The 60,948-nt window shown below is 37.4% G+C and overlaps 1 protein-coding gene across 3 annotated transcripts; it reads right to left on the reverse strand.

Moving 5' to 3' along the window:
* Positions 1-4,848: 4,848 nt before the first annotated feature.
* Rbm41 (RNA binding motif protein 41) lies at positions 4,849-59,507 on the reverse strand. 3 transcript variants are annotated; one of them, NM_001109420.1, is made up of 7 exons: positions 59,440-59,507; positions 55,962-56,078; positions 54,983-55,175; positions 54,364-54,568; positions 22,711-23,114; positions 11,101-11,248; positions 7,695-9,291 (listed from the first exon to the last, which is right to left on the reverse strand). In NM_001109420.1, the coding sequence occupies exons 1-7, from the start codon at positions 59,445-59,447 to the stop codon at positions 9,125-9,127; spliced, it is 1,242 nt and encodes a 413-aa protein (NP_001102890.1). In that variant the 5' UTR covers positions 59,448-59,507; the 3' UTR covers positions 7,695-9,124. The 3 variants fall into 3 exon arrangements, with proteins under 3 accessions (XP_087456828.1, NP_001102890.1, XP_087456827.1); XM_087600702.1 differs by lacking the exon at positions 22,711-23,114 and having other exon boundaries at positions 4,849-9,291; positions 11,101-11,176; positions 59,440-59,502; XM_087600701.1 differs by lacking the exons at positions 7,695-9,291; positions 11,101-11,248; positions 22,711-23,114 and adding an exon at positions 46,781-47,030 and having other exon boundaries at positions 59,440-59,502.
* Positions 59,508-60,948: the final 1,441 nt, after the last annotated feature.

Below are 60,948 nucleotides of genomic sequence, written 5' to 3' on the forward strand. Positions count from 1 at the left end.
CTTATGAATAATACTAGATTACATATTGCAGCAGAAAGATTAGCAAATTTGAAAACAGCAATAGAAAAATCCTTACTGAAATACAGGAGAAAAAGGGGTGAAAAAATTCCTGAAGCATCGTTTGGCTTATGTAAGACAACGTAAAACGGACTACGATAGAGTTCAATGTGAGAACAGAAAAAATGCTGGAGGAAATAATCACAGAAACCATATGATGACAAATTTATCAATCTCAAAAGCTCAATGAATCGCAAGCACAGGAAATATGAAGGAAAATACATCAAGACATATTTTACCTGCTTAAAACCAGGGATAAATGGAAAAAACTTAAACGCAGCCAGAGATCCCATTACTAACAGAGGAACAGAGATAAGCACAGCAGAACATTTTTCATGGAAAACAACACAAGCAACATAGCTAGAGAACCAGAAGAAAGAAAATGGTATCCTATTACTATGCAAATTATATTTCAAAATGAGCGTGCAAGGAAAATATTTGCAGACAAACAAAGACCACAAAAATATATCACCGGCCATTCAGGTAATCAAGAAATATCAAGAAGGAATTCTTCAGATGTGAGCAAAATGACAGAAGAGATAGCTCTAAATAACCAATTCCATGCAAACATTGAAAGAAATAAACAAGTAACCAATCTAAAACGTCTGTCAGAAATGATGTCATCAGAATTCTGGAAATCAGCAAAAGCCTTTAGAGAAGCCAAGTAAGCAGTCAATCTATTCTCTTCCCTGTTCAACACTGGTTTTGAGGAAGCCATGTTTCCAGGATGGAAACCTGCTGTGCAATTCCAAGGTAAGCAGAACAGATAGACACTATTCACAAGGCAGTGGGGTACTCTTTATCTGTATATGTATTAGAACCTGGAAAATATCATTTGCAATTTGAAAATTAATGTTGAAAGTTAGATTACAAAGTAATGAGTGTCATCATGGCATCTTTATACACATGGGTCATTACACCATGTTCAAATTCATCCCATTCCCAATTGCCTTCTGTCATGGCTCTTGCCTGCCCTAATGGTTCCCTTCATTCCCCCTGCCTTAATTCACCCTTATGCTTTTATGTGGCTTATTGTAATTTCATTCCCCTTCCTTCCTCCCTTTAAGATTCATTCTCTCTCTCTCTCTCTCTCTCTCTCTCTCTCTCTCTCTCTCTCTCTCTCCCTCCCTCCCTCCCTCCCTCCCTCTCTCTCTCCCCCACCTTGTATTTGCATAACACAGACACACACACAGAATTACACATCTGCACATACACACTGTGTATACTGCACCACATTGTCTTATGCACTCATCTGTTTCTGAATATCTAGACTGGTTCCATTTGCTGCTTATTGTGAATAGTGCATTACTACACAGATATGCACACCTATCCCTTGTAAGCTGACTTAGAGCCCTTGGGTACAGATCCAAGAGTAATACAGTTGGGTCATATGGTCATTGCATTTTTAGTTTTTAAGAAATGCACATACCTAATGACTTGACAAGCTTACATTCTCATACGCAGTATCTAAGGACGCTTCTTCCCTCATATTCTCCCCAGCATTTGTTGTTATCTATTTACTTGATGACAACCACTCTGACTGGAATGAGAATCTCAATGAAGATTTAAATTTCATTTCCCTTATGGTTGAAGATATTGAATATTTCTTTATATATGCATTGTCTGTTGTATTCTTTGGAGAACTGTCCACTTAGTTAATTGGCCCATTTATTGATAGATTGATTTGTTTTCTTTGCTGTTTGATTTTTTTTACAGTTCTTTACCTATTCCAGACAATAATTCTACCTGATGTGCAGTTGGCAAAGACCCCTTTCCATTCTGTGAGTTGTGTCTGCACTTTGGGAGTTGTTTACTTGGCTATAGAGAAGCTTTTTAATTTCCTGTAGTCCCGTATGTCAACTCTTGGCCTTATTCCCCATGCTGTTGGCATCCTTTCCAGAAAACCACTGCCTATTTCTGCATCTTCAAGTGTTCTCCCAATTTTTCTCTGGCTTAACATTTTAGCTCTTACGTTAGGGTATTTTGTCCATAATTCCTTTATTCTTCTTATCCCACCATCCGATGTTATTTGGGGTTAATTTTTTTTTTACTTCTACAATTCTTAGTCCTTTAAAAATATTTTATGCTGTGTTTTTATGATTTTAGTGTTTATTCAAGACCAGTGCTTCTCAACCTTCCTAATGCTGCAACCCTTAATTCAATTCCTCATGTTGTTGTGACCCCCCAAACATAAAATTGTTTTCATTGCTACTTCATAACTGTAATTTTGCTACTGTTATGAATCATAATGTAAACACCTGTTTTCCAATAGTTTTCGGTGACACCTATGAAAGGGTCGTTCAACTCCCAAAGGACTTGTGACCCACAGGTTGAGAAACACTGTTCCAGTTCTCAAACATGGGTGATGTTGCCATCCTACATGGCTTTTGGCTCTATCTTCAGATACGTTTTGTACTCTTGTGGGGTGGCACTATTGGCATCTACTAAAAAGAGGTTAGGGACACTTTTACCTACACAGAGAACAGACATAAAGAACAGAGAATTATCTTCTACCACAGCTAATAGTTAATGTTGAGAAATCCTGATTTAGAAATTATGATTCTTCAGTTCATCTCCAATTCATACCTCCCCATTTCATAAATTAAAAACAATAAAAGTTCCATTATCTGCTCCTGTCTGGTGTCCTATCCAATTCTACGCATAACTCCAAAGCCACTGCTATGGTTACTTTAAACAACAGGACAAACATCTTTTCCAGTTGCCCACACACTTGTCCTTCTGGTGCCCTTCTGCTCCTCCTATCCTCCCAACGGTATCGCTTTCCCCCAGCCTTAAGAAGTAGTGTCTTTATTGGCAATTCTTTCTCTCAACTTTTTCATTTCCAAAGGATTTGGGGTCCCACAGCTCCAAGCAGAATGACAAACTTGTCTGTTTCTCACAATGCAAACATACAACTGACTGTGTGTGATATTTGTTTCTACCTCACAGGAGTTTTTAGTTAAAGATGAAGAAATGAAACTCCCACTCTCAACATAACTAAGTATGCCAATTAACTGATTTTTTATTCTGTTTTGCATTAAAATAATTCAGGCATGAAGATTCCCTCCCCAACAGAGAACAGTAATAGTTGCTTATAGAATTCTACAAACTAAAAATAGGAGAGATGTTTCTTGCTCTGATAAGAGTTTATATATTGCATGGTTTGTATGTAGAGGTCGGAGACAACATGTGGGAGCCATTTCTCTCCTTTTGTCATGGGCCCTAGGAATTCAAGTCAGGTCTTCAGTATTTATGTGCTGTCCATGGAAGCATCTCATCAGCCTTTACCGTATTTCCCTCATCTATACATTAGTACCTACCTCGCTGAATTTCATCTCTTAGCTCTTGTGAAAGGTGTCACCGTGAACATGGCAGTCTGTCCCACATTCTAATCAATATCCCACTTTAGATCTTTTGTATCTGTCTTTTAATATAGTACTGGAATTATTAGTTAAGTTTGTTGGCTTTTTATTCACCATCTTAAAAATATGACTGCTTTATGCACCATGTTCATAATAGTAGGACATTCAAGATTTGGATATTCACTCCTACCAGAGAGATTTATTCCTTCCCATGTTTCCTTCTTACAAACTAGTATTTCTCAGTTTGAAGGGTTTTTTGTAGGACAGATGTGGGGGGCATACATTAGTTCAGCCATCGTCTGAGACCATCTTTCTCTCTGTCCTTCATTTGTAAAAGATAGCTTTGTTGACTATTGTTAGAACCTTTTTACAGTAGCGTTGTGAAAACCTGATTTACCTCTAATTGCTTGTAAGGATTCTGCTAAGACTTCTGTTGCCAGGTGAATAAAGACACATTCATAGGAACTGGGAAGACACAGAGTGCTTGCTCTGCAAGCTGATACCGGCACCAGGACCCCAGAGTGTACGGCTGCAGTAGCACAGGTGTCTCTCTACAACACAACAAGCAGACAGGACAGCCTGCACAAGTGCACAGACCAACTATCCTGAAACAAGACGGCAAGATAAGGACCGATGCTGAAAAGTTGTCCTTCCACCTTTCCCAGGTGTCAAGGCACAGAGCCGCTCACTTGCAGACAAAAGGATGCTTCTATGAGTTTACTAAAGCCCACTTTGAGATGTTTCCATGAGGGTGTTTCTAGAGACAATTAGTATGTCAAACAACTAAGAGAGGAGGACCAGCTTTAAAAATGGCACCACCAACAATGTGAAGAGCTTGGGTGGGACCACTTATCTGGATCAGATTTTTAAAATTTAAATTTTAGGCAGTACTGGGGATTGAACCTAGGGCCTCATGCATGTTCAGTAAGTATAATATTCTTGAGTGATCTCTAGCTGTAGAGATCAGTGGTTGAATGAGATTAGCCACCAGAGGCTCAGGCTTGAATACTTGACTCCTCGTTGGTGAACCTATCTGGGAAGGGTTACAAGGGCGTTATTGGAGGATGTGCTTCACTGGGGGTGGGCTTCGAGGCTTCAAAAAGACTAACCAATCCACAGTGCTTCTTTGCTTCCAGTCTATGAATCAGGATGTGGTATCTCAGCTACCTCTTCTGTGTCACTCTTCCTGCCACAAGGGTGACTTGTTCTAAAACTGTGAGCCCCAGACAGATCACTTCCTTCTACGGGTTACCTTGCTTATGATGCTTACTGCAGCAATAGAAAAGTAACTAATAAAGAGATTTTTCTTTACTGTCTTGGGCTCACCTATGAGAAGCAAAAGAGAAAGATGGTGAATTTGGGTTTTCTGCAGCAATTAGAGACCATACGATCCTTAAACTAGTTAATGAAATGATTCTCTCTCCAAATCTTTATTTCATTAAAAATTACTTTTATTTTAAAAAATTCACACATTAAAATTCAGTCTTTTGGTGTATAATTCTCGGAGTTTTAACAAACACATATACATTGTAACAATAAATATCACACAGAAAGTTCCTATTATTAAAAAAAAATCCCTTGTGCCAAAACTTGGTGTCTACTGCTTTTTCTGCCTTATTGCTTCGTCCGTCCCAGAAAACACAAATGAAATAGAACAGTAAGCAGCCGTTTGAGTCTGGCTTCTTCTACTTAGCAAGATACATTTCAGATTTATCCAAGTTGTTGCATATATGGTTCCTTAGTTTTATTGCTGAGTAGAATTTTGTTGTCTGGATACACCAGTTTCTAGATCTCTGCACCAGGTGAAAGGTATCCTCTAGTAGATTTTCTCCATTTTTGAAGTGGTCTGCAGGTCTAGTAAAGAGGAGGTAAGGTTTCCCACCTGAGAGGAAGCAGTCCCTTCTGGGAAACCTGGCTGAGAAGTGTATCTCAGGGTAACATGTGCAGGAGGCTGTAACCAGGATCCTTCCCTTTCCATCCCTTAGAGTCTATGAAAAATTGGAGCATTATTCATGTGAGCAATGTAGCAAATGAATGGAAGTTTGTCCTGAGTAAAGTCAGAAAGCCTCAGAGTAGGTCTGACGGATATTTTGGAAGCTGAGTGTTTGTAAGAATATTTAAAAATTACTTTAATTAAAAACTAGTGAAAAAGGTAAAAAGCACTCGAAACCTGCCACCTGAAAATGGTTACAAGGTTGAGGGGGTTTGCTTTGAGCTCGCACCGAGCCACTTGCGGAAGGTTTACAGCCTGTTATATACATTTCCTATTTCATTCCTACGCTTGTTTTGAAATTATCTCTATAAACTATACACATGAACTATTTGCTTAAAAAGTTAACATACATCTTATACATAATACATACATAATACATACATACATACATGTATCTTAGTTTATAACTTAATATAAAATCTTGACTATGAGTACAGGTCACAATATATTCCTAGATGTAGTCTACTGTTTGAATGGCTTCATAATACCCTCCGAAATGGATGTGCCGTAAGTTAGAAGTCACTCATGTTAACATGTGGACATCTGCCTAATGTCCACATTCCTATGGTTTTGAATTTCTCTGAGATTTAATTCACATACCATGACATTCACCCACTTACTATATTCATCATTCTATAACCACTGATGCAATTTATGAACATTTTCATCCACTTGCAAAGAATTCCTATACAGTCTAGTTTTCCCTGCCTACCATTTATCACTACGTATATATGTACTTTTAAATCCAACTCTGTACTCAACATATGTCTGGACTTGTACAATGTGTCACTATCAGTGACTGCTTTCTCTGCCCGAACGTGCTCTCAGATTTCTCCCACGTTGCAGTACTATATCTCAGAAATGTCTCCTGTTTTTTAAATAAACAGCTTGTGAAGAGATTGGATTACTGTTTGATTAAACATTTAGTAGAATTCTAGAAATCAAATCAAAAGCAACCTAAGTATGGGTATTGTTGTGGCTTATCTGTCTTGTTAATTATTAATCTTTGTTATTAGGTTTATTTTGGCTTCTTATACTTGGCTCTTGGTACTTTATCTTTTCAGGAATTTGTTTATTTTCAGTAAGTTAATTTATTGACACATGAGTATAATAATATTCCCTTATTCACCTTTTATTTTTCCAAGGTCAGTAGCAATGTTCCCTCCTTTATTTCCCATTCTAATAATTATAGTCTACCTTGTCCTGCTATATGTAGTAAAAGGTCTACCAGTTCCTTGCTTGGATTCACTGCATTTTCTCTGTTGTATTCTTCTCATGCATTTTGCGTGGTTTCCCAGTTGTGTTTGTTCTAGGTTCTATCCTAGCTATGGCTTAGGATAGGAACTGAATCAGTTCCATGATCTTTCTTCTCGTTTCATAGGCTTATCTCTAAGCATGCCCCACATAGACTAAAGGTAGCTGGGAACCACCCAGTGTGGATGCTGGGGCTCAAACGCAGGTGCTCAGCGAGAGAGGTAAGCACACCTATGCACTGAGCCATTTCTCCAGCTTCTCTGTTTTTTTCCTCACCGACTTGGTGTTTAGATATCACTAATTTTCACTTATTTGGGAGTTTCCCAATTTATTGTCACTGATTTGTAACCTCCTCCCATGTGGAAGAGCACAAGTTTGAGATTATTTTAGTCTATTTGTATTTATTAAGGCTTGTTTTACGGTTCAGCTCATGATCTAGCCTAAGGATGTTTCGTATACATAGGGTGAAAATATATATTCTAGTGTAGGGTAGAATGTTCTATAGCTGTCTTTCGAATCTATCTAGCACCCAGTGTTGAAGCTGGCTATCCCCAGTGTTGAAGCTGGCTACTTCCTTGTTTAGGAAGGAAACACTAGGCATCCACCAGTTTCTCCTTTCACTCTTGACTTCGCTACCTTGCATCAGGTTATGTGGTGGCTCTGTAGTTACGTGATTAAAATTCTCACATCCTAAAACATTGACCTTTTAAACAAAGAATGGATCTTTATGTCTACTGTTTGTGTTTCCTTTTCCCTCTTCCTCATGCTTTAGGGTATGACGGCCATGCAGACTTTCTACATTCCAGGGCTAACAGTGCAGTATAATTACCAATACAATTCTGTGACTTTTAGGAACCTAACTTAGGTTTACAGCCTTGTAAAATTTAGCCACCTTATTTCCCTTTTGTCTTCCTTGTTCCTGTGGATTCACACTATTTCCCTTTTGTCTTCTTTTTTCCTGTGGATTCGCACTATTTCCCTTTTGTCTTCTTTTTTCCGGTGGATTCACACTATTTCCCTTTTGTCTTCTTTTTTCCTGTGGATTCGCACTATTTCCCTTTTGTCTTCTTTTTTCCTGTGGATTCACACTATTTCCCTTTTGTTTTCTTTCTTCCTATGGATTCGCACTATTTCCCTTTTGTTTTCTTTGTTCCTATGGATTCGCACTATTTTTAGAGAAACTTCAGCATTAGCTCCTATCCTTTTTGCCCTGTTATTGGCAGGTCCTACGGTTTGAACTCAGGTCTTCCTGTTTGGTGGCAAATGCCTTTACTCACTGAGCCATTTTACTCATCCTTTTGCAGTATTTTTATGCTTCCTTCTCCCTTTTTGAATGGGATTCTTATTATATGTTGTTTGATGTACTTAGTGGAAGTTCCTTAGAGTTCCTTCATTTTTCCCCTTTTTCCTTACCTTGGATAGTATAATCTCATTTAACCAGGGAGGTGAGAAGCAATGTTACTATTTATGGATGAGATAAATTAGGCTCAGATTAAGTGACTTTCTAAGCTCAGGGTGGTAAACATGGGTGACTTTGAGGGTCACAGGTCTAACTCCAAAGCTGGTTCTACCATCTAAACCATATTAGGTTCCTATTCTTCAATGACTCTAAACAAATCACCAGGGGATTTGAGGCAGGCTGACTTTCTTCTAAAACACTTTCTTTCCTTGTCCCTTTAGTATATATGCTACTTCATTCCTCTTGAAAGTTCATGTACCTAATATTTAACATATATTAGGCAGGTACTCCATGTTAAATGTGTACTGTTTGGAACTCAATCGTATCATGAGATTACCAATATTTAAAAGATGTTATAGTAATACATATGGTTTTGAGGACTCTGAAAACAGTGTGGAAGCAATCATTAAATAAATAAATAAATAAAACTTATGAATCTATCTACTGAAACTGCTGAAAGTTCGGACAAAATACAGTCTGAGTTCTAGTAAATAGTTATTTTAACACTGGGTTTCTTTTAAAACTTTGTATACAGGAAACAGTCCTAGAAAAAGTCTTATGTCTAGGACTAAACACTGAAGACTACAAACTATTAAAGAATTTTTGGAATCTTGAGGAACAGTCCTATGTAATATTTCCTGAGAATTAAAGGTTTTCACATGATCTTAATACTCAGAGTATTATCTGACATATAGAATGTTTCATTATTATTTTTTTTCACTCAGGATATTGTCAATTTTATATAATCTTTTTGATGCTATACAGTATTTAATTATAGAATGTATTTTTATCAATTCTTTCCAAATGCTGAGGCCATTGTCCTAATTTCTGTCTTTCTAATATTTCCTCTTCTATTTTCAACAAATTTTTAAGAATACACACATTCTTGATCTAAGATTATGATAAAAGCAAAATCATCTGAGTGTATATTTACATACATACATACATACTACATACATATATTCCAATGTGCATGTACATGTGGGTTGATATGGGTTTCTAGCTACCATTGATTTCTGCTCTGCCATCTGTAGCAGATGCTATAAGCGGAGCGCACTGAGCAGCTGACTGCTGCTTTCTGCTCTTCGCAAACTCTATCACCAATATTTTCCCATAGAGTTTATATCCATTAATTTGGTGCAGTGCTTGCCATGCTATGTCTTTATCTGGAAAAGAATAAGAAAAATGCATCAAATTATATAGAGCTCAATCACTCAGTTATATTACAGGTTTAATTGTGATTTGTTTGCTATAAAAATCATACTGATGTCTGATGTTTTGCCTTGTCCACAATCCCCAATTTATATACGTTAGCAAGATTAAATTACTGTGTAATAATAGTGACAAAAGACCCTCAAAACGTACATTTGATTCAAAGATATAAGGATACATAAGGAGTATATTTAAAACGTCTAAGTTAAACCTAACTATAAACATGACTTTACCTTAGATAGATTATAGATACAGGAAGCAAAATTTTTTAAATTGTTACACAAATAAAAGAAGGTACCACACTATTGAACACACTTAGCTACTGTTTTCTTTTAGAAAGAAAGTGGTGGGGGATAGTGAACTTTTCTTGCAGGTATATAAAAATGTGTGTCTGAGAATATATAGTACAGAACAGGAATATTCAGCATATGGGTATCAGGGATCATATGTAAGAAATGAGAAGGGGCTAGATTTTGGAGTAGAGTCTGTGGAATTATAAGTAGAAAGTGCCATTAGACTGAGATCATTTCGTCTCAGATATATACCAAATTTTCAAGTGTGTACTATAGCTATTAGGATTAGTAAAATAGCTACAAATTTATTAGTATAAAGCAGGGACAGGAGAGATGGTTCTAGAAGTAAAAGGCTTGCTATGAAGGCATGAGAACTTGAGCGCAGATCCCTGGTACCCATATGAAATTCCAGGCGTGGAGGCAGGCATGGGCAACCCTAGAGCTAGGGAGGTAGCGAGTTCCTGTTGCTCACTGACCAGCCAGCTGGGCCACATCCATGAGCTCTAAGATCAGTGACAAAATTAGGGTGGAAGAGCAGCTGAAGAAGACACTGTGGTTAGCTTCTAACCACCACATACATGTGCATACACACACAAACACACACATGAGCATATACACACATACACTTTACAAACACGTACATATACAAATGTTAAAGTCTTTGTATTGTGTATCTTTCAATTAGAAGGTTAGATATATTTTGTAAGAATACATGAAATTTGTTTTCAAATTTAATGGAATTCTCCCTTCAAAAGACTGAAAACCATGGGTACAAAGAATCTACAAACCTTCAGTGAGATAGAAAAGACAGTATAAGGTTATATGAAAGCAAGGGGGATAAGATCAGCAATTCTCCTGTAAAGTCACTTGCCCACATAAAAGTTACAGAGTATTACAATGACAGTTTAGAGGCAATGGGAGGTATAGATCCTAGTAGCTTCTTCATGCTGAAGACATACTGGCTAGCTTACTAAGATCAAAATTACTGTATTTTTCTTGCACTTTGATTAGAGCATGTAATGACATGCAAGTGATATTTGGAAGAATGTATTATCTTCCAACAATTATGAATTGGCAATGAGTTAATTAGCTTAAAATCACTTAGTCCTAAATAAAAGAAATATGAGAAAAAGATATGTCTTCTTATCACAATGCCAACACACTAACTGTGAATAATTCTACTGTAATACAGAGTAGAAGCAGCACTGCGACAGAAATAAATGAATACTGGTAGGGTAGGAAGGAAATGTCAAAATGGCAAAACTGAGGACACTAGGGTAAGGTGCTTGTGTAGCATCCACAGGAAACAGGAAGCAAGTATAGGAAGGAAGATCAAGGAATACTGGAAATATATTTTCCTTCCTGGCCCCCTTCCATGTGCTAAGGTTCTAATGTAATTCAGTGAGGTAAGAAGTGGTTTCTCATGTACTGATGCTACAATAGAGTGGCTACCTTGATGAAGATACTCACTGGGAAAGGTGATGAAAGCCTGTCCCCTCATGCGTCCAGTCATCATTTGGAACTGAATGAGTGGTCCTTTTTTCTCCTGGAATCGAGCGAATAATGAGATAAGGTCTCTTTCTTTCACCCGAGGACTAAGGTTCTTCAGATATAGCACCTAATACAAATTGAGAGGTGACAAAAATAATCACATGAGGAAAGCAACCCTTTCATTATGGCTTGAATTACTTTCAGATAAAGATGGGAGACTGAACAGTCATCTAATGTTATTATCTCCAGTAAATTCTAAAACCAACAAGGTTAGAAAGAACCAAGAAAGAAAGCAACAGCAACAACATTCTGGAAGGTACAAAATCGATGGTTGAGTAGGAACTAAACACACCAAAGAAGGCTCAATAGGAAATCCACAGGATGGGAATCCAAGAACACGTGCAATCTTCTTTTAAAGTCTTCATAAGTCAGGAGTGGGCTAGGGAGGTGGCTCTGTGGGTAAAAGTGATTTTAAGTTGCTGGTAACCCATGTTAAAAAGCTAGGTGGATTCCTAGAGATTGCTGGCTGGCCAGGCTAGCCAGTTGATGATTTCTGAACTCAGTGAGAGCCTATCTCAAAAAAGTAGAAGGTGGAGAGCGACATAGGCAGACACATGACACTGACCTGTAGCGTCTATAAATGCACACACACACACACACACACACACACACACACACACACACGCACAAAATAAATAAATAAATAAATAAATAAATAAATAAATAAATAAATAAATAATTCAGAAGTCAGCACAGTGGTGAAAACCTGTAACTCTACCAACTAGGAAGGCTAAGTTGGGACAAGAGTCCAGTCTGGACAACATAGTGATATCTTGTTTAAAAATTAAATAAATATATAAAATACAAAAATAAGAAAGAATGCATCCACAAACACTTCAAGAATTGAGAGCTTTGGGGAGCTCTGGAAGTAGATGTGATTAGATTAATGTTGAAATGAAGATGGTAATTTGAAGGCAGTTGCAAAATGAGGGATTTTTAACCCCTCTGCAAGTAGGGCAACTCACCAATCCTGGTAGAATATGAAGGTTAATTGTCAGAAAATGTGGAACGTCTTATATAGCCGAGGTCAAGAGTAGTGTTTCTGAAAGCAAGGAGACTGAAAAATGCATATTAAATACTAGGAACACTCATGACCTGACTACCATTCCTCCACTAGAACCCTTCCTGTTTTTTTGTAAGAAAACATAAGGGCAGTCTTCTCTTGGGGAACTAAGCCCCAGGGAAACACAAACATAGTGATTTGGAGTAGAGAAGTCCTCCAACAAATGGGTCCTTGTTTTTAACTGTTTTCTTATTGTCATTTGGAGACAGAGGCTCACTATATACCACAGGCTGGCCTAGAACTCTCAATCCTCCTGCTTCAGCCTCCTAAGTGCTGGGATTATAAAACATGACCTTGGATTCAAACTACACAAAGGCCATAATTTCAGGGTTTCCGAACAACTTTGCAATCCTTACTCAGAAATAAGGACAGGCATAATCAGGCACAGGAAAAAGGCTTCTACTATGAAAGATAGAAAACAGAGGCAAAGAGGCAAATGAGAGAAAACACAGTACCATGAAGAGAACAACTAAAACCCAACAAAAACCAACCTGTAATAATATTCTGGAAAAAATACTCGATCAATTAGTAATAGAATGCTATTGAAATTTTAATAGAACAAAATAATATCCTATGTTACTTAACTTATATATCATCAGCTTAAAATATCATTTTATATATAGTAATCGCAAAGAAAATACAGAGGAAAATGAAAAATATAAGGAAACGTCCACTGACAAGTGGATAAAGAAAAGGCAGCATATACATAGACTAGAATATTAATCGTTAAAAGGAAAAATCCTATTATGAATGAGATTTTCTGGAAAGAAACCATGCATTATGTTGAACCCTGTGAAAGGCTGAAAACTAATTAGAACTTCAATGACTGTGGAGAGTTCGGGATAACACAGCTTGGGGCCTAATTACAATTAATTACCTTGGGCTATCTTTAGCCACCCCAAATCTCCATTCCTTGCTCACCACTGTCTGACCCAACATACTTGTGATTAACAAGTGAATCGTTGAAATGTATTAACAGATCACCAGCTTCCACCCACCAAAACACTGAGAAAGTCATCAGACCGCGTATGAAGCCCAGAGCGGAAATATCTCCAATTTGCTGTAACCACCTACTGTATGACGATGTCACCAGTGTACTTGAAATTACCCTAATTTATGGTTTTGTTTTTCTTTTATTTCATGAAACTGTTACCATGTTTAACACAGACTGTGGGGTAACCTAAATCTGTGTTACCAGGCCATAGTCACTGATATTTGGCTCAAGAATAAACTGTCTTATGCTTTTTTGAGGTAAAAATTGTACATTTTTTCACTAACACTATTATATGCTACAACACATAAAATTCTAAGAGTATATGTTAAGTGACAGGAGGACAAATTATATGTTATTTCATATTAGACAAATATTTAAGTAGTCTAACTCATTGAAGCTAAGCGTATAATGGTGGTAAGTTGTTGGAGCTGGGAAGGGACAATGGGGGAGTTGTTTGCTCATGGAAGATAAGAAGCCTACAAGGCTGGTATCTAACACCATGCTAAAGCCTATGATAGTGCTTTGGATACTTACATTTTTCTTAGGAAGGAAAAGGCAATGGACTCTAAACATAATACAAAAAGAATGGGAGAGCAAAAAAAAATAATTAAATATTTTTAGCTTAAATTAAAAAGTAACTTTACAAAAAAGAAAAGAATTCCCATTAGAACAAAAAAGATGACAGGAAAAGACTGATAAAGTCACTGAAATAGATGAAAAACTACATTAAAGATTATTAAAGTTACTAACAAGTAGTGTTTAGCTCTAACACTTAACTACACAAAAGCATGTGAGACTTAAGAGTACACCCAATGCCCAAAATTCATTTGTAGCCATCCCTTTAAAAAGCTTTGCAAATTTGACTTTACCTTTTGGAACAATTTTAGATTTATAGAAAATTGGAGACTAACATGTCTTTATGTTCCATATCTAGTTTCTGACTTTTTGATCTTATATTAGTATATTAGTTTTAATAAATAAATCACTGTTACATTATTATTAACAGAAGTCCATTGTTTATTTAGATTTTCTAAGTTGCTACCTAATGTTATTTTTCTGCTTAAGACATCATTTAGGCTACTGTATTTCTTTCAGTTATCATGTAACTTTAAGCTCCTTTTGACAATTTTTTAGATTGTTCTAATTTTTCACAATCTTGAAAACTTTAGGAATGCTGGTCAGATATTTTAATAGGATACATCAATACTAGAATTTTTCTGTTGATTTTTTTTAACGTTAGACTGCAACAATGAATTATTGAGAAGAAAACTATACCAGAAGAGTTCAGTTTTGGTCACACTGTATCAGCAGAAATACTAACATCATTGATTTATGACTGGTGATATTGACTTTTATTACCTGACTGAGGTAGTGTTGGTCAGATTTCTCCATTACTTGCTTGTCTTCCTGATGTGAAAAGTTAAGAGTTCTTTGGAAAATTAGTTGTGTTGGATAATGTTTTGCTGGGACAAACACATGAAGGAGTGTTTTCCTGAAGTCAACACAGGTGAAAGACTAAGACAGACTCATGAAGGAACATTTGGTGGAAGCAGACACAGGAGGAAGGATGTTCTGATAAAGCAAGCATGTGAAAGGACATGTGATAAAGGATTCTTTGCTAACAACAGGCATGTATTGGTTTGCCTTACACTGTGTAGTTGAGCTCTATTTGTTGGGACTCGATAGAAAGAAACACACCAAAAAACTTCTGGTGGTCTGCTGCAGTTTCTTGCCACTTCAGTGGACTCAGGATGATTGGCAGAGTGATGTCAGCTATGACAGGTGCACATGCTGAGGCAAGATCCGTTGAGGACATGTGATGTTTGGAGGATATAAATAGGACTCTGGGACAGTGACAGGGACTGAGCTTGGCTTGCTGGTACAACTAGCTGTGCAAAGGTTGTTGGTCCCTAGTCTTCACTGATCTTCACTTCAATGAGAGATGCACAGCTGAGAACTTCTGGCATTCCTGCTGGTCCCACCTGCTGACTTGAACAAGGTTGAGGCCCGGCTTTCTCTGCTAGGTAGAGCCAAGGCTGCTGATTCATATTTGCTATCCTAATTCTACCAAACTGCTATTATAAACATGAAGTGTTTGTAAATGGTTGGAGCTGCAGCTGCTGACTCCTGTGAACTGAACTGCTAATTTCCTGACAATACAGATAGGATTTGCTCCAAAGAACATTTCTAAACAGGTCCACTTCCCCTATATCCTTTCTTTTTCCACTACCTCTGGTGGGTGGTGGGCTAAAAGGGAAGTTAAAGCATTTAAGTACCATCATTAAAAATAGATGTTGAAAAAATAAAGTTACATCTTCCTTTCCATATTGTACTCTTGGGAAACAAATCAACACAAGCTGCTTACAACTAAGCATCAAGGAATTATGTTCTAAGATTTATTTCTTCTTTACTTTCTCAATTTTTTAATTCTTAGCACCTGCACACAGACGGATATTCTATATTTTAAATCACTGTTCAAAGTTAATTTGTTTAGTTTATTGCAGAGATAGTTCTAGCTTCAATTACTGGAATTCTCCTTCAGTCCCTGTGTTTTATGCTGTTATTTTACTTTTCATAGAGAAAGATGTACAAGGCTAATAATCTTGTATATTTCCTGCCTGAGTAATAGGTGCAGCCATTTATTTTGCCAAAACTCTATTGTTACATTTAGTAGAGAATGGTATTAGAAGTAATCCATCCTGAGCAAGACAGGATTTGTTTCATTGGGGCTTGCTCAACTCAAAGAGGAAAAACATGTCCATATTAAACTGTGTATAAACCCAGATAAATACTTCTACATGTGAATTATCTGTGTCTGTATTAAGTTAAATATGAATTCACAGTTAAGCTACTACCACATGGGTCATTTTAATTTCCTCCGTTTTATTTATCTACAAATTCCAACATTTACTTAATGATGCAGTATCAATACTGTTAACCAGGACACAGGGCCTTAGCAACCAGGGCATGGCCCTTATATGCACCTCCCATTTGCTGTTAGTCTTATAGATTACACATTTCCAAAGCCACTTAGGTCAGTACTGTTTCTCCTATTCCTTTAGTGAGATTATCATATATAACTGTAACACAACAAGATTCTCCTTTTATAATCTTTATTCTTTCCTAAAAGTCACTGACATCTTAAATTATTTTTAAATATTTGTATACATTAAGAATCTCTTTATACTATGTAGTTATATATATTTTGTCAAACGTATAGCTAGCCTTCAGTATTTCAGTATCACACAGAATAATTTTATTCTCCTAAAAATGCCCTATGCTTCACTTATTCTCTCTTTGCTCTTATACTTTTGTTAATCAACTATCATTTTGATACCTATCATTCTGAGTTTCTTAGAATATTGCAGAATGAAATAATAGAATGTTTTATTTTCATAGTAGCATCTTTTGTTTACGATTATGCATCTAAAGTTTGTATATGTCTTTATATGGCTTGATACCTTAAATCATTTTGTTGTTAAATTATATTTCATTACATTCATTTGCCCAATTCATCTAATTGGAGGACACTTTGATTAGTTCTACTTTGGCAATTATGAATAAAGCCATTATGAACATCCACATTCCGTATCTATATATGTATATATGTATATATGTATGTGTGTGTGTATGTATGTATGTATGTATGCATGCATGCATGCATGCTTGCATGCAGGTTTTTAATACAGTTGAAAAATAACAGTAAATTCTATATCATACGGGAAAACAATGTTATGCTTTGTTTAAGAGTCATTCAAACTGGGTTCTAAAGAGGTTGTCCTATTTTATACTCCCTCCAGCAATGATTACATATTCCTGTTGCTCTAAATCATCAAAAGCTTTTGGTATTGTCAGTTTTATGAGTTTTAGTTATTTAACTGGGAGTTTAATTGTATCTCATCATTTCATGTTACAGTACCTTGGTAACATGGTAAGATTGAATTCACAGGCTTCTTCTCTGATGAGCCATATAGTCTTACCTCTTGACCACTTTTTAAATTGAGCTGTTCATTTCAGTATTGTCAAGTTTTAGGAGTTCTTTGCGTAGTCTAAGTACAATGCTTTGTTACATTTGGTGTGCTTTGAAATATATTTTTCTAATCTATGGTATGTCTTTTTGTATAGTTTAAAATATCTCTCAGAAAAGTTTGTAATTTGAACAAATTATAATTTATCAATTTTTTTTATCTAAATTGTGCTTTGGGTAAAAAGCACATCATCAAAAACAAGGCCACTTAGATTTCTTTCCCCATTTTCTTCTAAATGTTTTGGGTTATTGTTTTGTCCATGACTCTCTGGCACACTTTCAATGAGATTTTATAATAGAGGAAAGGTGTGTGCCGAGTTTTGAATGTAGATCTCCAGTTGTTCTTGAACCATTTGTAGAAAAGACTATCATTTCTGCATTGAATTATCTTTGTCAAAGTTCAATTGAGTATATGTGTATGGACCTAATTCTGAGGCTTCTGATTTGCTCCACTGACCCACTTGCTTTTCTCCACCAATGCCATAAGATATTAGGTTATAGTTAAGTCTTGAAGGTAGGTAGTATCAGTTGTAATGTTGTTCTTCAGTATTTGTTGGATATTCTGTAACTTTTCTCTTTCCATATAAACTTAGAATCTGTTTCTTAATATACAATTAGCTTGCCAATATTTGGGGGGGGGGTTGTGTGGACTCCACAGACCAACTTGGAAAAGCATGGTATTTTAACAATATCCAAATTTTAATCTATGCATCCAAATTATTTCTGAATTTACCATTTTTCTTTTTTTCATTATTTTCAGTTTCCTAGCATGTAGATCCCATATGTTTTCATAAAATTACATCTAAATATTTTATTTTTCTTTTGCAATACTAAATATTTTAAACTAAAAACTTTAATTCTTTATTTCCTATATAGAGGTAGAAACCTGACTTTTTATAGAGAAGGCTTACATGATCCAAACTATTCTTACTTAATGGTTCTAGTTTGCTAGATTTCTGGCTAATTATTTGGGATTTTTGACAAAATTACCTGTGAACAGTATTATTGTTTTTTCTCTTCCTAATCCATGAACTTTCAATTTCCTTTCCTTGTCTTAATACACTGGACAACACTTCCAGCATGCTCTCAAAAAGGAGTGGGTAAAGAGGACATTCTTATTTTGTTCTGAACCAAAGGGGGAAATATCTACTTTACTATCTATCAGACATGATGCACGGCATTGTAGCTATTCTTCACTAACTTAAGGATATTCTCCTCTTTTCATAGTTCACTAAGTTTTTTTTTTGTTTTTTTTTTTTTTTGGTTCTTTTTTTCGGAGCTGGGGACCGAACCCAGGGCGTTGAGTTCACTAAGTTTTAAAACATGAATGAATGTTAAGGCATTTTGCAAATGCTTTTCTATATCACATGAAACACATGATTTTTCTTATTTAGTCTATTTGATATGGTAGACTATATTTGATTTCCAAATGTTGAACCAGCTTTGGATGTCTGTTGATAATGATACGTAATTATTTCTATACATTATTGAATTTTATTTTCTAATATTTTGAGTTAAATAAAAACACTAGGGCTGGAGAGATGACTCAGTGGTTAAGATTATTGACTGCTCTTCCAGAGGTCCTGAGTTCAAATCCTAGCCACATGGTGGCTCACGACCATCTGTAAAGGGATCTGATGCCCTCTTCTGGTATGTCTAAGGACAGCTACAGTGTACTTATATACATAAAATAAATAAATAATTCTAAAAAAAGGGCTGGAGAGATGGCTCAGTGGTTAAGAGCACTGACTGCTCTTCCAGAGGTCCGGATTTCAAATCCCAGCAATCACATGGTGGCTCACAACCATCTAATGCCATCTCATAGGATCTGATGCCCTCTTCTGGTGTGTCTGAAGACAGGTACAGTATACTCACATATATGAAATAAATAAATCTTTTGAAAAAAACACTAAAAAGAACACATTAATGCTTTCATTAGCATATATTAATTATATAATAATAATGAATTTCATTATAACATTAAAAATGTTCTGGTTTAGGATTTTTGCTTTATGCATAAGATAGGTTGCAATTTTCTTTTATTGTAATATTTTTAACTGGTTTCTATAATAAGCTAAGTCTTGTCTCATAAAATGTGTCCTTTCTGCTTCTGTTTTAGAGAATGAGAAAATCATTTTATCTTATCTTTGTGTATTCTTTTTCCTGTGTTCTTCCTTTACATAGATCTGAATTATTAATCTGTCTAATTTTCTTAGACTTTGGAGTATAACTTTGTGACAAATTCTTTACATTCTTGTTTGTCTGAGAAAAGTTACTTTGCTACAACTGGTGTGAAAGGGTAAGTTTTCTGCATAAACTTCTATGTGGGTAGGAGTTTTTCTCTCTAAACATGAATATTTCATTATATTTTTTTCTTGCTTTTGGTAAGTCTGATGCAATTCTCTTTGATCCTATATAAAGTATTCCCTTTTTCCTTGTCTTGTATTTCTGCAGTTTGACTATATTATGCTTACGTGTAATTTTTGATATTCATCTTGCTTAATGTTCTCTTAGATTCCTGGATGTATGGCTAGAAGTCTGCCATTAAGTTAAAAAGACACTCAGAAATTAATAGTCCAAATCACTCTTTGTTCTCGTTCTTACACCCTCCTTCCCCTTCTCTCTTTCCCCCTTTTACACATTCCTCTCGCTCACACACACACAATTAAAAATAAATATAAATCTTTAAAAAATGAAAAATAATCCTTATAAATAAGTACAGAAGGCAGGAATATCAAATGATGGGTAAAGAAACAGAAAGCTAGCTCACAGAGGGTAGGAAAAGGGCCAATAAATGTAAAAATACATAGTCTATCTTTACTGGAAATGAGGAATTTGCAAAAATAAAAATAAATTACCTTTCTAAACTATTAGGTAAAATTAAAAGTCTAATATAAAATCTTGGTTAAGATGTGAGGGGAATCACTGAAATATTCGTTAGCCAGGCAGTAGCAGTGCATACCTTTATCCCAGCACTAGGGAGGCAGAGGCAGGTAGCTCTCTGTGAGTTTGAGGCTAGCCCAGTCTACAGAACAGTCAGGGTGACACAGAGAAACTTTGTCTCAAAAGAAAAGAAAGTGAAAGAAAAGAAAAAGAAAGGACGAAGAGGAGGGGAAGAGTAATGGTACTAGTGCTGCTGGTGGAGGAAGACACGGACAGCCTCTACCATGGTAATTTCATTCCTAGACAGGCAACCTAGAAAGTCAAGTCTAAAAATTCCACTCTTGGACCAAGTGTCAGCGTTTCCTGGGAACATGTTGGAATGCAAACATTCACACTTTCCAGATCTACTAAGTCAAAAATCTTGTGGGAAGTCCAGCAATCTATGTTTTAATAATGTCTTCACATGATTTTGATGAATATTAAGATATGAAAACATCACAAGAGAGTGATATATTTCCCAATATTTTGTCTGAGACCTACCGGAAAAACTGCATTAAAAACTGTAGCCTACATATACTACTACTTCATCCTAACATATATGCATGCACAAAATTTATTTTAAGAAAGTGATTAACTGTGTGAAATAATTGTGTGGGATACACTTTCACCTGCTATTCTACTCTACACTATTCTATTCTATTCTTCTATCCATTTCCTTAAAAATAAAACCATACTGGTGTGAACTATGAATTGTGACTTAAGTTTGAAAAATACTGTCTAGGAGGAATGTTTGGTACACGGGCAGAAAGAGATTTATATAAGCCAGGTCTAGTGATTTATGCTTAGAATATCAATTATTTCTGAAGCCAAGGCAGGAAGATTACAAGTTCTTGCTTAGTTGGCTACAGAATGAGTTTAGCATTAGCTCCTACAATTAGTGGAATCCTGTCTCAACATAAAACATGACAAAGAAGTCTATGGATATAGTTCAACAGTAAAGTTTGCCTAGTATTCACAAGGTTCTAGGTTTAGTCTCCAGTGGTGACAAAAAGATATGCATAACAATGTCACAACTTTATCTGTAGTAGTAAAATAATGAGAGGAAACAAATCAAGAAAATAGAGAAGCGAATTAGTATTCTATTATAGAAATATGTTCTATTTAAACATTTTATTTCTAATGATACAAGGAATTCTATATATTGGGTACATTGAGCTAAAACAGTAAGAAAAATATGTAAAGTATGACATTATCTATATAGTTTCAAAATGTATAAAACAGATATTTATGAATATCTACGAATATTTATGAATAGCTAAGACATACCTGCAGTTAAGGTGGGGTCATGTCCTTGATGTACCAGGGTAGGGCTTTCCCCTTCTCAGAGGAGAAGGGCATGAGAATGGGAGGAGGAGCTGTGGGGGTATTGGGAGGAGGAGGGCTGATATTGGAATATAAATTGAATAAATAAATAAATAAATTTATTAAAAAAACAGAGATGGAGTCAGGTCTTGATAAATCCTATTTAACTTGAAAACATCCTAAGTTGGAAGTACACTTAATATACATAATCTATGGAGTGTATTAGTACTTTCCCCTCACAATATGTAGCTGACTATGAGCTGCAGGTCACTACACTGCTCAGACTCTCAATAAAGTACCATAGCAGCACAATGTACATTGCTAGCTTGACAAAAATAAAAACAAAAATTCAAAATACAGAGTAGAGGTTCTACCAAATGCATATTGTTCTCAAACCATAAAGAAAAACAAAGTAAATTTAGTTATTCAGTTGGAACAGTTGTATAAAGTTTTAGATAATAAATACATAAAAATACCCATAGGAACAGACCTAGCAAATTCAAAATAGTGGATAAACCTAGTTAGAAGGAAGAATGGGATTGATGAATGCATGAAATTCTTCAGGCATATCCATAATACACTAGTAATTTTTAAAACTAAGCAAATATGACAAGCTATTAAATCTTTGTAAACATGCCTAGCTAAGAATATGGCTATTTCCTAATTTATCCATGAGCTAGTCAGTAATAGCACAGACTAAAGTAGATGAACGCCAAGCTACCTGCTCTTGGACCAGGAGTAGCATATCAGAAAGTCAAAGTACTTTAGCAGCCCTCTCTCCATGGTTTTTAAATCAGGGGCTGTTATCATTATTTTCATTCTGTTTTCTAAAATTAATGCTTTAAGGACTTGTGCTGTGAACACTATCCACAACCGGATGATTAATCACTAAAAAAGTGGGTGGTTATGTTTCCTCTATCTAATTCAGAGATACTAGTGCAGATGAGTAAGTCTCATTATGCTATTTTCAAAGTTCTAAGGGGACTTTAGAACCTAAAAAAGGCACACAGAACATGCTAGGAGATAGACTACTTAAATAGTATGCAGAACATGACAGTTAAGGTCAAGGACAGACAAAATCACTTGCTGAACCTGTGTCAGAATCTTTGGTGTAAGCAAAAGTATTTTTAAAATGCTGCGTTAGGTAGAGGTAAATGAAAGCGGAAACAACCCAGGTCGTTTCCTCAATGTGGCCTATACCTTGTTTGGTTCCCCTGGATTATATGAAGAAAACATAGGAATGTTTCGGATCTCCTCCTCTGACAAACGATTTCTCTGGATTTCATCTTCTGGGATAAATTCTATTGGTTGCTTCAGCTTCTTAGGCCCAGTCCAACATTGCTCAGGTGGAAAATCAATAACTTTTGCCACATGGAGACTGGGGCCTTTACCCTGTGCTGCCTGTTTTCCCTTGTCCTGGAGGAGTGATGGGCTCTCAGCTGTGCCACTATCACTCACTGATGCAGCTGAGGCCAGTGAGTGGGAAGGAAAGGGTTCACCTCTCAAAAGTTGGAACTCTTCAAGACGTTTTTTCATTATAGTCTCGTGGTAAAAACTTTCCAGGTTGTTCATGGGATCACCTTTGTTCTTCTTTGGGGGTTCATCTGGATCAAGACAAAGAGATATGGAAGTTCTACAAAGCCTCCCCAGTACAACTTTTTAAAAATTAGTAAAAATTAAATTCTGGATCTCAGATACAGAAACTCTTTTAGGAAAGGTCCTTATAACATGTAGCAAATACCTGTGCATGTGTGTATGTGTGTGTGTACATGTGAGCATGTGTATGTATCTTAAGACTGTCCAGTTGAAGCAAGGCCAATCCAGGGCAGAGGAAGGCAGGCACCCAGAAACCACCAGCTCATACGTACCTCTAATTCACAAGGACATTTGAAGAACAGAACCAGGATGGTGTTTTCAGTCTCATGAACTTAATAATCCCTACATATCACTTGATTCCAAAGTTATATTTGAAATATCTTGATTATTTCTGTGATGTTTTTAAAGTACTTGGTTATATAATCAATATGTAAATCAGATTTTGGCTATTACATCTTCTAAATAACTTTACTGTCCCATTCCTTTCTCAACTTTTCTCCTGCATCCATTGATATTATAGAACCATTGTCTATTTTATGAAGAAATTGTCTTCATAAATGAAGTGTTTTCTGATAACTTCTTCCTAATTTCTTGCATTTCTTGATAGTTAAACTAGTCTAATTCAGTAGTCTTTGGCACTTGTATTTACTATTTTTTATTTATCAATTTGGGTCAAATTTAGTGCATTTCAAATTCTCAACAGATATATAATTGCTCTTATATACCAGATTATCAAGAACAGTTAGAGACCATTTACATGATCTAGAAAGCTACATTAAACATGGTTTCCGTAAAAATTTAACTGGATCTATGTTCAATATTTAAGGCAAAACAATTCATATATAGCTGTGTATTTCCTATTGTACCATGTCCAAAGGCACATAATAGTCACTGAGCACATTTTTAGTGATGTTAAAATTAATCAGTGGATTTAAGTGCTATTTGTTATATCCCTCAATCATTATTTACTTCCAGACAACTTTTACCTTTGGGCTTTATATCCTTGGCGATTACTGTTTAGATCTATTAACTTACTGTGAATTATAAAATGAGGCTTTCCTGACTCTGTTATTTCCTTTGAGTTTTTAATCTGGAATCAATAAGCATCAACTCTTTAGCTTTCCTGAACCTAGTTTTATATATTAAAAAAAGCAGGATAAATGCTCCATTCTATCTGCTTTTCATTATTCACAAGAGTAAGGAAAGGCCTAATGGTGACCAGTGGTTATTTGCAGTATAATTATGAAATCATGCATTTTTATGATAGCTTATGTTTCAATTAAATATAATAATTATTTGTGGTAGTGGACAAACTGTCCCAGTTAGGACTCATAGGAGTCCCAAGCCGATCTTGTATATTTTCTAACTTGAAACTGGACTATTTTTCAAGGATCCCTAGTTCCCCTTAATAAAAATGACTTGGAAACTACTGTTGTTCAGTGTTCATCGTTGTTGCTTCTAAGCCTCTGCAGTAGACAAAGCTGGGATAGTTTATAGGAGAAAAAAAGATCTTATATTTAGAATATCATTTCCAATTCAAATTTACTATGACAAGGTTTGTTCTTAAACTCTGATTTTAGACTTGTATCTCTTTTCTTTTCTTTTCTTTTCTTTTCTTTTCTTTTCTTTTCTTTTCTTTTCTTTTCTTTTCTTTTCTTTGGTTTGGAGGGTTGTTTTTGGTAGTCCTGAGGATCAGATCCAGGACTGCTTGCCTTCTAAGCAAGTGCTCTGTCACTGAGCTTTACTTCCAGTCCCTCAGATTCGAATAATATTTATTACCAAGTTGGTTTATTAGCTTTCTCTAACAATATACTCACATAATTGAAAATCTGCAAAGCAATACTAATAAATAACAATAAACATACAAAACCAAACCAAAATAAAATACTAATAAAGGAACAATAAAATGCTTGGGTATACTTTTCTATTTGCAGTCCTTAGAGTACATGTTGCTAGTAATAGACATGTATTACTTTAAAGTCACCGCAGTAATTATCTGGGTTGTTATGCTACCCCTCATGTTTCTCATTTGATTTATTTGCTTCAGCTTTTTTTTTGACTTTTATAGATGACTTCTCTCTTGAGTTTTGGGTGCATGTGACGCTGCAGACCTAACTCAGGGCTTAGTGAATGTTAAACAAGCACTCGACTGTGAAGTCCACCCCCCAGCTCTTCTCTGTTTTTGATTAAAGTTTTTATTACATTTGTAATCATGCAAAACCTTTATATGGCTCTAAATTGAAAAGAGTTATACTGTACCTTTAAGGAAGGATCATTCTATTTCTGATCCCTTTGTTTCATTCTCTGTGTTCCCCATAAATACTATTTCTTATTAAGTTTGACTTATAATTCCAGTATTTCCTTTTTTTGAAACTATATATATACATACATGATATTCATTAGTTATATTCTTTTCCTATGTAAATACTGGTCTGAAGTGTGCTTTGATTTTAACAATATGTCCTAAAAATAATTCTATATCAATATAAAAGCTATTCTTTTGACTTCTTACAGTTATGCAATACTGTGTATATATGTACTATAGTTATTTGGATACTTTTCTATGAATAAACCCTGAAATATTGGTTTTATATCTGAAGTCTTAAGCTGTTTTGAACAATGCCCTGAAAATTAGCCTTGTGTGTGTGCAAATATGTGATAGACACACACACACACACACACACACACACACACACACACACACGATTTGGTATTTTTCAGGCATTTCTTTCAAATAAATTCTAGAAGGTGAAATTGCTGAGACAAAGAGTAAATGTTTATGTACTTCTAATATACAAATTCCACACTGAGGTAATTGTACTTTTCTGTATTTCTACCAGCAATGTATAAGCTTAGTTATCTTTTAAGATACAAAAAGTGAATCAAGAAAAAGAAGCCATGAATTAGAGAAAGAGCAAAGGGGAAATACATGGGAGGGGCTGGAAGGAAGAAAGTGAAGGGAGGAAATAAATATTTTAATTTCAAAACTAAACTATTGTATTTTAAAAGGGTACAGAAGGTCTAGTCACTTAGAAAATGAGGAGTCAATTGCTGAATACAGCTGCATTACAGTAAAAACTTCTCGATCATCGAAAGTGTCATATAATGAATCAACAACATGGCTCAATGAATTCTACACATATGCTATGGCACAAGGCATAAATAAATAAAAGTCATCAGTAGATAGAAAAACCATAGGATAAGGTATTTATTACACAGATAACTAGAGTGCAAATACTGAGTGTATGAAATTCCATATATCCATAAGAAACAGAGGTAGGCAACCAAGAGGAAATTGAGGGAAAGATTGATGAATCTTCCATGAAAGAGGAAAATATATATAACTAGTAGATATATTAAAAGTGTTTAATCACATTGGAGTTTGGTGAAATGCAAGTCAGATGAAGAGGGAGATCCATAGGAAAAAAACTTGATGTTTGACCATATCAGCGAGGCTGTGGGACCACCAGAACTGCATGAGCATTCTAAAGTATATAATCAAAAATATGTATACCATGACTACTACGAGTCAGTCACTGTTCTGGGTTCTTAGATGATATCAATGAGCAAAGAACCCAGGAACTTAAAGATGGTTGGAACCAGTAGGGGCACAAATCTTTAATCCCAGCACTCAGGAATTAGAGGGACACATATCTTAGTGAGTTTGAGGCCAGACTAATTTGTACAGTGAGTTTCAGACTAGCCAAGCTTCAGAATAAGACCCTGTCTGAAAAAACAAACAAACAAAAAACAAAACAAACTAAACAACAAAAAAAAAAAGAAAACCTAACCAATCAAAAACCAATTAAACAAACAAAACCCTGTGGAGCTTAATTAGTGCTAGGTACATAAAATGCCAAACAAATTGGATCCTATCAATTCCATCTCCAAGTCTGTCTGCTGTCTGCAAAAAATTGAAGAGAAGGAAAAACAATGATTGAAATGAAGAAGTAAAGAGGAAGTGTCAACACTCATGGAAATGTGATTACATAGAAACACTGTGAAGAACTTTAAGTCAACATGAGAGAAAATTTATATGGATTGACAAATTTGTGAACATAACAATCATCAACACAATTCCAGAAAGAGAATGCTAAGAGAGGCTAAGTTAGTTACTAACTTAGAGGCTAAGTTAGTAATCAACTAGCTATCCCAAAGAAACATGCACACTCAAAACGACTCATTGGTGAAGTATATTAAATATTCACCTAATCTTCAGAACCATTTTAACAACTTGATCTTAGGACTTCTGACCTCTAGGTCTATACTAGAAGAAGTCTGTTGCTTTAGGTTACCCAATGTGTGGTAATTAATCATAATAACCATAAGAAAGTAGAGAGCTGGTATAGAAAACCTGGAGCTAAGATTAATAGATTAAAAACAGATGTTTCCCTCTGAAGAGAGCACTTGCTGTCCTCCATCCAGAAGCTGAGTTTGAACAGCAAAGAATTAATAAAAATATTATACTAAAAGAAGATTGGGGATAAAGCAAAACCACTAGGTCACATTACTTCCATTCAACAATGTACTGAAGGTTCTGAAAAACAGAAGGAAAAACCAAGTAAACAATAAGTTTCCAGACAAGAAAACAAGAAAAACTGTCTCTATTCATAGGAAACACATTTTTCCCGTGTAGAAAAGTCCAAGTTAGTCATATTGAAACCACTAGAATAAAATAATCAATAAAACATTTAATTAGATCATGTTAGACAAATACAAGATGAAAACAAAACCCAACAGAACTCTGTATACTTGCAGAGAAGAATAAGATAATAAAGCAGAACAATTCTATTTATAAGAGTGTCAAAATGAATAAAATGTTTAGAAATAATATAAGAAGTAGAGCTTTGGTACACTATAAAATATAAATATATATAGTTATATAAAAATAATGCTTAATGAAACTATAGATGATCTGAATAAAGGAAGAGACATTGTCTGTTCATGGACTAGGAGAAATTGTCACTAAATTAAATGACAGATTCAATCCAATCTCCATTATTTCAGCATTTATGTAGAAAAATCAACAAGAGTCTTGACAAAATTTGCAGGGATATATAAGACCTTGGATAGAAGTAAAGTTGGAAGACTTACTCTTGATTGTCAAACTCACTATAAAGGTCCAGTAAGGATTTGCGACATAAAGTCATAAATACAGATCAAAGAAACAAAATAATACAAGGAAATTCAAGATACAGTGTTTATCAACTGGAAATCTTGATATAAAATTAAGAAGTTATGTCATACCTTACAAACACAAATTTCCATGCATAACAAACAGATCTAAATATAAGGACAAAGACAGTAGGTATTCTACAAGAACACAGAGAGGACTACTTTTTTTTAACTTTGATTCCAGGAAAGATTTCTTGGTTAAGATACCAAAAAGCTTAAATAATAACAGAATAAATACTAAATTGGACTTCATTAAAACATTTGTGCTTTAAGACACCATTATCATCAGATCTTACTATAAAAGCCTATATTCAACAAAACCTGAAAATCTGCAGGAAATGGACAATTTCCTAGACAGATACCAGGTACCGAAGTTAAATCAGGAACAGATAAACCAGTTAAACAACCCCATAACTCCTAAGGAAATGGAAGCAGTCATTAAAGGTCTCCCAACGAAAAAGAGCACAGGTCCAGACGGGTTTAGTGCAGAATTCTATCAGACCTTCATAGAAGACCTCATACCAATATTATCCAAACTATTCCACAAAATTGAAACAGATGGATCACTACCGAATACCTTCTACGAAGCCACAATTACTCTTATACCTAAACCACACAAAGACACAACAAAGAAAGAGAACTTCAGACCAATTTCCCTTATGAATATCGATGCAAAAATACTCAACAAAATTCTGGCAAACCGAATCCAAGAGCACATCAAAACAATCATCCACCATGATCAAGTAGGCTTCATCCCAGGCATGCAGGGATGGTTTAATATACGGAAAACCATCAATGTGATCCATTATATAAACAAACTGAAAGAACAAAACCACATGATCATTTCATTAGATGCTGAGAAAGCATTTGACAAAATTCAACACCCCTTCATGATAAAAGTCCTGGAAAGAATAGGAATTCAAGGCTCATACCTAAACATAGTAAAAGCCATATACAGCAAACCAGTTGCTAACATTAAACTAAATGGAGAGAAACTTGAAGCAATCCCACTAAAATCAGGGACTAGACAAAGCTGCCCACTGTCTCCCTACTTATTCAATATAGTTCTTGAAGTTCTAGCCAGAGCAATCAGAAAACAAAAGGAGGTCAAGGGGATACAGATCAGAAAAGAAGAAGTCAAAACATCACTATTTGCAGATGATATGATAGTATATTTAAGTGATCCCAAAAGTTCCACCAGAGAACTACTAAAGCTGATAAACAACTTCAGCAAAGTGGCTGGGTATAAAATTAACTCAAATAAATCAGTAGCCTTCCTCTACACAAAAGAGAAACAAGCCCAGAAAGAAATTAGGGAAACAACACCCTTCATAATAGACCCAAATAATATAAAGTACCTTGTTGTGACTTTAACCAAGCAAGTAAAAGATTTGTACAATAAGAACTTCAAGACTCTGAAGAAAGAAATTGAAGAAGACCTCAGAAGATGGAAAGATCTCCCATGTTCATGGATTGGCAGGATTAATATAGTAAAAATGGCCATTTTACCAAAAGCGATCTACAGATTCAATACAATCCCCATCAAAATACCAATCCAATTCTTCAAAGAGTTAGACAGAACAATTTGCAAATTCATCTGGAATAACAAAAAAACCCAGGATAGCTAAAACTATCCTCAACAATAAAAGGACTTCAGGGGGAATCACTATCCCTGAACTCAAGCAGTATTACAGAGCAATAGTGATAAAAACTGCATGGTATTGGTACAGAGACAGACAGATAGACCAATGGAACAGAATTGAAGACCCAGAAATGAACCCACACACCTATGGGCACTTGATTTTTGACAAAGGAGCCAAAACCATCAAATGGAAAAAAGATAGCATTTTCAGCAAATGGTGCTGGTTCAACTGGAGGGCAACATGTAGAAGAATGCAGATCGATCCATGCTTATCACCCTGTACAAAGCTTAAGTCCAAGTGGATCAAGGACCTCCACATCAAACCAGACACACTCAAACTAATAGAAGAAAAACTAGGGAAGCATCTGGAACACATGGGCACTGGAAAAAATTTCCTGAACAAAACACCAATGGCTTATGCTCTAAGATCAAGAATCGACAAATGGGATCTCATAAAACTGCAAAGCTTCTGTAAGGCAAAGGACACTGTGGTTAGGACAAAACGGCAACCAACAGATTGGGAAAAGATCTTTACCAATCATACAACAGATAGAGGCCTTATATCCAAAATATACAAAGAACTCAAGAAGTTAGACCGCAGGGAGACAAATAACCCTATTAAAAAATGGGGTTCAGAGCTAAACAAAGAATTCACAGCTGAGGAATGTCGAATGGCTGAGAAACACCTAAAGAAATGTTTAACATCTTTAGTCATAAGGGAAATGCAAATCAAAACAACCCTGAGATTTCACCTCACACCAGTGAGAATGGCTAAGATCAAAAACTCAGGTGACAGCAGATGCTGGCGAGGATGTGGATAAAGAGGAACACTCCTCCATTGTTGGTGGGATTGCAGACTGGTACAACCATTCTGGAAATCAGTCTGGAGGTTCCTCAGAAAATTGGACATTGAACTGCCTGAGGATCCAGCTATACCTCTCTTGGGCATATACCCAAAAGATGCCCCAACATATAAAAAAGACACGTGCTCCACTATGTTCATCGCAGCCTTATTTATAATAGCCAGAAACTGGAAAGTACTTAGATGCCCTTCAACAGACGATTGGAGACAGAAAATGTGGTACATCTACACAATGGAATATTACTCAGCTATCAAAAACAATGACTTTATGAAATTCGTAGGCAAATGGTTGGAACTGGAAAATATCATCCTGAGTGGGGTAACCCAATCACAGAAAAACACACATGGTATGCACTCATTGATAAGTGGCTATTAGCCCAAATGCTTGAATTACCCTAGATGCCTAGAACAAAAGAAACTCAAGACGGATGATCAAAATGTGAATGCTTCACTCCTTCTTTAAAAGGGGAACAAGAATACCCTTGGCAGGGAATAGAGAGGCAAAGATTAAAACAGACACAGAAGGAACACCCATTCAGAGTCTGCCCCACATGTGGCCCATACATATACAGCCACCCAATTAGACAAGATGGATGAAGCAAAGAAGTGCAGGCAGACAGGAGCAGGATGTAGATCGCTCCTGAGAGACACAGCCAGAATACAGCAAATACAGAGGCGAATGCCAGCAGCAAACCACTGAACTGAGAATAGGACCCCCGTTGAAGGAATCAGAGAAAGAACTCGAAGAGCTTGAAGGGGCTCGAGACCCCATATGTACAACAATGCCAAGCAACCAGAGCTTCCAGGGACTAAGCCACTACCTAAAGACTATACATGGACTGACCCTGGACTCTGACCTCATAGGTAGCAATGAATATCCTAGTAAGATCACCAGTGGAAGGGGAAGCCCTGGGTCCTGCTAAGACTGAACCCCCAGTGAACTAGTCTATGGGGGGAGGGCGGCAATGGGGGGAGGGTTGGGAGGGGAACACCCATAAGGAAGGGGAGAGGGGAGGGGGATGTTTGCCCGGAAACCGGGAAAGGGAATAACACTCGAAATGTATATAAGAAATACTCAAGTTAATAAAAAAAAAAGAACATAAGGAAAGACAGACAATGGATCAGAAAAAGCATCATGCCTATAAAGGACCTGCCTTCACAAATCTCAGTCTATACTACCAAAACGACTGATACGCCACCAAATTACAAATGGACACAAGACTCAAACACTCCACTGAGGAATGTGTTTTGGAACTGGGTAAGTGCATAAAGCAAGCTTGGCAGTGAAAGTGTAAAATCCATGTGAGTCTGCAGAGCTTCAGGATGCCTGTTATTATTGTACAGAAGTTAACTGTGATGTAGACTCTGGCTGTTGGTTAGATACTATCTATGTGAGGATAAAGAAAGAAACTACAATATATACGGAAATCAGTTCCAGGTAGATTAAAGACCTAAATGTAAAGGACAAAAACTTTAAAATTTTGAACAAAGAACTACACCTTCCTACATTCACACTAGGAGGGATTGATTAACAGGAACACCGAAAGCCTTCAGCATAAAGAGAATATTAAAACACTTTATCCTATAAAGATGAAAATCTTTATTTATCAAGAGGTATCATAAAGAGTGAAATAAATAGAGTGAGAATAGATACCCTAACCTCATATAACCAACAAATGAGTCCATAGCCTTATATAGAAGAATCTGTATAGATTACAGGGAAGTATATCAGACAGTTGAAGATAGAATGTCCAATACGCACAACGCCCAAACATGTGGAGCTTCCTCCTTCCTGCAGTAAGGAGTAGGTAGCTGGAGACCACTGAGTCCGGCCAAACTCAAGTTCTGATACAGTACTGATACAGGCTTAAAATGACAATGACATCTGAACCAAGACAACACCTGACACAAAGACACAAAGACGAAACTAGGCATTTTCACATTTGTTAAACAGGCAAATAATGCAAGGCCTATTCACAAAGGACGCTGATCACATGTTCAATCAAGTTGTGAGGTGCCCCTTGTGACTTGCTATCTAGAAAATGAAATTAAATACAAACTCCTGTTAAGTATAAATGCATGGAAACAACACTATTTAACATACCACACACACACACACACGCACGCACACATGCACGCACGCACGCACGCACGCACGCACACACCATAAGAGTTATTCTAAAGCAATTTAAATGCAATGTGTGATCCATAATTATATCCTAGATAAGATCAGAAATTTGATTACAAAATGTATATTAGAGAAAATTACAGTAGTAACACAATATTTTCTCAAGGATGGTCATAATATTACGGTTATATAGGAAACTGCGTTTAGGAAATACATAGTGAAATACTTAAAAATAAACCCTACAGTCTGAAGGGAAGCCTCAGTAGTTAAGGTGTTTATTAATTTCGCAGAAGACCCATATTTGTTTCCCAGCATACACATCACAGCTCAAAACTGCCCATAACAACAGTTCTAGGAGGCTGAATGTCTTCTTGTCTCTGTGGGTATTAGGCATGCACATGGTCCACATGCATACAAATAAGTGAACCACTCTCTCACATAGAAATGTAAAAGAATAAATCCTACTTTCATTTGACAGCTATTTCAAGTAGTTTAGCGGGTACTATTTTAATTCTTTTCCATACTGCAAAAATGTCAAAATGATAGGTTAAATAAAACTTGAATAAGGCCTAAACTGTAAAGCATAACAGTAATAATGTTGATTCTTAACTCCAAGACTAAAGAAGAAGGGAAACGTAGTAAACATCTATTAGACTGTAGTTTGAGGGTATGGAGCAACCTGAGCCTTTTTCCACAACTGCTGAAATGTTAATTCGGGGAAATCCTTCAGATCTTAGTTAATATTTATTAAAGTTGAGGACTTGGGAATGTGTCATCTCTCAATTGTACTGTAAGGTATAAATCCTGAAAAACTCACGTATGTATTCCCAGGATTCCCGTACAAGAAGCATCATGTAGCAAGACTGATAATGATGCTAATTCCAAATGTCCTGTTGTAGCAGAACAACAACAACAAAAAATCAGTATTCGTAAAAAGGAATACTATATTTCAGTGAAAATGAATTTATTATAGCTCCAAACTGTAATATGGATGAATCTCACAAATATAATATTAAGTAGAAAAGGAAGACCCAGTATATGTGCAGTTCAATTGACTAGCAGTGTTTAATCACAGGAAAAAGTAGACACTTATATATCTGATGGATATATAAGTAGTAAAAAGAAAATTATTATCACAAATCAGGACAGTAATTACACCTGAACAGAAGGGGGCTGTGGTTTGTGAGGGGCATACAGGGCTTTTACAGTTTTCCACTGCTCTATTTACTAGGGCTTTTACAGTTTTCCACTGCTCTATTTACTAATCTTATTGAACATAAATGTTTGAAGTAGCCTTCAGAATGATCATTCTTGTCATTTAAAACATACAGTTTGTACAAATGTAAATGAAAGGTGAGGGTGAGGCAGTAATAAACATATTGGGTTGAAGAATATCCCAAAGCCTCCGAATGCAGTTTCAAAGGAGAAAGAGGTCTTTGCAGATATAATTAATCAAGATGAAATCATACAGCTCAGGAAAGGGCCTAAGTCCAAAGACTGGTGTTCTTAGGAGGAGGCCAACGAAGACACAGTGCCACAATTATAGAAAGAAAATACATGTGATAACAGAAACAGTGATAAGAGGACTATGACACACCAAGAGCTTTACGAGGGAAGCAACTTAGCCAACATCATAACCACGAGACACTAGATTTCTGTTGTTTTGTTATGGTAACCCTACAAAGCCAATCCATGTTTTGGACTGGGAAATGGAATGATGCTGGAAGAATTTTGACGCTTGCAATAGCATAAGCCCAAATTTCCATCAGGAGTCCACTGGCAGAGACACAGATTTTAAACGCAGTTGTGGTAAAGGCTTAGAAAGAAGTGAATAGGGGTTGGAGATTTAGCTCAGTGGTAGAGCTCTTGCCTAGCAAGCGCAAGGCCCTGGGTTCGGTCCCCAGCTCCGAAAAAAAGAAAAAAGAAAAAAAAAAGAAAGAAGTGAATAGTAAATAAAGCTCATGTAACCCTAGACACTATGTGTATGCATATGTATATGCATGTGTCCATATTCATCATGAATACAATGTTGCTACAGATATAAGTATTAACTGAATTTCGAGAGAGGTCTTAGGAAAAAGTAGTGAGTGATATTTGACATTGGAAGAAAGGTGATCTTTGTTATACAGTGGCAGAAATTTGGCTGAAGTGCTTTCATGCTACTGGGGGTAAAAGCTACCTTGTAAGTAACAAATTTAGATATGAAAATGAGACATGCAAAGTGTGAAAGACAAGAGCTGTTTCTTCTTGATGCTCACAATAAAATTGTAACATAAAAGATAGAAATTGATGGCTGGAGAGATGGCTCAGTGGTTAAGAGCACAGGTCCTGAGTTCAATTCCCAGCAACCACAAGGTGGCTCTCAACCATCTGTAATGGGATCTGATGCCTTCTTTTGGCGGGCGTGTCTGAAGGCAGCTACAGTATACTCATATAAAAAAAATAAATAAATACATCTTTTTTTTAAAAGATAGAAATTGTAAATCTAATTATTAGGGAGAAAGAAACCAACATTTGATAAGCTGAAAAATCCTAAAGCTAACCAGAGAGTGTTCTGGAAAAGGGTCCAGGCCTGTGGCCAGATAAACTTTTACTGGAAGATTCTGGGAATGACTCACAGATTCAATCACCACCAGAAGCCAGAGAAAAGGACAGGATTATCTGAGAAGGATCTGCAGAGAGCCTCGGGTCTAACTGAATGGCTCTCTTGACTTCCTCAAGGCTGATAAGGCATCTGATAATTCTTCACCAGAACCACTGGGAGCCTGGTGGGAGGCAGACCTGGGAGAAAATGAAGGATGACCAAGAGGAAAGAACCAGTTGCAGAGGTCAGAAAAGGCGTTCAGAGTACACTAAGGAATAAAACTTGCTCTGTTGCGTGATTAACTTGTTCAGTAATCCCTTTATTCCTGCTATCTTGCCTTTTCGGTGTGGGGCTGTCTATCATATGCCTGCCTCACCATTACATAGCATGATTTCCTTTTCAATTACACAAGCCTCTGGGTAGGAAGAAAGAAATTTTGTTTCAAGATGGACTATATCCTGAAACTCATCCACAGGGTTTTAAGACAGGGTTTCTTTGTTTATGTAGTCCCAGCCATCCTGGAACTTGCTCTGTAGACCAGGCTAGACTCACACTCAGAGATTTTACCTGCTTCTGCCTCCTGAGTGCTAGATTAATGGCATGTGCCACCATTGCCTGCTTAAGTGATTTAAAGAATGAAGTGTGAGACTCTTTAACATGTAAATGTAGTCTGCAATGTATAGTACATGTACTGGGTAGAATATGGAATTTTAGAGATCCGAGGACAGAGGGTACTATGTTGCACAGAATATCTCTAAAATCTATCTCTACTTGGAACCTCAAACTGGTAGTATTTGATAATATAATAATTAAATCTGTTGTTAAATAACTATAAGTCAATACTGGGCTAGGGTGCCTTGGAAACCTAATGAATACAACACTCAAAAGGTAAAATGAAGATATAGAAACAAAGAGAATGCCATTTTGAAGACAAAGGTAAAGATTAGAATGTATCTACACATTACAGACTATCCAGGAGTACCGGCAAGCGGTATAGGCTAGAAAAGGTTAGGATGGATATGCTCTTAACGCCAACAGAAAGACTGGCCCATCAATACTTTGATTTGCCTCCAAAACTGTGAAGGAAATAAATTTCTGTTATACAAAACCATATTTCTGTGATTTATTAACAGCCTTAGGAATCTAATACAATGATTATCTAAAATTCTTCTACAAAGTATGCTAGAGAAAGGCATAAACTATTGGTATACGTAACAGTGTACCTCAAAACTTTATGTTGAATTAGGTAAGTTTTACACAAAGAGTAGTTAGTGTATTGTTTTATCTATAAAAAGTTCTAGAATAGGACAGAACTATTTAGACAGTATAGAAACTAATCTACACTGGGAAGAAAAAATCAAAGTGTATTTGCCCCTGGATGACTAGGATGGGAGTTACTGGAAAGAAGTATGATGGGAATTTCTGGAATGATGGTAATCTATATGATTTGACAAGTGTTGGGTTATGCACATGTAACATGTGCTGCAGATGGCCTAACGATTGTGTGCCCCCATTTTCAACTCCCTGCTGAGTGATAACAGATTGGTATAGCCTTCAACTGTCCACAGTGGAAATATGTAGACCATGGAAACTGGCAAATGATATAAACCAGTGCCTGAAGAGCGGATCCACTTTCTTACTAGATCACTATTCAGAACCATACACTGTCTATAAATGGGCAGATGAACACTTAAGGTTTATATATTTAATAACATGAAAATTCTATGAAGGTAGAATCAAAATAAATATTTAACTATAGCCAACAATATGAATGCTGATGTATTTGAGAGTATACATTTATATCAACTTTTAGAGTACTACTCAGTTATTAAAAAAATGACTTTATGAAATTCATAGGCAAATGGATTGAACTAGAAAAGATCATCCTGTGTGAGGTAACTCAGTCACAAAAGAACATACATGGTATGTACTCACTGATAAGCCCAAAAGCTCAAATTACCCAAGACACAATCCACAGACCACATGAAACTCAAGAAGGATGACTAAAGTGTGGATGCTTCAGTCCTTCTTAGAAGGGGGAACAAACCCCATAGGAAGAACAACAATATTAACCAACCAGACCACACCAGAGCTCCCAGAGAGTAAACCACTACCCAAAGAGTACACATGGACAGACCGATGGCTCCAGGTGCATATGTAGCAGAGGATGACCTTGTTGGGCACCAATGGCAGGAGAAGCCCTTGGTCCGGTGAAGGCTGGACCCCCCAGTGTAGGGGAATACCAGGGTGTTGAGGTGGGAGTGGGTGGGTGGGAAGGGAAGCATCCTCATAGAAGCAGGGGAAGAAGGGATGGGAGAGGGGGGGAACCAGGAATGGGGATAACATCTGAAATGTAAATACATAAACTATCCAATAAAAAATAAAAAAATAAAAAAAACCAAAATTCATGTTTAAGCAAAATGGATGGATACGTATTTAGAAGTACAGATATGTGATAAAGTATATCAAGGATACAATCTAGACTGTGATGTAATAATGGGTGTTTGTGGGAAATCTTTTTTACTCTTCTGGGTGTTTGAAAGTTTTCATTGAAAACAAAAAGATCAGAAAAATAACTCCCTACTTAAGATATCAACAATATTAACAGATGCATATCATTCTGGCTCTCTAACTGCTACTTAAGGTATATAGTAAAAGAATATCCAAGTGTTTTGTTTATTCAAGAACTTAAAATGCTAAAGGACTTCCTCCTGCCCCAGTTTTCGAGTTCTTTAGATAGAAGGTCTTTACTCAGGCGAAACTGGTAAATGACCCAATGGTTATTATGTTAGAGCCCTCAAAGGAAAAGATGGCCAGCTGAACTCCCTTGGGAGATAAGGATGGAATCCAGCCCTGGAGTATAAAGATTAGCGCTAAGCACCAGAGCCCCCTATCTCTCAGTGAAGGGAGAAGAAAGGGAGAATGAGAAAGCAAGTCAGCAAATTGCTGGGGGACGACGCGGATGGAAGTTCTTGGGCTTTGAATTGGACAGAAAGCCATCTGTTAAAAATAATGCAAGGGTAGCTTAGGGGAAGGAATGAAGGTCTCCAACAGTCCTCATAAGGAATGAAACAGAGAGCTGATTGGGGACTAGGGATACAGACAGAGGGGTGAAGGGGCAAGCTTTAGATGGCGCCAGAGATGAGGAATTTAGTGAAGTACTAATGACCCAACGTGACTTTTCTCCAGTAGAGGTCACAAGGCAGGCTAAAGAAAGACAATCAGCTGAGACTTGTCTAAAGAGGCATGAAATAGAGACAATAAAGAAATAAAGAAATAAGGAAGGAAGGAAGGAAGGAGGAAGGTAGGTTGGTTGGTTGATTCTCTGAGGTTGAATCTGAATGAGACTGGGAAGGAAGAGGAACCAACCAGGCCAAAGAAGAGAGATTACAAAGCAAAAGGAAAAAGAAGTAGAGACCTGCAGTGTAGGGAATCTGGAGCGGTGGGGTGGGAGAGGGTGGGTGGGTGGGTGAGCACCCTCATAGAGGTAAAGGGGAGGGAGAAGAGGGCAGATGAGGGATGCATGGGTTGTGGAGGGGTAACCAGGAAGTTGGCTACCATTTGAGATGTAAACTAATGGAATGATTAATAAAAAGAAAAAAGAAGTAGAGATCTCGACACATTAAAGACATGGCATAACAGATCTAAGAGAATTCTGAGAGCTGGTCAGGTAAGAAGACTACAGCTGGGCATGGTGGTGCAGGCCTGTTATCTCCACACTTGAAAGACTTAGAGCAGTTGGTTACCAAAAGCTCAAGGCCAGCCTGGGCCACACAGCAAGTACCAGGCCTGTCAGCATTACATGGCATGACTCTTTCAAAAATGGAAAAAAAAAATAACCAAAAGGAGAAAAATCACGGCCAAAGAGTATATTTCAGACCTCAACAGTTGGAGATCTAGCTCAGTGGCAGAGCATTTGCCTGGTATACAAGAAGTCTGAAGTTCCCTTCCATACAGCAAAGGAAAAGAAGGCAGTTTCAAGATAGACTCTTTTGAAATCATATACAAAAACATAGCTGGGCTGGAGAGATGGCTCAGTGGTTAAGAGCACTCAGTGCTCTTCCAGAGGTCCTGAGTTCAAATCCTGGCAACCACGTGGTGGCTCACAACCATCTGAAATGGGATCTGATGCCCTCTTCTGGTGTGACTGAAGACAGTTAACAGCGTAGTTATATATAATAAATAAATAAATCTTTAAAAAAAGTGCCATGGCCAACGCATAATTGATTTTTCTAAACATGGTATATTTCAGGGACAGCATATCTAATTAATATCTGGGTTTGGGGAAAGTTACTTATTTTCCTCAGAAGCTCAGTTTTGTCATTGGTAAAATATATGTAATAGTGTCACATCTTATGGAGCTGTTGCCAGAAGTAAATGCATCAGTTTGAAAAAAAGTGTTCAGCACAATGACTGGCATAAATAAGCCTTCCAAAGTATCAGCTAGGTAAGACAAAATAAACTCCCTTCACTCCATCTGTCTCACGCAGTGGAGTTAGAAAGCTTACCTAGCCTAACCCACAAAGTAGAGTTACAAAACTTGGTGAGAATATATGGGTCCATCTGAAGTCTGTGGATAATAAACAGTAGTAGACAGCTAAGTGGTTAAAGATCTAGAATGTAAACGAAGGAATTCATGCTCAGAACTCATCAAGTTGCTGAAAATAGAAAGACAGCCAGACTTAGCTGCTTAATCCTATTACTTGGAAGGTGGAAATAAGAAGATCAGATGGTCAAGACTATCCTTGGCTATATAGTAGTTCAGGACCAGCCTAAACTACATGAGACCCTTATAAAATACAACAAGAAACTAAACAGAAAGAAAAAAGTTGAAATACATTTATGGGAAATTGACTTTCTACAATGGTGTCAAGACAATTTTAATGTGAATGGCAGTGTTTTTATATGTAATGCTAATTGTATATATAATCTGTGTGTGTGTGTGTGTGTGTGTGTGCGCACGCGCGCGTGTGTGTGCACCCAGAGGAATATAAATCTCTACCATACGCCAAAGTAACTCAAAATGGATCATAGACTTAAATGTGTGAGCTGAAACTGTAGTCTTTTAGAACACAGAAGAAAATTGATATGACCCTGAGTTAGAAAGAAATTGTCATTATAAGACCAAAAAAAGAAGTCTCAAAAAGCAGTAGCTTACATGGCATCAAAATCACAAACCAGAGCTTTGAACTACATGCCATTAAAATGATGTCAGAAAAAACAGAGTAGGACCCTTTGAAACATCTTTTCTAAAAAGGCAATAAGAAAAATCGCTAGAACCAACTCTTAAAATTCTAGAAAATAGTCAAACACCCTGGGAAAGATCTCTTAGGAAGAATAGCTGGATCTCTGTAAGAGTAATTAGTTTTTCAGAGCTTTAATATACCCTACTTCCATCCCAACTCCTATTTTAGTGATTAACTTTCAAAGCCTGTGATTTGAAATCTTAGAGGAAAAAAAAACAACAAAAAACAGCAACAGGGGCCACCAGTAGAGGGCGAAGAATGAGGCAGCAGCCGTGTGGAATTTCCTTCAGGAAATTCAAAGGACACTCCCTTTATCTGAACAAACTCAAAGCTCAGAAAGTGATCACAACCTTTTCTTCTAGGAGCTTTGGGCAAAAATATTCATAGGCCATTGTTGAATTTCATAGAGGTGAAGATAACAGTTGGAGAAAACACAAGTTAATAAAAGGCTTCAAAAGGCAAAATCTAGGAAATGAAAGGTTTATGAGGTTTTAAAAACATCAAGCATATGTACAGGTCTACCCACATACATACATATCTATGGACAGACAGACAGACAATCCACAGACTTAGGTTTGTGCATGTTCAGGAAAGACCTGAAAAAGCCACATGGTGTCACTTTTGATTAACCATGAGGCTCTGTGCAAACAAGAAAGGGAAGCTGAGATTGCAAAGTACTTGGGTAAGGGTTGAAGATATTCTCTGCATGTACACCGAATCACTGAAGAAACACTGGAAAAATACTAGCTCTAGATAGAATGTTCTAGATATAATGAAAACGTTATACTGAAGTTGAGAGCACCAATCATTTATATAAAATGTCCCAAGTAGGTAAACCCATAGGGACGGGTATTTTCTCACTGGCTGCCCGAGATTCGAGTATAAACAAAAACTAATAGCAGTCCTTGAGGTGTCAGCAATGTCCTAAAACTAGATTGTTGTTATGGTTGATGAATTCTATAAATTTACCACAAATCACTGAATTGTGCGCTTAAGGAACGAGTTTTATGGTATGCAGTAAATGCTAACTCAATAAAGTAGAAAAAAAATGACCCAGCTCCATGCTATAAAAGCCTTCTCTTCCCCCAATGCAATAATATTAATAGGGCAGAGGTAAAATGATGGCGAGAAGGCATTTCTGGAGTGACAAAGTAAAAACCTCTAAAGATCTGTGTCCTAAAAGCAAAAGAACACTGGGAAAAAGAAGTCAAAATCAATTTGGGGAGAAAATTAAATGCTTGCAATAAAACATGGAACAGTATTTCAAGAAAAAGTAAGATTAGTAAGTAACGTGTGTAGCATTTCAACTTTTCATAATCCCATCTCTTTTCCCCAGCTTCAAAGTCCTAAAAAGAGTGAACATTACTGTCATTATAGAAGCTGTAACTTGGCAGCAGCTGAACTCAAAGGGGTAGAAGAGTTCTAGAACATCACAAAAGTCCACCCTCAGAAACTCTGCTATTTCATATGCCTGGCACCCGTGGGAAAGCTACATCCTGAAGACTGTCTGTCTTTGAGCTCACTGATATCCCTCACTGTAGGAAGAGTTCATCCCCAAGGCATTTGTCAAAATGAACTGCAGAAGTTGTATACAGTACATCTGCTTGACATGGGATTAACACTGGAAGCTAAAAGGGGCCAATGAAAAGATCCCACACAGGATCAAGGCAGCCAGCATTCCAGAATGCGAGTGGGGCAGGGGCCACGGAAACATAAACCCTCACCCTGAGCTGAGGAGTTATTGGCAGTTAATGGCTGTTATAGAAGGCAGAGTCATTTTCTGAAAGGATATGGCCCCCGGTAGGGTGCCTATGCTCTAGTGCACTGCCCTCTACTCATGCACATATGAGCTGCTGGAATTGTACTTGTTGCGGGTATTAAAAAAATAAAAGCACAGGAAGATGGGGAGGGTGAGATGTGGAGAAGGGGAACATGAAGGACGGGAGGGGAGGGAGTGAAGGGCAAGGAGGATCAAAATGTACAGAATCCTTGTAGAAACTTAAAAGGAAAAGCAGACTTTGAAAGATTCAGATATGTTCCCAAGAATCTGGGAGGCAATGAACACAAACAAATCTGTATATGTGCCCAGGACAGCTGGGATCCAAGAAGACCCTACTATCTCACTTTGGGCTGACATTAGGCTTAGCATGAGCGGTAAGTGACGTCAAAGGCAGAGCCAGCAAGCCTTGAGTATTGAAAGAGTGTTCCGAGCTACGCACGCATAGACCCTCAAGCAAGGGATGATAGACATTCTGGTTCAAGAACTTTAAGGAAAGAAACTCTTTTCAATCTTTAGAGGATTACTTTGCTAAGGAAGCAGAGAGAAGGCATAATTCTTAGAATTCAATACAAAAGAAATTTACTAAATAATGGCATCAGCAGATCCATGGGGCAGTGGCAATGGTGGACTGGTTTTTAGAATTTCCACATTATACTATTTAAAATCTCTCATTTTCAACAAAAATGCAACATATTATAATGAAAGAGGAAAGTATGACCCATACATAGGAAGAGAAAAAGAATCAACAGAATCACGCTAACTAGATAAAACTTTAAAACAGTTATTCTAAGTTCCTTCACCAACTGAAGGAAAAAACTCTAAACTATCTGATAAAATAGAAACTAAACTAAGCAGAGGAAATGAAAATGAAGAACCTAGCAGAAACTCTGGAGCTGCATGCACAGTTACTGACGTGACCACTTCCCGAACGAATAGAACTTAACAGATTTGAGCTAGCAGAAGAAAGACTCCATCAACTTGAAGATAACCCCACTATCTACTCAGAGAACAATAATGCAGTCCAGGAAGGAAAAACAAACAAGGGCAAGGAAATATTAACAGCCTCAGAGAATGAGACAAATGATTAACCCTCAAAGACAGCACGGACAGATCACAGGATTCTCAGAGGCTGAAAGTGGGGGCTGGAAAAGAAAACGTTTCGAGAAGCAATGGCCAGCAACATCTCCGAACTGATGGAAAAGAAGAATCTACACATCAAAAAAGCTCAACAGACTCAAAGTAGAATAAACCCAAAGGAATATAGTCTTATATATACACATCCAAACTACCAAAAAAGAATGCAAAGAGTAAATATTTGTGTGTATATACATGTGTGCATGCACATGTATGTGTCTGTATGTGTGCGTGTGAGGGGTGACTCATATTACAGAGGCTTGACATGTACATAAGTGACCACGTATGTACAGGACACAGAATAACCTCACTGTTGTTCCTCAGGAGCCATCCACTTTGCTTTTTGAGACAGGATCTCTCATTGGTTTGGTGTTCTCCAAGCAGGAAGGCTCAGGGATCCATCTAACTTTGCTCTTTAGCCCCAGGATTTCAAGCACATGTCACTATGCCCAGCTTTTTATGTGAGTTCTGGGGTTTGAACTCAAGTTCTCACATTTACAAGGCAAGCACATTATTGACTAAGCTGTCTCTCCAGCCCAAGAGTGAACCGTTACAAAAGCAACTCAAGAGAAGAGAGAGACTCATGGAAAGAGATCCAAGGAAAAATAACAACTGACTTAGCAGAAGCCACAAAAGGCAGAAGCAATAAGGTGGAATATTTGTGCTACAAGAGAAGGCTGCGCACCAGAAATTTGAAGGCTGTCACCAAAAGTGATGAAAATCCATCAAAACTTCTTCAGAGAGGGAAAAGAAGAAGTAGTACATAACTACAACTAAAGTATGTTATCTAAGAAATATAACACATAAGAAAATGTCACAATGAAATTCATTATTTTGTAATAAGTAATTTAGGTTAATAGTATGTTTATAAAAACTATAATAAACAACTGAGGAAACCCCGTGGGAGAGAGACCTCACCGCCTGATCAGGTGGGCACTCCTGAGGCTGCAGAGCGGAGGAGACCACCAACACTGCCCACCCCTGCCCACATCCCTGGCCCAAGAGGCAACTGTATAAGGCCTCTGGGTTCCCGTAGGGGAGGGCCCAGGAGAGGCAGGACCCCTGCGCCTGAGACACTGCCGGAACCTGAAGGAAACAGACCGGATAAACAGTTCTCTGCACCCAAATCCCGTGGGAGGGAGAGCTAAACCTTCAGAGAGGCGGACACGCCTGGGAAACCAGAAGAGACTGCACTCTGTGCACATCCAGACGCCAGAGGAAAACACCAAACGCCATCTGGAACCCTGGTGCACGGAGGCTCCCGGAAAGAGCGGTGCAGATCTTCCCGGTTGCTGCCGCCGCGGAGAGGACTTAGGCAGTACCCCACGAGCAAACTTGAGCCTTGGAACCACAGGTAGGACCAACTTTTCCCCTGCAAGAAACCTACCTGGTGAACTCAAGACACAGGCCCACAGGAACAGCTGAAGACCTGTAGAGAGGAAAAACTACACGCCCGAAAGCAGAACACTCTGTCCCCATAACTGGCTGAAAGAAAACAGGAAAACAGGTCTACAGCACTCCTGACACACAGGATTATAGGACAGTCTAGCCACAGTCAGAAATAGCAGAACAAAGTAACACTAGAGATAATCTGATGGCGAGAGGCAAGCGCAGGAACCCAAGCAACAGAGACCAAGACTACATGGCATCATCGGAGCCCAATTCTCCCACCAAAGCAAACACGGAATATCCAAACACACCAGAAAAGCAAGATCTTGTTTCAAAATCATATTTGATCATGATGCTGGAGGACTTCAAGAAAGACATAAAGAACTCCCTTAGAGAACAAGTAGAAGCCTACAGAGAGGAATCGCAAAAATGCCTGAAAGAATTCCAGGAAAACACAACCAAACAGTTGAAGGAATTAAAAATGGAAATAGAAGCAATCAAGAAAGAACACGTGGAAACAACCCTGGACATAGAAAATCAAAAGAAAAGACAAGGAGCTGTAGATACAAGCTTCACCAACAGAATACAAGAGATGGAAGAGAGAATCTCAGGAGCAGAAGATTCCATAGAAATCATTGACTCAACTGTCAAAGATAATGTAAAGCGGAAAAAGCTACTGGTCCAAAACATACAGGAAATCCAGGACTCAATGAGAAGATCAAACCTAAGGATAATAGGTATAGAAGAGAGTGAAGACTCCCAGCTCAAAGGACCAGTAAATATCTTCAACAAAATCATAGAAGAAAACTTCCCTAACCTAAAAAAAGAGATACCCATAGACATACAAGAAGCCTACAGAACTCCAAATAGATTGGACCAGAAAAGAAACACCTCCCGTCACATAATAGTCAAAACACCAAACACACAAAATAAAGAAAGAATATTAAAAGCAGTAAGGGAAAAAGGTCAAGTAACATATAAAGGCAGACCTATCAGAATCACACCAGACTTTTCGCCAGAAACTATGAAGGCCAGAAGATCCTGGACAGATGTCATACAGACCCTAAGAGAACACAAATGCCAGCCCAGGTTACTGTATCCTGTAAAACTCTCAATTAACATAGATGGAGAAACCAAGATATTCCATGACAAAACCAAATTTACACAATATCTTTCTACAAATCCAGCACTACAAAGGATAATAAAGGGTAAAGCCCAACATAAGGAGGCAAGCTATACCCTAGAAGAAGCAAGAAACTAATCATCTTGGCAACAAAACAAAGAGAAGAAAAGCACACAAACATAACCTCACATCCAAATATGAATATAACAGGAAGCAATAATCACTATTCCTTAATATCTCTCAACATCAATGGCCTCAACTCCCCAATAAAAAGACATAGATTAACAAACTGGATACGCAATGAGGACCCTGCCTTCTGCTGCCTACAGGAAACACACCTCAGAGACAAAGACAGACACTACCTCAGAGTGAAAGGCTGGAAAACAACTTTCCAAGCAAATGGTCAGAAGAAGCAAGCTGGAGTAGCCATTCTAATATCAAATAAAATCAATTTTCAATTAAAAGTCATCAAAAAAGATAAGGAAGGACACTTCATATTCATCAAAGGAAAAATCCACCAAGATGAACTCTCAATCCTCATCTTCGGTTGGTTTATACACACATGTGCAATTTCTAGGCTTGAAAGTAAAATGATGCTATCTGGTGCTGGATAGAGGAGCCTTATTTTTTATTATGGCAGCTTGCTATTTTTGTAACATAGTGATTTGTTTGAACACAATAAAGTACAGTAGTAACTGATCTCCCCTTCTTCCTGGATGAGTGAGGAGATGATTAAATGTTGATGTCAGCATCCTTGAGCATATTCAGATGAGCTTCTGCTTCTGTTGAAAAGGATGCTGTGTTTGATTGTGGTCTGAAGCTTTGAAGCACTACTTGGCATCTCCTTCCTTGGAGGTCTCACTGTTTAAACATAACAGATTTGATCGCTTGTTGGTAAGGTGAGGTGCAGCTTGTCTCCACTAGGTCATCTTCATGTGAATCCGGTGGTTATACGGTTTTGTTCTAGGGATATTTCATTTTTTTAATAACGGTTTTAGCTGACATTCATGGAGAGAATGAATCCTTAGAACTGTGCCACTAGTGAAAGGAAATCCTGTCTAGAGTATGTTTCTTTACAAAGCTGTGTCACACCATCATTTGGGCCCTCTGCTGGAAAAGTAGAATCAAGTCTCAAATAATGCCTTTTAAATTGTATCCTCTAGTATTATAGATGTAGGACACTACTGTATCATACCTCTGTGGATGTAAAATAGCTTGTACCTGCTTTATGATACGTAGTAGTGACCGTGCTTTATCAGAGCTGTTTTTAATGATGTTGCTCAGAATGTTTTCTTTCCAGATGATGATTGAGAAGCTAATTAAAAAAAAATGGTGCCAGGTACCACAAGAGTAACAGAACTGTGCTGTTTTCTCGGGTTTTGTTTTTTTACTTTTTTTTTTTTAATGGAGTGTGCTGGATGTCTCTACAGTTTTGTTCAGATGACTGCAGAACCTGGAAAAGCGGTTGCTGCTGTTGATGCATAACACACTGCTATTATTGTTCTTTTTATATAAATATAAATATATATATATACAGATATATAATTTGAATTTTTTGAAACTTTAGCTGTGCTGTCAACTTTGGAAAAAAGTATCCCCATTTACTGTGTTGAGTTGGCAGTGTACAGAAATTAACAGCCATATTGGTCTAGAAATGTTGAACTTAAGTTTTTTCCATTTGTACAGGGGTAACACACTGTATTAAATATGTAAGGTCTTATCTATGTGGGTTTGATTACAAAAACTAATAAAGTATTCTCTAAATTTAAAAAAAAATGAATGTTATGCCAAATTCAAGTTTGAATCAATAGATACACTGTGTGACTTTGGACAACTTAAATTCCATCTATATTTTGGTGAAATGAGTTGTTATGAGGAAGTAAACAATGTTTAAATGGTAAAAAAAAAAAGAAAGAAAGAAAGAAAAGAGTGGAGCAGAGACTGAAGGAAAGATCATCCAGAGACTGCCCCAATCTATCTATATGCAGCCACCAAACCGAGCCACAATTGCTGATGCCAAGAAGTATTTGCTGACAGGAACATGGTATGGATGTCTCCTGAGAGGATCTACCAGAGCCTTTCAGATACAGATGAGGATGCTTGCAGCTAACCATATAGTAAAATTTTAAGATAAAGATTGTGTGTATACTCTCTATTGGGAATATCAAAATATTATGTGTAAGAAAAAGTATGTAAGTGGATATGAGAATTTGGAAAATGTTTCACACATTGGGAAATAATATATACATTATAGATTACTTAAAGTTATTCTCTCTCTTTCTCTCTCTTCTCTCTCTCTCTCTCTCTCTCTCTTTCTCTCTCTCTCTCTCTCTGTGTGTGTGTGTGTGTGTGTGTGTGTGTGTGTGTGTGGTGTATGTACATAGTTCAAAGACAATGGAGAAAGGAAGTGTTTAATCTTCATTTTGCTTCTACTTATATCTAGTGCAATCTACTTCTTCAGGATTCCAGTTTACACAGAAGACCAGCTGAAACATCTAGACTCGTGGGACTGAGCAAATACTAGATTCTTGGACTTCCCATCCACAGCTGCCTATTGTTGAGTTACTTGGACTACAAACTATAAGTCATTTCAATAATTTCCCTTAATACATAGATACATAGAGGTATTCCTTAAGTTCTGTGATTCTAGAGACTATATATTCCAAAATACATATATGCGGTTAGCTGAGTCTGTATAATGTTATTTGTATGCATGTTTTCAGGGTTGATCATTTTGGTATTGAATAACCAATTGATGAGCTCATCACTAAGAATGACTATTTCTTTTGAAATACAATTATTTCATCTTTGTGATTGTAATATCTTCCTGCTATGACACCCTGTGAATAAATTATAAAACTAAAAAAAAAAAAAAAAACAAACAACTGAGGAAGAAATTATCAGATAAAGAATTCATTACCAGAAGATATACCCTACAAGAAAATAAATCCTTTAGGTCAAAATGAATGAATAAGAGGAATAGCACTCCTAAAGTTGACTACATAGGTAAACAGAAAACATGGTACAAGTGTCCTTTCCTTTCTAATTACTCTTCATCTGATCTGATGTAAAGCAGTAATTACAAAACTGCTATTGTACTTAAAAATGTACACATATGCAATCTGTCTGGTAACAGTTTAAGAGAACAGAAACATAACCACATTTTAAATATGATTAAAATTATGTTGCCATGAATATGATCTAATTAGTTTAATCTAAGATGTTAATTGTAATCCTTAAGATAACCAGGTAAACCAGGTAGGGAATAAAAGACACACACACACACACACACACACACACACACACACACACACACACTGGTAGGGGGTGGAAGGAATTTCATCAAGCTAACTAAAATGGCATACTAAATAAAACTAATTCTATAAACAAATGAACAAAATAATAAATGTAAATCTTATCAACATAAGCTAATACTTTAAGCAAACTAAAAACCTCAGTCAAACACGTATGAGAAGCTGCACCTATAGTCTCAATAATATGCTTGCCTCAACAAGACCTGCATCATAAAAACCACCAGCTGGCATGCCAATGTTTGCAACATTAAATGGACTAAACACGGTTTGTAGAGAGACCCTGTCTCAAATGAAAGGAAAAGAAATGAAACGAAACAAAGAGAAACAAAACAAAACAAAACAGCATGCTATTGGTATAAAGCCAGACACATATACCACCAGAGAGCCTGGAAATAAACTCTCATCCATATGGTAAATGATCTTTGAACAGAGTAATAAGATTATTCAGTGCAGAAAGAAGTCTTCAAAAAATGGTCCTGGGAAAACTGAATAGCAGCAAGTATACTAGGAAACTGAAGCCTTATCTTATGCCATGTGCAAAATTAACTCAAAATGGATCAAAGACTAACCAGCAACACAAAAAATAAAATGGCTTACAAGGTAACATAGAAGAAATGGCTTCTTGATATTGGATATGCTAACAGAAGCATGGATAAGGAAGGAGAATGGCCTGGTGGTGGTGGGGTGGTGCACACCTTTAATCCCAGAACTGAGGAGACAGAAGCAAGTGGATCTTTGAGTTTGAGGCCAGCCTGGTCTACAGAGTGAGTTCCAGGACAGCCAGGGCTACACAGAGAAACCCTGTCTCAGAAAAGCAGAATAAGGGAAGAAAAATGAGAGAACTCTATGCATTAAAGGATACTATGAAAAGTTAAAGGCAGACATAAACAAGAGAAAATATTTACAAATCATGTATCTGAGAAGTGATTAATATGGAGATACTTGAATGGATAGCTATTCATAGAAGATACATGGTCAAATAATATATGAAAAAAACACAGCTGCATTAGGTAGGAAAATGCAAATCAAAAGTACCAATGAGATAAGCCATGCCTTTTAAAGTAACAATTATCCAAAAAGAGAAAAGACCAAAAATAACATGTGTTCCTGAGAATTTAGAGGAACCGGAACTTCTATGCATTGCTGGTAGGAATACAAAATGACAGTCTGTATAGAGAGCAGTAGGGAGGTTCATCAAAAAGGAAACAGAATTATAAGATCCAGCAATTCCATTTCTATATATGTACACAAAGAACTGAAAGCAGATATCAAACATTTGTTCACCAATGTTCACATTAGCATTATTCACAATAAGTACAAAATGGAAGTAATTGAAGTGTCCACAGATGAATGAAGTGAACAAAGCAGTATGCATAGTCAATGGAATATTATGCAGCCTTACAAAAGGAATGGGATTCTGACACATGCGACAATATGGATCGCAATGAACACATTTATGCTAAGTAAAATAATCTAATCATAAAGGATAAAATATTGCACGATTCTATTTATGTGAGGTACATATAGTACTCAAATTCACAAAAAGTATAATGGAGGTTGCTAGAAGGTATAGGGTGTGAGGTAAGATAAAGCAGCTTTTAATGTGTGTAACTTTAAAAGCTCTGGAGATGGATGCTGATAATAGTTACCAAAAAATGTGTATACCTAATACCCCAGAAGTAAATACTTAAAATGGTTACAATAGTACATTTTATGTTATGTATCTCTTAGCACAATTAAAAATATACTACTAAGAGAATAAAATTACAAGCTCCAGACTGCGAAAAAAATTGTAAAGCATACGTCCTATGGAGGACTACGTTTAGCATATATAGAGTCATCTCAAAAGTCAATAGGAAGAAAAAATAATGCAATGATAAAATGACAGAGACATGAACTGAAACCTTAACAAACAGGATATAATGATGGCAAAAAAGCAAACGGAGAGCTGCTCAGCACCATTAGCCATTAAAAAAAGGCACATTAAAACAACAGGGGAAAAGGCACATTAAAACGACAGGGAGGCATCACTTCACACCTATCAGAGCAATCACAGCAAATGCTGACAAAGATGGAGAGCAAGTGAACTCTCATACACCACTGGTGGGAAGGCAAAATGGTCCAGCCACTCTGGAAAATGGTTTGGCAGTTTCATATAAAGTTAAACGTGCACTTACCATATGACCCAGTAATCCCACTGCTAGATATTTACCTTAGAAAAATAAAAACTTATGTTCACACAAAAACCTGCACAAGAATGTTAATATCAATATCATTCATAAAGACCATAACCTGGAAAACCCAAATCCACTTCAATACGTGAATGGATATGGAATATCCGCACGATGAAATGGGACTCCACAAAAGCGAATGAGTTATTGATATAAACAACAACTTGGATGAGTCTCCAAAGCATTATGCTGAGTGAAAGAAGCCAGCCTCACAATGTTACACACCGCATGACTCCATTTATATGAAAGTCTCTAAAAGGTAAAACAGAAGTAATGGGGATAAGTGATAGCCAGGGACTGGGGCAAGCAATGCGGAGGGACTGCAACGGAGAGAGTATGAGGAGAGTTTGCGTGATGGAGCTCTTCCCCCTCTTGACTGTGGTGGTGGATACATGAAATCTACATGATTTACAATTCGCAGAATTGTACACCGAAAGAAGGCCCCATGCAATTTTACTGCAAGTTCAATTCAAAATAAAATTCTACTTATGATATAATTATTACCATCATCATCATCAATAGTTACATTGATTAATGATATTCAAAATTATTTGTGCAAGGGGACCTAAAAACCAGCAAGGTCAATGTCTGCCTGGAACAATAAAGCTACAGAAGTAAAAACATAGAAGTAAAAACTAAATGTAAAATCTTGACAACTTTGACTAACTCCTCTCTTTCATATCAGGACAGTATGTTCTCTTTGGATCACTTCCTATAAACATTGTCATATAGTGAATATGGAATCAAATAAGTGCTCAACTTAGAAGTCTGGGACTCTAGTTTACAGTCCTAAATCTAACACTGTAAGAAATTTATCTTCCTAATTTTATCTTCCTCTTCATTGAGGTCATGCACTTGTCTGCACTTGTCTTTTTGTGGTATGCTGTGAAGGTTTAAAGTAAGGGGTTTCAAAGCTAAGAAAGAGAAACAGAGACACACACACTCTTCCACCCACCCCCACCCCATTACTAGGTCCTGCTCTGATTTCTATGTGTTCTCTCACTTCATCCTAACAACTCCACAGCATGGCCACAACTGATACTCTCATTTCTCAGAGGAAGTCACTGAAGTACAGAGAGGTAACGCGATCGCTACTGCACAACTAGTAAGTGGGGGAGCCAGGTTTGCCCCAGGCAGCCTGCTGCCAGAGTCAATATTCACATGCAGTATGCCATGTCTCTCCATAGAAAGCCATTCTTTCACTCCTTCTTCCCGTTACCACAGCTCGGCCACCTGTATAGCCTATCTTTACCTTTCCGTCCCATATCATAAAGCAGATGAGTACTAGCCCCATAGACCCACTTCTGACTTTTCTCCTCAGCTTCATTGCTGCATCAGAATCTGCATATCATCATCCCACCGTCCTCACAAACTCAGCCTGTTCAAGTGAAACACACCGTCCTTCCTCAAAATATCCACTAAAGACTTAATATTCCAAGAATTAAGTTTCACAGCCTTGAAACATGTGAGGTATCTTGCTATATTCCTGAGGTCCTTAGTCAATGAGTCTCCTCCTTCATCCTCAGTCAACATGTTCGCTCAATTCTTCCTTTGTCATGTCACCTATAACTAATTCTACCTCTCAGTTCTGCTGTCAGCATTCCAGTTGAGAAATTGATAACTCAATGACTTTAATGCCACTCTCTTTCCTCTCTACATCCCTATACTGGCCACCACATTAATCATTTCCAAATCAAGTTTTTATCATCTTATGGTATTCGAACACATGAACTGAAAAACGAACTCATATACCTTTGTAATATCAAGCAAATCCGAGCCAAGTACTTTGAGCTACCTTTCTAACTCGATCTCTTCAAATTCACCCAATTAACAACTGAAACCAAGTACTACAACTGAAATGCTACTTTCTCTCTAATAGAAGCTTAATAGAATATTTAGATCTTACCTCTTCTGAGAGGCCCTCTTCAGTCACACCAATAAAACTCTGAACTTCTGTGGCACTGGGCCACTATATCTATCATTACTCCTAAAGGGTACATGTGAGCACCTCTAAGCTGACTAGTTCGAGGCCAGAGACCATTTCTTAATTTCTCTATACCTTCCACCATGCAGAGTAAAATTACCTGCTAAACAATTACTTTATGGTTAAGACACATACTGTTTATGGGCAGATTTTGCACTCTGTTATAGTTCAGCCTAAAGACTCATCACGATCTAGCTGTATATTCTATTTCGTGTATCAGACATCGTTCCTGACCATACCCTGTTCCACTGCCACTCTGAACTTCTCCCTGCTCCCTACATGTACCAGATCCTTCCATGGTATGGCTCTTATATTTTTGGTTGTGAGCCTAGCCTTTAACGGCTGAGCCATCTCTCCAGCCCCATGGTATGGCTCTTATCCGCTCACTGGAGGTAATGTTCTTTCCCCTTTACATTAAAAAATGCCCGTTGCCCTGCTGAGATAGTACATCATTTGTGTTCTGTGCCACCTTGGCATTTGATTAAACCCTCCATCATAACCCTTTCCATGCTAGTAACTATACACATATTTGTACCTCTTGTGGGACTTTATATTTTGCAAGAGTAGTAATACCTTGTCTTTCGCTAATCCCCCATATCTAATAGTCTGATGTTAAATCTTTCTTCCAGTTAAAGAAGATTTCAGAGTCAGTGAGGATCCCATACCTTGGTAATAAAGAGCCTTAAGGAAGGAGTGACGATCAGTTCCCTGAAATAAAGACTTTTCAATTTCCATCTCTCTTCGGGTCAGCTGTTTGCTCTTTGAAAACCTCTGTGGCAGGCAGAGGATGCGCTGGCGCTCCGAGATCCTTTCTTTAATATCTTCAAGCCGTTTCTGTATTGCTTCGGGAGTTGCCCTCAGCTTTGTCCTCTGAAAGCAGGGAAATAAGATGCTTTATATCTAAAAGGACGCAGCACAAACGTGACTCTGAAACCTCAAGTAAGATAGAAGACGAAAAAGGCCCAGACACTGGAAGTGTTTGTGGAAGTTTTAGTTAAGGGCTAATCAACAGCTTCTCTTTAGCCAATGTTTCTATCTTAAAAACCAAAGAAGATTCAGACCCAACATTCAGTTTCATGAAAACTCAGAACAAAAAGGTCTCAATGACAAAATGAAGCAACTACGATGTTGGGGAGTTCAGCTGTTCCCGCCTGCTCATGGTTTCCACACCCCAGCATAAAGCGCAGAACCAGGCATGAGATTTATCTCCTGAGTATCCTGCTGCTCCCTACCAAGTGGCATAAATGAAAATAAAGAAATAATTTAAGAAAACAACCTGTTTACCTTTTCACCTGAAACATGGCTTTTCCAGATCAATATTTCTGTTTCATTGAGCCCTAGTTCCCTGAGAGAAGCAGTTTCCTGGTCTTTTTCATGTAGTGTCTGGAACTGGGACAAAGTCATTGTCCCGGCTACTTCCTTCCCAAAGGGCTTGTACATAGTCCCAGGGGCAAAGCTCTTTTTTTTAGAGACACATCTGCAAAACACAAAAGAAGTGCATAAGAACATCTTGTGGTTGAATTCGCACTGATGAGGCTTCCTATTAAAACAGGCCCAATGAAGCTCATAGGCAAAGTCTCTCTTCCATTTTATTGCCTAGGTGAAGTGCCATAGCAACAAAATGGAATCCCCACAGATCCAGGACTAAATTAACAAATGTTAACTGAGGCCATGCTAGACATTAGATGCTGTGTACTATTCTGAGAGTTCACAGATTAAAGACAAAACACAAGGGCTGAGAGACATGGCATTGCAGTTAAAGGCTCTTACTGCTCTTACACAGGACCTGGGTCAGTTCCTAGCACTCACAGGGCAGAATGTAACCACCTGAATCACCAGTTCCAGGGCATCCAAACCCCTCCGGCCTCTGCAGGCACTGGCACACAAGGGGTTGACATAAATACTACCCCCTCTACCTCCCCTTTCCTCTCCTCTCCTCTCCCCACCCCACATACCAGCACACAAAATAAATCTTCTATAGAAAACCCAAAAGAGCTGCCATCTATATGAAGAGTATCAGAAAAGGAAGCAACATTAGGGGAAATACAGGGTGCTATAGTAGAACACAGTAAAAGTGCTTAACCCGGGCTTAGTATGATATACACTTAACCTCCCTACAGAAAGTCACAAAAGCAAAATCTGATTGCATCTGAAGAGGTCTTCTGAAGAAAGTGCTTGGGTGAGCTCTCCCATCTAGCTTTAAGAGGGATAAATAACCCATAGGTGAGAGTCTATTATAATCTGTTTACAAATCAATACCCACTCTTCAATGGAGACAGAGGTATCAAGTTGATGTTGAAGGAGGCTCTTGAGCTGCCTCTCACCTTCTGTTTCCAGTTCCTCCAGGACATGCTCTTCATCCTTCACACAGCTATTTACCCTGGAACAGATGTAAAGCAAAACAAAATCCATAGGGAAAGTATAAGACACAGAAAGTCTGAAAATATATTCCCCAGTCTATATTACCCGCCAGTGATCCATTTGCTCAAAGACATGTCTTCAACATTCTACTGCCCTGAGTACTTGATTATATATTCACTAAATGCCTATGTACACAAGAGGCATTCTGTTAGCTACTTGTACTGGCTAGTTTTATGTCAAACAGCACAAGCCAGAGTCATTTTAGAAGAGGGAACCTGAATTGAGAGAATGCCGTCTGGGCATTCCTATGGGCAAACCTATAGTGTGCTTTCTTGATTGATACAGGAGGGCATGGATCACTGTGTACAGTGCCACACCTGGGCTTGTGGTCCTGAGTACTACAAAAAAGCAGGCCGTGAGGAGCTAGCTGGTAAGCAACATCCCTCCATTGATTCTGCTTTAGCTCCTGCCCACAGGTTCCTGCCCTGACTTCCCTCCCTGATGAAGTGTGACCTGAGACCTAGAAAGAACCCTTTCCTCTCCAAGCTGCTTTTGGTCAGACTGTCTTTTCACAGCAGTAGAAAAGTTAACTAAGATACAACTTGTGGAAAATAAAGATATTCTAGGCATAGATTCCATCAAGGAATTTGTAATATATTTAGGGAGAAAACGTATATCCTCTTATACTGTGTGCATGTGCCTATAAAGAGAGGGAATCTAAATAAATAATAATAGAGAAACATGTTCAAATTAGTAAAGTTTGCAGAAGAAAGGGGTAAACTGGGAGCTAAAGTGGTAAGGATGATTTCAGAATGGCATTCTTAAATGGGTACATGAAAGATTGGGTGTGACAAAGAAAAGGAGACATGGGAAAGCAAATATAAAGAGACAGACCACATACTGTGAGATAACTGAACTCCTATTTAGACTCTCACTTCGAATAGCCTTAAGTACATGAACTAAAGGATTCTCAACCAGACCTGAACACACAGGGATTAGGAAGCAATTTATCAGTCCAATAGGAGTCAAAGAGTAAGAAGTGTTTAAGGCCATATGGATTAGAAGATAACTAGAGTAACCAGCTAGAGTAACCAGCTAGGAAAACTACTGCGGTAGAAGGCATGAAGGTCCAGACTAGGGCAGTAATAGCAGAAATACAAAGGAGGGATTCAACCAGAGAGGCCTTTAGGAGAATGATGTTAAAAAAGTAAAACAGGGGGCTGGGGATTTAGCTCAGTGGTAGAGCGCTTACCTAGGAAGCGCAAGGCCCTGGGTTCGGTCCCCAGCTCCGAAAAAAAAGAACCAAAAAAAAAAAAAGTAAAACAAACAGACACATAAATAAAAGCACTCAAATTTCGAACTGTTGGTATAGTTTGACAGAATATTGGTATGAAGGGAGGAAAATGGTTTCAGATGGAATAAATGCCTAGGAAATATATCAGTCTATGTCACTGATACCTACACTGAGTTGAGCAGCTCTTAGAACTCTCAAACCCAAGGCACTGGTCTGAAGCAACAACAAACATGACTGGCTAAAATTCTTACCAGGAGGAAGTCTGAGGCTCAACACAGAAAAATCTGAAGCCATGTGAGAACATAAGATCTGAAGCCATTAGAAAAGAAATTCTGAAGGGCAGAAAATATGAAGAGTGTCTTCTCTTACCAACTTGTAGCCTAGACACTACAATGTAGAAAACTGGATCGTGGCTATGAGCCAACTCAAGTGATTAAGAACTCTTATTCAAGTTCTGAGAAATAACACAGCCATTTAACCACGCAAGAACAGAGTAGAGACAAATGAACAAAAACGAAGATGAGTTAAAACCCTGAGAAAAATAGCACGCATGTCTTACAAAACAGACCTTGTCTACTGGGATTTTGTAATGAAGTATAGAAAATTTCTGTAATTATAAGATTACTAAAAAGTGGGCTGGAGAGATGGCTCAGTGGTTAAGAGCACTGACTGCTCTTCCAGAGGTCCTGAGTTCAATTCCCAGCAACCACGTGGTGGCTCGCAACCATCTGTAATGAGATCTGATGCCCTCTTCTGGTGTCTGAAGACAGTGACAGTGTACTCATAAACATAAAATAAATCTTTTTAAAAAATTCCTAAAATAAACCTGGACCTATATTGAAAAATCTAAAATAACTTTGGAACTAAGTTTTAAAAAACCTTTTAAGTTTATCTTTATTTACAATCCCAAAAGTTACTGCTAAATTTAATTTGTTAAAAATGAATAAACATATCAACGCACATGACTCTATAGAGAAATACTGTTTTAAAAAGCTTATCACAGAAAAAGACAATATATTCCCATTTATATAAGGTTTAAAAAACAGATGAAACTAGGAATATTTTGTTCAGGGATTAAACTCATATGTGGAAAAGTAAGAAACAAAAAAAAAAAAAAAAACCAACCAAACAAACAAAAGGCAAAGGAATAATTGGTGTAAACTCCTAGATAAAGGGGGAAGAAGCAGAGAAAAGCCAAGGGGGCTTGTAAGGCATGCATGTGAATCCTGCCCTACCTCTTAACCTGTATAGCATACAGTTCTTTATGATCATCTAAGCTATACACAAGATTCATTTTTCATGTATGAGGTATCTCATCACAGGATAATTAAAATAATTAAGGCAGAGGAAACTTAAAAACAGAAAAAAGGAAACAACAACAGACCCTTTAAAAAAAATTCAGGCAACTAAGAAAGCAGGAGAGAGCATTCCTAAACAGGTTCTTTGTCCCACTGTTCCAGAGTGAAGATTCCACTGCAGTGTGAAGACAAAACCAAGTGATAGGTTTTCTGTCCTGTCATTAACTGGGAAGCTCTGGGTCTCAATGAGGACAGCCCCAGGCTCAAAGGGCCATTTACTGCAGAACCAGTAGGGGAAACTGCCCCGAAGCAATACCTTTCTTCTCCCAAAGCACAAGGAGCCAGTTCTGTGCTCAATTTGGCGAAGGAAACTATAATTCTCTAACTTTAAAGTCTAAATGCACTACCCAGTGTGGCCCACTATGTCTTTAAAATCTAGACAATGTAAGTTCCCACCCTACGACTCTCTGCCCCGGGAGACCTAGCAGGACGGCCAGGGAGGGGCTGGCTTTGTGCATCCAGAGAGCTAGGAATGTGAGAACCCAGGCAGCTCCAGAGGTCTCTGCCCCGAGGGAAACATTCCTGTGGAAACCCGCCTGGCTGTGGCCCTTCTAGAACTTCACCCCAGCAGACTGGTCTGGCCGGCCTTCCCTCCTCCCTTCTCCTTTGTCTTTTCGCTGAAGAGAACTCGACCCCCAAGAAAGTGACACATCCCAAACAAAAAGAAAAAAAGCCATTTTCAAAATAAATGATAAAAGTTGCCTTCTGCAACCCGGATATGCCCTTACCTCTTCATGTTTCCGCAGGCCCCTATCTCTAACTTGGGTAAATAGGAACCAGACCTCAACTCCCAGAAATCCGTGCGGCAGACTGGAAGGTGATGAAATTGGAGCGTGGAACTCTGGGAATTGTAGTATCACAAAACTATATGCTGATAGAAAGATAAAGTAGGTATTGGGTGGTGGGTATATTGTAAATTAAGAATTTTTTTGGCCCAGATTCAAGATAACATCCAAAATATAAAGCTCATAAACTTAGGATTCACCTTTGGCTTCTTGGCTCTTTCTCCAAGTATCAATAAAACCTAGATTGTCTCTAATCGCCTTCTTGTCAGCAAGGCTTCTCTGTCAGGGATTTATCTGACCTGCCTGCTGTTTCTAGTCAAGCCTCTGATCTGATCACATTGCTTGCACTAATGCTTTTCTCTTAGTTGTAACAGATCCTTCTGAGTTCCCTTAGTTTAAAGTCAGAAGCAGTGCGTACCCAGGCTTTTGACTATCTTATCATAAAAATATATCAAAGCAAGGGTCAACTACGGTAGGAATTGGAGAGAGATGGCACTTGTTTCTCTTTCAGAGAACCGGAGTTCAGTTCCCATACAGCAGTTCACAGTTGTCTGTAACCCCATTTCTGAGCCTCTGACTTGTTTCTGGGACACCGGGCACACATGTATGTACATGCAGGCAAAACACACAGACGCAGAACATAAACATTTTGTAAAAAAAAAAAAAAAAAAAAAAAAAAAAAAAAAAAACCCTTCATATACGAAAGTGTTTAAAAGCATTGGTTCTTGGTTTTAGGGATGTAGCTCAATCTGTAGAGTTCTGGTTTGACATGCACAAAGCCCCCTCTTGGATCCTCAACACCACACAAATGGAAAGGCAAGTATCTCTAAAGAAAGGAAAAGGCAGTAATTCGTAAGATAGAAAATTCAAGCCACAAAGTACATTTCATTACATAGTGCAAAGCAAGTCAGATCTACATAGAGATTCTTTAAAAGAAATATCAGCAAAAACAAAACAAAAAATATAAAACAAAGGAGGACTACTATTACTCCTCCAAACTATAAAGGGTAAGCAGAAAATTCCGAGACTGTCACATTTATGAGGAAACGAGAGAAATATGATTTCTAAATGTATTGTAGGATCCTGAAACAGACACAGGAAACACAATAAAAACTAAGTAAATATAAATAAACTATACTTTTTATTTAATAAGTTTCACTGGACATGACAAATATACTGGTGTGTAAGATGCGAACACTAAGAGAAACAGTGGAATCTATATGGAACACTAGATTATAACGCTTTAATGCAAATCTAAAGCTATGTTAAAATAAAACATGATTTTTGAGATGTGTGGATTGTATCCTGGGGATTCTGTACTTTGGGCTAATATCCACTTAGCATACCATGTATGTTCTTTTGTGACTAGGTTACCCCACTTGGGATGTTATTTTCTAGTTCAATTCATTTGCCTAAGAATTTCATGAAGTCATTGTTTTTAATAGCTGAGTA

This window comes from Rattus norvegicus, chromosome X (assembly GCF_021556685.1).
Source record: "Rattus norvegicus strain SHRSP/BbbUtx chromosome X, alternate assembly SHRSP_T2T, whole genome shotgun sequence".
In the NCBI taxonomy this organism is placed as follows: domain Eukaryota; kingdom Metazoa; phylum Chordata; class Mammalia; order Rodentia; family Muridae; genus Rattus; species Rattus norvegicus.

Excerpts from the sequence above, each read along its gene's own strand:
- Rbm41 (NM_001109420.1), bottom strand. Across the intron at positions 55,176-55,961 it reads ACCTCTGTCTCCATTGAAGA|ATGTGTCTCTAAAAAAAAGA; the intron begins GTGGGTATTGAT and ends TGTGTTTTGCAG. Across the intron at positions 23,115-54,363 it reads TAAGGCTCTTTATTACCAAG|ATGAACCCCCAAAGAAGAAC; the intron begins GTATGGGATCCT and ends GTCTTGATCCAG.